At 35.3% G+C, this 72,089-nt stretch overlaps 6 protein-coding genes across 11 annotated transcripts; 3 read left to right on the plus strand and 3 right to left on the minus strand.

Moving 5' to 3' along the window:
• Nucleotides 1-229: 229 nt before the first annotated feature.
• Nucleotides 230-5,498, plus strand: LOC110441901 (protein farnesyltransferase subunit beta-like; the record flags this gene model as incomplete). Its single annotated transcript, XM_021485214.1, has 6 exons — nt 230-351; nt 504-633; nt 1,010-1,142; nt 1,540-1,651; nt 1,939-2,053; nt 3,236-5,498. Coding segments are annotated over 6 exons (711 nt in total), but the record flags the coding sequence as incomplete, so codon positions are not given.
• Nucleotides 5,499-9,801: 4,303 nt separating this feature from the next.
• On the minus strand, nt 9,802-16,983 carry LOC110441894 (protein max-like). 4 transcript variants are annotated; one of them, XM_021485198.1, is made up of 5 exons: nt 16,863-16,983; nt 16,656-16,721; nt 13,814-13,921; nt 12,804-12,927; nt 9,802-11,998 (listed from the first exon to the last, which is right to left on the minus strand). In XM_021485198.1, the coding sequence occupies exons 1-5, from the start codon at nt 16,899-16,901 to the stop codon at nt 11,838-11,840; spliced, it is 498 nt and encodes a 165-aa protein (XP_021340873.1). In that variant the 5' UTR covers nt 16,902-16,983; the 3' UTR covers nt 9,802-11,837. The 4 variants fall into 4 exon arrangements, with proteins under 4 accessions (XP_021340873.1, XP_021340872.1, XP_021340875.1 ...); XM_021485197.1 differs by having other exon boundaries at nt 13,808-13,921; nt 16,863-16,982; XM_021485200.1 differs by lacking the exon at nt 16,656-16,721.
• A 5,397-nt stretch (nt 16,984-22,380) lies between these two features.
• On the plus strand, nt 22,381-38,870 carry LOC110441900 (alpha-(1,6)-fucosyltransferase-like). 2 transcript variants are annotated; one of them, XM_021485212.1, is made up of 10 exons: nt 22,381-22,443; nt 28,250-28,459; nt 29,914-30,008; nt 30,463-30,631; nt 31,357-31,471; nt 31,586-31,823; nt 32,475-32,721; nt 33,141-33,317; nt 34,021-34,171; nt 35,004-38,870. In XM_021485212.1, the coding sequence occupies exons 2-10, from the start codon at nt 28,266-28,268 to the stop codon at nt 35,337-35,339; spliced, it is 1,722 nt and encodes a 573-aa protein (XP_021340887.1). In that variant the 5' UTR covers nt 22,381-22,443; nt 28,250-28,265; the 3' UTR covers nt 35,340-38,870. The 2 variants fall into 2 exon arrangements, with proteins under 2 accessions (XP_021340887.1, XP_021340888.1); XM_021485213.1 differs by having other exon boundaries at nt 22,407-22,447.
• An 8,699-nt stretch (nt 38,871-47,569) lies between these two features.
• Nucleotides 47,570-54,737, minus strand: LOC110441895 (mitochondrial genome maintenance exonuclease 1-like). Of its 2 annotated transcripts, none has more exons than XM_021485201.1 (5): nt 54,660-54,737; nt 49,742-50,529; nt 49,012-49,228; nt 48,240-48,375; nt 47,570-47,807 (listed from the first exon to the last, which is right to left on the minus strand). In XM_021485201.1, the coding sequence occupies exons 2-5, from the start codon at nt 50,451-50,453 to the stop codon at nt 47,637-47,639; spliced, it is 1,236 nt and encodes a 411-aa protein (XP_021340876.1). In that variant the 5' UTR covers nt 50,454-50,529; nt 54,660-54,737; the 3' UTR covers nt 47,570-47,636. The 2 variants fall into 2 exon arrangements, with proteins under 2 accessions (XP_021340876.1, XP_021340877.1); XM_021485202.1 differs by having other exon boundaries at nt 54,638-54,723.
• Nucleotides 54,738-54,912: 175 nt separating this feature from the next.
• On the plus strand, nt 54,913-69,469 carry LOC110441898 (zinc finger protein 830-like). Its single transcript, XM_021485209.1, has 9 exons — nt 54,913-55,031; nt 56,857-56,956; nt 57,526-57,628; nt 60,574-60,610; nt 64,388-64,554; nt 64,893-65,008; nt 67,520-67,597; nt 67,921-67,997; nt 68,275-69,469. The coding sequence occupies exons 1-9, from the start codon at nt 54,916-54,918 to the stop codon at nt 68,435-68,437; spliced, it is 957 nt and encodes a 318-aa protein (XP_021340884.1). The 5' UTR covers nt 54,913-54,915; the 3' UTR covers nt 68,438-69,469.
• LOC110441899 lies at nt 57,699-59,002 on the minus strand. The gene is made up of 2 exons (XM_021485210.1): nt 58,714-59,002; nt 57,699-58,440 (listed from the first exon to the last, which is right to left on the minus strand). The coding sequence occupies exons 1-2, from the start codon at nt 58,722-58,724 to the stop codon at nt 58,008-58,010; spliced, it is 444 nt and encodes a 147-aa protein (XP_021340885.1). The 5' UTR covers nt 58,725-59,002; the 3' UTR covers nt 57,699-58,007.
• Nucleotides 69,470-72,089: the final 2,620 nt, after the last annotated feature.

The raw sequence follows: 72,089 nt of genomic DNA on the forward strand, positions 1-72,089 counted from the left end.
GTCAAGATGTATGGAAAGAATGAGTGATTGTATGTGTCTCTGGAGGAGTAGATGAGCCTTAAGTTAACTCTGTGTTGTGTTCTAGAGTCTATGGGAATGATTATGTGTTTATTGCCACTTGTCAAAGCTTGTCCGTGGGTAACATCAGATTCATAAAGAACAACTCTTGTCCATCCAGTCAAACGGTTTAAACAATGGGAAACTATAGTAACCTTGCTGTCATATTAAGGAATTCATCTTTTCTGGTGTTTTTGTTTGCTGTAGAGGAGCTTACTGTGCAGCTAGTGCAGCACGCCTGACCAATATTGTGACTCCAGAGTTATTTGATGGCACACCAGAGTGGATTGTACGGTAAGCAGATCTGTCACAGCTAGGATATCACATACGCTTTCAAAACTCCTAAACTAGTCAGGATTTGTTAACATGTATCTGGAAATCCCAGAAGAAAATTTCTTTGAGATGAATGTTATATGTGGACTAATATTAAAGGATTTTTTTGACAGTTGCCAGACTTATGAGGGTGGCTTTGGAGGTTGCCCCGGTATGGAGGCCCATGGAGGATACTCGTTCTGTGGACTTGCAGCACTTTCTCTCATGGGGCGAACAAGTCTTTGTGATCTTCGTGCATGTCTAGTATGTCATACTTAGATACTATAAGTACATTCATGCATAAATCATACTGTCGTTTCACTTAATATGAATTCAATTGCACATTTAGCTGGTTAATCTTTTTTAAATATAACTGTTTCAGGATAAAATCTGGCAGCCCGGTAAAAAATAATGCAATTCAGCCTTGAAAGTCTTTGGAAAATCTTTGCAAACCTTGGCTTAAAGTAAAATTAGACCACACAGTTCATTCATATCTTTTAAACAACTCAGACCCATCAGGTCAAACTGTTTGTAAGGAGATAAGAGATAAGACCATATGTGTACCTTTTTCTTTCTTTTTTTTCTTTTGCCGGTTGAATATGCACCTGGATTGATTTGTTTCATGGTCTAATTCTTTCAGAGATGGACAGCTAACAGACAGATGCGATTTGAGGGGGGATTCCAGGGTCGAACAAACAAACTTGTGGATGGCTGTTATTCCTTCTGGCAGGCTGGTACCTTCCCACTGTTCCATATGGTCTGTTCCATGCAAGGTACGGTCTTCATCGAGGTTTGTCTTGTCAGCTCCTCTATATCCCCCCAAAAAATGATTGACATACTTCTAGTTATGGAAATGTTTTTTAAGAATTTCTTATTGATATAGATCTGTACAAGGTTGCTACACATGAGCGGAGTAAAACAACAAATTATATGACAATGTAATAAAGACAATTATCACTTCTGTAGAATGACTCATTGATTCCCTTCATTATCAAAGTATACAGTGCTTAAACTGGCTGTCTTGTATTCAAATTCCATAAATACAGTTCATATTGTAAACAATAGCCCTTGCAGCAGTTGTAACATAATGATATGTGGCTCACATATTTGAGATTCAGCTTGTCTTTGTCTGAATGCTTCAGCTAAAGTTATGGAACATTTTTCACACAGATGACCACTGCTTGAGTACTGAGCGTTGGATGTTTGATCATGAAGCATTACAGGAGTATATCTTAGTATGCTGTCAACACCAAGGTGGCGGTCTTATTGACAAACCTGGCAAGTAAGTAATACCTGTAGAGGAAACTTTATAGACAAGCAAGATATGAAAGTACTTAAATATAAAGAAATGATTATTTCAAAGAAGAACAAATATGCATTAGTCTTGTTTCTTGATTTCATTACCACACATTGATGATAATTTGGGACAGATTTTGATACCAAAGTTTTTTGGGGGGCAAGAGGCTTTGTGTATTTTTATGTGGAGAAAGTAAGATGCTATATATGCAGCATTTTAATGTCTGAAGTATGTATGACCCAGTTCCTGTATATATATATGATTTATTACAGGTCCAGAGACTACTACCATACCTGCTACTGTCTCAGTGGATTAGCGGTGGCGCAGCATTTTGCCGGTGGAAAACTTGCTCATCTTCACATAGTGGGATCACAAGACAATGAATTGGTAAATTTTGTACAGATATTGAACATATTGGGATAACAAGACAATATTAGACCTGTCAGGTTTTCATCACCTCCTGGTTGTGATGACCAATACATACTATAAGCATGTCATTGTACATTATAACATAACAACCAAACCACTTACCCTCGAGTACTTTGTGTTTCTCAGAATTTTCAATCAATTCTACTGACAAATTTAATTCTCTTTCATTAAATTTGATTAAATCCAAAGCAGTTCAATATATTACAATTTATATTTCACTATAAATATGCAATTAACTTGTTGATAGAAGATATGTTTTATCACAATGGATATTGCGCAAACTTTCAACAACTTCTTTGACTTCTAGTACGATTTAATCACAGGCACCAAATGATCAAGTTCAGTAAAAAAAAACTTGCAATTTCTAGGCATGAAACATTGATCAATTGCCGTCAACAGCTAAATTAATTCAACGAACAACCACATGTTGGAGTTATAAAGCAATGTCATAACCGATCAGTTATTAATCAATGTTTGTGTCAAAATCGACTGTGTGCGTTTTTACATCATTTGATCACAGAATTTTGAAGGCTCTTATTACAAACCTACTCATCACATCTACCTGAGATGCCCTTTCACTCTAACAGATTTATTTGTCAGCATCCATTAGCTACAATAGAGTCTGTTGAAAGTTCTGTTTATCTGTTTAACTTTCCAATTACCATACCTAACTAAATACTGAATAATGCAAAAGATAAATGCCTCCCAGGGGCATTGCTATGGATGTACTGGACAATTTTAAGTGTGTCCTAGGGCGTGGTTTTAAAGTTCAGTATTGGTGCACAGTAGCTTTAATATCAATCATCAGTGTACATAGATGTGAATATCTATTTAAAAGAACAACTATTTAACAGAAGTTTAGCCAAAACATGTTTTGGTTTTAGCACTCGCTGTTAATGTGTATTAATATAAACGTTCATCTGTATAATTAAGCATCAAACTGCCTTCTTTGGAAAGTTATTGTCCTATGATTCTCACAGGAATGCAGACGATTAATTAATACGCCACAAACTTGTTCTTCATATCACTACACCAATGGGAATTATGTGAGAATTATGATCTGATATCTTTCTATTCTGTTTGGTAAGGTTATAAAGTGGCAATGCAGAGCAAATAGAAATATACCATTTTATATTGCAGAAACCGACACATCCTGTATTCAATATAGGAGTGGATGCAGTGGCCCATGCCAACATGTACTTTAACAGACTGTCCCCACCCAAGGGGCCAGATGTATGACGAAAATTCCATCAATCTGCGTCAACGTCACCAATGTCCTTCCCTGGTCCCTGGGTTCCGAGCCAGGTCATGTGTACGCCTGGACAGTGCGAGATAGCATACTGGATATGTATCTGTATTTAGAGCTGGTATAGAGGAGGAAAAACTTGTGTGTGAGCAAAGATAGACTACACTGACTGTATATGAGATAATGCACGGTAGTGCAATAGACCTCACCCCAGGGTAACTTACTAGTGGAGGGCTAGGGAATCATCCTTAACTTACCAATGTTAAAAAAGGCAGGGGAACCTTCAGATCACCTATCCTTGACCTTAAAGGTTGAAAGTTCTGGAGAATCTCCAAAGTTACTTGTCCTTGACATATCCGTGTTGAAACATCCACCTTACTGATCGGAATAGGATTTATCAGTTTGGTATGAATAATAAATGTTCAATTTGTTTTGAACACAAATAGTAAATTGAGAAGTTATTTTTCAAGCTTTCGAAAACATCTCTTTCCTTTGTCAAGCAAAGAGTGTCAAGGATTGAGGATTGGAACTCATTGCTTGACAAAGGAAACAGGAATTTTCAAAAACTCAGAGGAAGCTTGTGTTCAAAGCAAAGCATTTATCCACTTTACTGAATCTAAGGTTAAAAGTCCCTGTTATGACCTACAGTATGGGGTATCATACTCCTCTGTAAGAGTTAATCCATCTCTAGGTTGTATGGTACATGTTCTTTGTATGTTAACTCATCACTAGGTTATGTGTTGTATGTATTACTATGTTAATCTCTCTCTAGGTTGTATGGTACATGTTCTATGTATGCTAACTCATCACTAGGTTATGTGTTGTATGTATTACTATGTTAATCCATCTCTAGGTTGTATGGTACATGTTCTTTGTATGTTAATTCATCACTAGGTTATGTGTTGTATGTATTACTATGTTAATCTCTCTCTAGGTTGTATGGTACATGTTCAATGTATGTTAACTCATCACTAGGTTATGTGTTGTATGTATTACTATGTTAATCTCTCTCTAGGTTATGTATTGTTACTGACTTACTTGACTTGACTTAACTTGTATTGTATCTATTACTACCAGATATACTAACCAATATCTAGGTTGTCTATTCTATGTATAACTATAACCCATTTCTAGAATGTGTTGTATATGTATATTAAACTATAACCCATCTCTAGGTCGTGTGGTATATGTATAACAATAACCCATCTCTACATTGTGTTGTATATGTATTACTATAACACATCTCTAGGTCATGTGGTATATGTATAACAATAACCCATCTCTAGGTTGTGTGGTATATGTATAACAATAACCCATTTCTAGCTTGTGTGGTATATATGTATTACTATAACACATCTCTCGATCGTGTGGTATATGTATTACCCGGTTACAATGTGTAGCCATCAGTAAGTCATGTGTTTAAGGTATTACTATGATAATTCACTTTAAAGATATATTGATGATGGTCAATGTTTTATTTTGAAACTGTTTTTTTTTTTTTTTAAATACATTTATTCTACATAATGAATGTCACTGTGGAAAAATGTGTCTATATATAGGCAAAGATACCTAACGGTGATAATGAGTACCGAAGTGGTGTACGTATAACTACATTGTAGACAAACTGTCCATCATTGGTTTGGTGTGAATATATTACCTCTGTTACATGGGGTCTGATAAACTAATTGTTATGTTGTTTACATTCAGTCTATATGTATTTGTGTTACATCTACAGAAAATATACATACAGGTTTGTCAGCACTTTATCGCATTACACGTACTGTCTCCTCGAATCAAGCTTAAACTGCAGTGTCATTGTGGGAAATAACTGTTGGGGTCTTGTTGGCAGTACAATTATGAGTTTTCCCTTCATTCATTCAATGACCTAACACTGTTTATGTTTCCCTTGTGTTATAGACAGGTTAATAAAGCCACATTGGTTTATGTCTTTAAGGCACAACATATATTTACATAAAGCATTCATGTCTACAGATTTTAATACAATTTTGGATATATGATTTACATATGTATTGTTAGTAGACTAGGTATACACAAATGTGTTTAATATCTGTATGTTCACGAAATGTGTGAACTATTTACACTATTTTTGTCAAACTATTGTGATCAGAAGTATTGTTAATAAAGACTTTGCCCCTGTACTAGATTATGTTATAAATATATGTTAGATGTACATACAGTCGAGGTGAATGTTACAAAAGTATACATTAGTTGATAGTGTATCGGTATATAAATGTGATGTTGTGATATCCTGACTTTTGGTTACATGGGAACTGTGTAAATGTGGATACTTGGATTACTTAGGTTTATCAAGTGTGTATTGTATTTTTGTTCATGTCAAACAACCACATAGATGTAATATCTCGTTTAAACATACAAAAGTTGACATCATTACATCAAGTCATTCGATATTACACAAAATGGAGAAGAAGGGTTTCTTCTCGAATATTGAAGTCTGTGAGCACAATCACTGTATTTGTTCAGCAAAGAAGCATATGCCAGGTAATAAGCTCACAATTGTCAAATACAGTACAGTAGTGTAAGACTCTTTCATGCCCAAAGTTGTAGGATAGGAAAATCCTGAGGGTGGAATTTCCCTATCTTGGGCATGAAAGAGTATTTTTCTCAAATTCCTGAAATGGCGTTTGGACTGGCTACCTTTTTGAAAACATCAATTTCCCCCTGAGCATTTTAGACGAAAACGAATCTGTCAGCCAGATTAAGTATATTCCATATTTTCAAACAAAGTTTGTGCAGAAAACGTAAACTCGTCTTTCTAACCTGTAAGGTAAATATATTGTAAAAGATTTTAATATCATGACGATGCCTTTTCTGCATTGTGGAACCACAGTTTTCCAAATTTGTGACGTCATGTCATTGTCGAGCCATTGTGACGTCACGTCACGTGAAATGGGGTGTAGGATAGAGATTTCCTACACCCCTTTCTTACCCTGGACAGCTCTTTCTTACACACACGAAATGAGAGAAAAATGTCTACTAAATGCTATTTGTTGTCTGCAGTAATCCCAACGCCTACTTTTGTCAGAGTTCATGTGTTAGCCTCATGGGCTTATTTCAGGATAAATATGGTCCAATCACTGTATGTGGAATGCATCTTTCTTATATGTTCTATGTAGAAATGTAGGTACTGTAACATGCAGGCGATCACACCTCCAGTTACTGACCACACTCGACGTTGCTGAACCAGTGAACGAGTCCCCATATTATACAGCATTACTGGAAAAGCTAGCTTGTCAGTAAGGCAGTATTTTCCACTTTAATTCCTTAGCTGTAACACAATTTCCCCCGCTGAGAAGTTTTGTCCCGAGACTTGGCCAGGATAATCCCGTAGGTCCTCCTTGTGTATCAATGCACCTTTCCCTAACCATTGGGAACTGGCCTTACATGATCGCTCAGATTCCAACCGCTGCCACCAAATGTAACGTGCAGGCAGTCACCCGTCCAGCTACTGACCAAACTCAATGTTACTGAACTAGTGAGCGGGTCCCCAGGTTATACTGCATCACTGGAAAAGCTAGCTTGCTAGTAAGGCAGTATTTTCCACCGAATTCTTAAGCTGTTACAGTACATTTGATTGTCATATATCTTATTGTAAGTTATAAACTAAGTTGAAGTAAAATCGCTATAGGATGTGAGCTATATTGTAATAAGTTTGTCTTACCAGTATTTTTTTATGTGAGTGTAAAATCAATGTACAAGGTACTTGTCAGATGTCTAAATGAAAGTATCAGCAGTCACTGTGTGCAGTGGTGTGTGTGATATCTCTTATTGTGTATGAAATATTGATGAGGAAAGAATTGATTGGAACGATGCTTAACTCAAATAAATGTTGGCATGTCTGCTCATTTCTGATAGGGTGTTATTGGTAAATGCTGATGAAGAGGAATAAAGACGTGTATTTTGTCACATGTTACCTTGCAGTTTTCATTCATTCTTGTGTAAACTACTCACTGTAAATGTTTGATAGCAGTAAGATAGTGTTAAGTGTTTTATGCGGACCAAATATCTTCTTGAATTTAATGATACAGGTGAATTATTGTTGATCCAAACAACTAAGAGTTAATAAGAGTTGTTCCAAAAACATGCCTTACTGTATTCGAAGAATACTAAGGTAAGAAAATACTCTTTAAAGAAATACATGTTTCCATCCATACACATATCTGATTCCGGGTACTTTGCATGTAAATTGATTTGTGATGGTTTCTGTGGAAAAAATCCAAATTTTCAGTGTACTAGTATCTAGACCGGGAACATTGACCAAAACCACTACCTGGGCACATCTGTTACTACTGGGCCCAGCTGTTACAAGTATTTAGACCTCAAATATTGACTAAAACCTCCTCTAGGCCTTGGTGTTACTTGTATCTAGACAGAGAAAACTGACCAAAACAACTCGTAACTAATTTGCCTGGTTGTACTTCCTAGTATCAAGACAGGGAACACTGACCTAAACCCCCATCATTGCCTGGGTATTACTTGTATCTATACAAGGAACACTGACCAAAAACCCCTACCTGGATCCGGTTGTCACTAGAATCAAGACAGGGAACGCTGACCTAAACCTCCTTCGTTGCCTGGGTATTACTTGTATCTAGACAAGGAACACTGACCAAAACCTCTACCTGGACCGGTTGTTAATGGAATCAAAACAAGAATTTTAAAATTTGTAGTTACTATAAGCTAGACAGGGAACACGGACCAAAACTTCTAACCTGGTCAGGGTATGACTAGTGTCTAGATAGAGAACACTGACCTAAATCTCGATCATATCGTCCGGGTATCGCAATGTACTAGTTTTAGACGGGGAACATTGACCAAAAGCACTACTTTGCCTTGTAGTTACTAGTAGCTAGACAGGAAACACTGGCCGATACTTCTAACTTGGTCAGGTTGTTACTTGTATCTAGTAGACTAAGTACGCTAACTGAAACCGTGATCTAGCTCGAATTGTTATTTATCTTGACAGGAAACATTGACCAACACCTCTATTGTTACTTGTGAAAGCCAGTGAGGCTTTGAACAGTGATTACCTGGTTAACTGGAAATTCTTGTTTATTTCTAATATGATCCATTTATCTTAATTTTGCTCTATGATGGAAAAATCATTATTTTTACCATAAAACCCCAGACGATCTCCACACCCTGTATTGGTTATGTCGTGCATACTTTCAGGATTCCCTTAAAAGATTTTTAGTTTGAAGTCCTTACTTTTTTTATTAGATACCAAAACAAGGTTCAACTCAAACATATAAAGGTACCGGTACATATAGCACTTATTAGGGGTTACTACTTTCTTGTCCATTCTAGTCTGAAATGGGTGTAAAATGGGTGTCGTACACTTCATCAAAAATAAACAGTATTTTTGAAATTTGTTGTCTTTTTTCCTTAACTTTATGAGAACAAACTGCTAAATTTGGTTCCATTTCATGACACTGTATCAGGAGATAAGATTCATAACCAGTACATGTAATAGGTTAACAGAGACCAAGTTTGATTTTAAGTGAAAATTGCTCAAATCTAAAAGCATAAACAATATTCTGAATCTGAAAAACTTCCAACTTCATAGGAAGTTATGGGGCTATAACCCCTTATTCAATTGCTGAAACAGTGTCAGCATAATATCTTGGTGAACTTTCAATCAATAACTGCAAACTTCATAGAAAGGTTAATTATCATGAAAATGCAGACAAGTTTGATAACCACCGTTATCTTACCATAATTGATAGTTATGGCCCTTTATGGCATTGCCAAAACATTGTCTTGATTCTCAGACAAGTTTGATAAGTACCATTATCCGACAATTATTAATGGAGTAATGGCCCTTTATCCACCCTTATCTGACAGTAATTACCGAGTTCTGGCTTTTTAATAAATTGCCGAAAGAGTCTGTTTTATATCTGGAGTAATTTTCAACAGATTATCTTCAAAGGAAGGTTAATTACCATAAAAACACAAATTGGATAACCACCATTATCTGACCATAACTGATAAAGTAATTACCTACATTGAATTGTCAAAACATTCTCGATAATTGAACACTCAGACAAGTTCAATTAACACTATTATCGGACTGTAATCATGGCCCTTTATATCCATTCCTTCAGCTTTGTCAAGTACAGTATGTTTTATCCTGCCACCACATCAAAGGAATAGCTCTCAACTTCACCGAGTAATAAACATTTCCTTATTTTCATACATTTAACACATAAATGCATCAGAAGGATTGTAAATTATTGATAACAGTGCCTTGTGATAACATACCCATATACCAGGTTTAGTTCATACGTTAAATAGTACGCCAAACTGAAATAAGGGATCAAAGGTCAACAGAGGTTGCAAAAATTTCTCCCGACATTGTTGCAAGAAGGTATATTATTTTGTCCTTTTGTTTATCTTGTTCAGTCTAAAACAAAGACACTTAATGATTTTACATGTTTATTATTTCATTTGTACAACATTCACATCTACCTAAGTCAAGTGCATCGTCAGCCCAGACACATATAAACAAGACTGGGTAACGACAAGACTCGGCCAGCTACACAGAAGTAGAAAAAGCTGGGAAACGACACTTCCAAACATAGGACATTTTAGAAAGACAGAGTTCAGAATCTCCCCTTCTTTAAATCCCTCTAAATATTTGCATCATGTTTGGTAGGTAATTTGGAAACAAGATAAAAAAAATAAGCTAAAATATTACAATAACATGTACTCACGTATTTCATAGTCATCCAACTTAATGGCCTTTCAATTTGTTTTAAAGCAAAAAGGATTTCAATATTTAAATCTATGTCTGGCTATTTTCTTTAAAAAGTGCTTCAATCCAAAAGTACCTAAAGTCTGCTACAATCAATACCACAATTTGCTTGACTTAATAGATGGAAAAGGACAGTCAGAATACTGGTGCCCCAGTTCCAAAATACTTCATGAAAACCATTTTTGAGACTTAAAGTCTTATATTTCAGTTAGAAAACAAATCATCCAAAAATATTCATATAAAGTTTCTTGAAAGCAGGGCCAGACTTGTGGACTAGAAAGTCTTGGATTGACAAAGCACATTTTTCCTAAAATCATTACCTTCAGTTAAAACAGATTTGCAGATGAAAAATGTTTGTGCCAAATTCAACAAAGAATAACTATTTTCTATATACACTTACATATTTCACCTGTACATTTCTCATGAACAGGTACACATTGTTATAAATAAAGCTAAAAGACCCAATCTCATCTGTGTTTCTAACTTTACAGATCATACTCTGATTATCCTAAGAAGATTCACAACATGACTTGGATTACAATGAAAAGTTAAGCTAGTGGACCTGTACATATGATACACACTTTATAGAAAATCATTATTGTTGTAAGAGTCGAGATTCTCAATGACTCGGGTATCCTGTTGAAACCGAATCACTGAATCTAATACCAAGTATAAAGCATAGTAAATATATAGGAAAAACTACCATATACTTTTATTGTACAACATTCAAAACCATGGCTTTTTATCACCAATAACATTTGCACCAGTAGAGATGTTGAAATGTTTCAATTCTCTTACAACATATACATGTACAGCATCAATCATTACTAATAATACATGCGTACAAATCTTTTACAAGTAACAGAGGAACTGTAGGTGTAGGAAACCAAATGATGCCAGCCAACATGTAGTGTCCATGAAAAGTACAATCTAAGTGCCCAGGAAATATAGCAACCTGCTTTTCATTAGACAGACAGGTACATTTCAAAGCCACTGTTTGTACTCAACAGAAAGCTACTGTTATAGGCCAGTTTGTACCTGACAGGTATTGTACAAACAGAACCCTGTTATTATATCAGCTAATTAAATGAGGTATTTGATATTTACTGCCACTTTGAATTATGAATATAACTAGAAGGAAGTAGTTTTAAACTGAACTTCTTTCGAACTGATGGCTTTCAAATTTTTCACCATGGAAAGAAATTTCTGTTTCAGAGGAGCACTATGATCCAACTTGTCTTTTCCAGGAACATAATTATTAATAGACAATTAAAAGTGATAAGATTTTAACTCCTCAAGCTTTAAAATTGATTTAAAGATTTTAACTCCTCAAGCTTTATGAAGAATTAAGCTTGGTATTAACTGATCACACAGAGGAGTTCCATCCAGATCAGCTCCCAATATGTTATCAACCATGTTGAGATCTGGTAAGAATATGAGTTTATATATGGAATGCTCTACAAATATTAGAGTCGATCATCAAATACAGCAATGCGATTGTTCACCAAGTAAAAAGTTATAAAAGAGTTTTTCCTGATTTCTGTATGATTTAGACCCTAGTTCGGCTTCACTCCACACTACATACACATTTGGATTTCCCGCACACCAGCAACACATCCTTGCGCTAGCTGTCTGCCTACGACATGGCCTGCCATCCGATGGTCACGACAAAAGAAAACAAAATAGCCTAATAAGTGATCCTGCTATTCAGTTTTTAACTTTTTCCGACGGCCTTGTGATAGTTCACCTTCTGCAGAGCTTTCCGACTCTGATCCACCATCAAATGTCAGTGCACTATTTTTCGAACTAACTGTGCCCGATTGGGCAAATTGTCCTGTACTCCTAGCTTTGTCCAATCCCCGAACTGAAACACACAAATCATATCAATGTAAGTATACAATGAAATTCATAGTCTGGACAGTTGTTCAGGTTTAAAATGAAAAATGAAATAAACCAATTTGTTTTATAGCAAATAAAATGCAGAGATGAAAGTCAATGTTACTTAAATACAATACACTGCACATTTTCAGTGCGGGGTGCAAATTTCGTTAAAATATCGTCAACAGTTTCAACAATTTACAACCTGAAAAGTCTCGTTGACTTAAAAGTGTAGGTCAAGGTGACTTAATTTGGTTACAGGTATTGACCCTACTTACAGTGCATTGCATACACTTTGAAGACGATGCAGACACATTTCAAGTTTCATCAAGATATGTTAGTGGTTTAAAACTTACAGCATGGACTTTCATTAAAAACTTTGCATTCATTTGACCGGTGCCCTATTGCAACACACTGTCTGGTCATGATGAATAAACAAAATTAAATGGAATTTCTGTAGGATCTCCTATAGCTATATATATTAATCATATGGCAGAATCTACTGATATGTTCACTTGTCCTTCATTCTTATGAAAAGTATCATTAGTCTATCACAATCACAAAATACATAATTACAGTATTCAATGGGAGACCATCAGATATCTGTATATATTAACATTTAAGTTTCAGAAGGTGAGATTGCAGTATAATTACCACATCATTCAATTGAGAAATATGTATGCTTATCAACAGTTGCACAGCCTTCTCATGTTCACTTAAGCATTAACATTACAAGAATAAATTTAAGAAATACATCACATTTTTATAATAAGATTATATATAAAGCTTACTTTGTTGTTCTAGAATTGAGTTTTGTTTCTTTAAATCATCAATATCTTCTTGGTGGCCATGATTTTTCTTCCTCATAAATTGAATATAGTCTGCAGCCTTCTTCAGGATCTGGGCTCGAGATACCTACAAGGTCAAAAAATAGTGCATCATTCTATAAAACCAAACCTGAAATAGCATTTCTTACTGACAAAAATATTATTTAGATTTTACGATTCCAGTATTATGAGCAAGCTCTAGTTATACACAATAATGTACATGTTACCTGTCTTTCACCAGATACAGTTATACTTTTTATCAATTCTAAATAAGCACTTGCATTACATATGCATAATTTTCTCAAAATTTGTGTCTATATACATAATATGAAAGACAATCAGATTGCAGTAATTTTTCAAATATTCAAGTTTATACTTATAGTTTCATTCTGAAAATAACAAGAGGCCAATGGGCCTTAACTGTCTGTCATCTAAGTTGTACTATAGTTATTCTTTTACAAAAAACATTCAGATTCATTATATTACTAAATGAAAAATAAGAGTAGCAACCTTTTTTCTATACATAGCAGTAGAGCAGTCTGGACACTAAGTGGGCTGGCTACATGAACACTTATGGTGAGGCCCGAGGGGCAGGCTTTTTTTGTTTTTTGTTTTTTTTACAATACTCATATACATGTAGTGCTTCACATATGAAAGATATCCAAAACCATTGTTTCCTTGTACACTAGTACTATCTGACGACCTTAAAAATATCACTTTGTGACATATGTCAGGATTTGGGATGAGTTTTGCTAAAATTTACTTAAAATTTTCCAATTGGCTTTAAACTGAAAACTACATGTACATGTATGTCAGGATATCCTCAGAATACATTAATGCATATGGTAGAATAACCCTCTGTTTCTAATGTACATATGATCAATGGCCCCTGCTCTCCTGCTTTGTGAAGATGAAAGTTGCTACAATTACAAATGAGAGAAATAAAAAACCATCAGAACTAAAAGTACATTTACTTTCTCTCCTTGCAGGGCTGGCACTGAGTCTCGTAGGCTATGAAAACTCTCTTTTATGTGGTCACGTCTTTTCCTTTCTAAGGCATTATGGTGGGCACGCTTCTCAGACTATAATAAAAAAATATATATATAATAATAAAATAAATAACAATTAATAAATAATGCACACAACTTCAATGCAAAAGTTCAAATTACTAATGAAAAATATTAAATGCAACTTGAGCAAATGAAGATCTAGCAGCAAAAACAGGTGCCATTATTATTTTGTATATAATGTAATTTGCCCATTTACCACTCAAGGAAATTCCCAATTTACATGGACTATGGAGCCAGTTTAAAAATTAAAACAAAAGTTTTGTAAACAACATTTAAATGGTAAATTGCAATAAGTTACCACAAACGACAATGCACATTCACACTTCAACGAACATATATGTTTATCTACGTACATATTTATGTATGGTACCTGGGGGAAAAAAAGAACTGATAAATTGTGAATACCTCAAAACTTTATCTCCATATATACTTATGCATTAAAGGTCATATAAATATATACATATATATAACATATGTGGTTATTGTCAGTTTTATTATTATATTTTTTTTCCATGAATTTCAATTCAGCAGCTTTTTAGTTCAGTTTTTGTTATGAAGCAGTAATCAATGTTGTAGAACAAAGCACAGTATGGTAAGTAATCTCCAGGCTCCAGCCAAACTTCCGCATTAGATAATATGAACAAAGGGCCACAACTCTGTATACAGAGGGGAACAAGACCAAAATTCAATATGCACCACTCTGCCTTCCTAAGAGTTTCTCATCAGCACGCAAAACATGACAATTAGAGGTGACAAACAAATAGTCTGTGAGAAGGGAAACATCTACACTGTTATTCTAATGGCAGTAGATCAACATACTGAGGTCATCGTTGCTTTTCAAGAATACATATTTCTAATACATGATTGAATTGAAGTTTCGCAAAGTCCTGATTGCATTATCTTCTTAACCCTGACAAAAATGTTGTCATCTTAAGTCATATCGGACAATAATTGCTGACCAGCTGGTCACAAGCAGAATGATTTTTGTTCTCTCTATTTTGGCTGTTGCAATTGCATGGCTGTCATCACTTATTCTTTCGCTGTATCTTTCGCTGTAAAATACATCGTTGTAAGCTTTTTAGCTTTTGGAGATGTCTTGATTCTATTTCCTTTACTTATATATAGTGTCCAACCGGTTGCGCATAAATGATAAAAGTCCGTTATTTAGTATTACACATTGATGTTTTGTGGCAGTATATCAGTCTTGTTGCTCACACATTATACTTGACAAAAACAGTTCTCTCTATATATAAAACCTACGTCTATTTACACACGTACCGTTAAAAATTTGCACTTGTTGATTTGGTGTCGAATGACCTGTAAAGTTCAACTAATTTAGACACATGTGATGTACAAGGTACTAATTGTAAAAAGAGGCCCAGAATTTGGACCTGTTGGTTATGCTATGGTTGTTCAGTAATGTTTTGAAGCTGTTTAGGGTCATTGCTGTAGCAATCACTTCCGGTAGACTGTTCCAAATTGTTATTGTTCTATTGCTGAAGACATTTTTGTTTACTTCAAGGCGAAACGGTTTTTTGAACAGCTTTTATGGATGTCCCCTGGGTCCCATATTTGATGCCGGTTTAAACATGTGTTTGTGGTATACATGGTTGATGTTATTTAAGATCTTATAGATTTCGACTAGGTCGGCTCTTTCCCTTCTATACTAGAGTGTAGGCAGTCCCAGTTTTCGCAGCATTTCCTCATATGGTAGATTTGATAGATTTTTTATCCGTTTTGTAGCCCTTCTTTGAACATTTTCGATGGAGATTTTGTCTTTGATAAGGATTGGGGACCATATAGGTGTTCCGTACTCTAAATGTGGTCTGACGAGTGATTTATACAATAGAGTAAACATAACTGGTTTATAAAAGCATTAAAGTCATTTTGGTCTCTGTGGAGTATATATATAGATCGATAGATTTACATTGCTTGAGTTACTTCCCCTTATGCACACAAACCTCCTTTGATGTCAAGGATTTGGCAAATGCTTCATGAACAACTTAAAATTGCATAGCTCAAGAAAATGTGAAGATTTGCTGTTATTCATGTTCAATTATTACATTGGATTCGCTTATGCTTTGTTAGTTATATATTTCTCAGTGGTCGAGGGAATGGGGAGATAGTTAATCTTTATTTTATAAATAAATAAGTTCTTCCAACTTAGCGTCTTTGACTTCATCCCAAAATCTTGAGGTTGGAAATACACACATGCATAACACACTCTAAAATTCATAACAGGTCCATCATAACTTGTAGTATATTATATGGCTTTGCCAACTCAGGAGGATACTATAATGTAACCATATATTATATTATACATTGGTGAAAGCATTTGAAAAGAAAGCAGGTGATATAGAAAACACACTGAACATCGGGCATATTTATGGAAACATATTGGTAAATAAAATGTTCCCAGAATATGTCAACAACCAACAGGTGCCCTGCTGTAACAATAAATATAGTATGTGTCAGATTCCAACAGTATCTCCTATCTAGCTATAAGATCATTGCAAACTAGCTGAATTATACATTTTTAACGACCTAATAAAAAAAACATTAACAAATTACATTACTAATGACGTGTACAGTAATCAAAACTTGACCGATTTATACATGCTTCTGCACATGCGCTAAAAACGGGATAAGGAATGTGGTAAAATCCTACTATTTATATCATCTGATCTCATTTCAGGCTGTCTAATTAATATCTGGAAAAAAACAAATAAGGCAACAAAGCTTATACCTGTGACATAAACTCTGTGCCAGCAAGCCCGGAACCAAACGATGTCCCCAATTCATCGTCGTCCTCCTGTGAAAGCAATGAAGTGTAAAAATCACGAACTTATTAACCTTCAGCTGACGAATGTTGCAGAATTTATACCTACCCAAACTGAAATAATTATATTACATTAAATATTATGAAATATTCAGGATAATAATGTAATCATACATCACTCTCTATATCCACATCTCTTTCCTCATCGCTCATTTTGATTTCCAACACCCATCCACCGCTCACTGACAGCTAGGAAGATGGCGGAACCAAACAACGCCACGCGGTCTAAGCACGTGCTGTGATATGTTTATTTGTTGACCCTAAGTAAAATCTCATTTAGTAATTTTAAAAATCTGTTGTATTTTTCGTATTTGTCTTTTTTATGTTTGTGCTCAATTCACATAATTAAAATTCAAAATATGTCTACAAAAAGTATGAAAATTTCAGTTCCTGGTTTTACGACATCTAAACGACCACACTACACGAGTTATTTCCCTTTGAACACACCATTTCATCTAAAATTATGTATTTATCTTTAAAACAAGTTATGTTAGCTCAGTGATTATAAATAATTTCCTGATCAATCCAATGTTTATTGATGGTGCTGATATCACATCCACTGGGAGACTGTTCCATAATTTTACTTTTCGTAGAGAAAAGATGTTTTTCCTTATTTCAATATTTGAATGTTGTGTATGATGACATTCTTTGGAATGTCCCCCATGGCAAGCCAAGTTGTCATTTATTCATGGAGCAATGTTGATCCAGTACTTAACCAAATTATATAAGATATCTCATATATTATATAAGATATCTCATATAGATATCTCATATGTTATATAAGATATCTTATAGACATATAAGATATCTTATAAACATATAAGATATCTTATAGACATATAAGATATCTTATAAACGTATAAGATATCTTATTTTAAGTTTATGAGATATCTTATATCTTTTATAAGATATCTCATATGATATATAAGATATCTTATAAAAGATATAAGATATCTCATATTTTTTTCTTTATAAGATATATTATATATTAAATAAGATATCTTATATAATATATAAGATAGCTTATATCTTTTATAAGATATCTCAATTAATTTTCTTTATAAGATATCTTATGTATTATATAATATATCTCATAAAAGATATAAGATATCTTATATAATATATAAGATATCTTATAAAGAAATGTATGTAAGATATCTCATTTATTAAATAAGATATCTTATAAAGTATATAAGATATCTCATAAAGTATATAAAATATCTTATATAATTAAATAAGATATCTTATATAATATGGTTAAGTTCTGGATCAACATTGCTCCATGAATAAATGACAACTTGGCTTGCCACCATGTTTTTCGGATTAGTCCTGCCACAGTTTAAGAGACGGTCAAAGCACAGAAATAACACCAGCATAACACTGCGGCACATCGTTCCTTGAACGCCATATAAGCATAAATATTTAAAAAAAACACTCACACACGTCTTATATGTGACATGTTGAATGATGACATGATGAAAGAAAAAGAATTCCCCCATAATAATAATAATAATATTTATTCAGGTAAAAATAGGCATGTTATTACAAGATATCACAATTTAGAATAGAATATATAATTAAAATTACATTGCAGCTTGTAAATAAAAAAGAGCATTTTGTATTAAGACTGGGAATAGTAATAGATCTGACCTAGTAAAAGGTTTTTTAATTCAATCATTGACATATATCACAGAGTATAAAAATCTAAAAAAAAGTCTGACTAATTCACTGTAAAAAAAGTCTGATATTACTATAAAATGAGACAAAATGAGACAGACTATTTTAGTAAATGAATGTATTTATAAATAAATAGATCGCATAATAGGAGTGGTGGTGAATGCCATTTACCTAGGATTACCCATAAAAGCCACAAAGTAGGATCCTTTAAAAATGGAAGAAAATAATTTTAAAAAAATGAAGAAAATCAACCGGTAACGGTTCAGATAGCACAGAATAGGATATGTGTGTATCATATTGGATAATTAATCAGTAAAATTGTATTTCCTATATAGAAAACAATACATACTAATTATTTTATAGTGGCAGACAGCTTCTTATAGTAGCAAACTATAGAATATTTTTACATAGTTATTTTCAAAGATATCAAAATAAAACAACTATACTGACAGATCTTTGCATTACAGTTTCTAGGCATGAAAACTTGAAATTTTAAATCGTTGTGCAATGCCGCAAGTCAAGCTTTCCAAGGGTTCGGTCCCCCTATCAGCGAGGTCTGCTCGACCTGCGCCATTGCACAGGAATGAAAATGTAATACATGTGTGCTCAATAGTAGACAAAGAGATCATCCACTTCATTTTTTGCTTAAAGCATAAGGTGTTTTGTATAATTGGTTTTGAATTTATGTTTGTTTTTGATATTTTTGATATGATCCGGTAAAAAGTTCCAGTGGATGTTCTGTACCCTTGACGTTTTTAATAGCGAAATTTGAGTTTCCGGATCTAGTACCATATGTGTTGTTGTTTTTGGTGAAAAAATCATGCATATACTGCGGGCATTTCTCATTAAAGATGTTAAATGCATGATTTAAACGAAGTTGACGAACTCTTCCCTCTACATTGAGCATACTATTTTTTGTAGTTCAGTACATGTAATTCTTGTCCTGTTGTTTAAGTTACGAATGAAACGGACCATTTTATTTTCAATTTAGGTTATTTGTAACTTTTTTTTATATAATTTAGAAAGATCCTCATACCAGGATGAACAGGCATAATCGAAATGACATTGTATGAGAGCTGAACATAGAGTTTTTCGTGATTTTTGGGATAGACAGTTACTATTTCTGTAAAGGAATTTTAGTCTTTGATTGATTTTTTGTATGACATTGGAAACAATTTCTTCTCCAGATAAAAATGAAACGTAAGAGTTGAACTCACCTGTGTGCAACCGAGTGTATGCACTCTGTATACAATGCTACAAATTCGTCATATAAATAGCCATGTTTATATAAAACATGACTAATTATATATAATGTACATAAGTTCATCTTTACTTCAACAGTATGTACATATCCGCGGACCAAATATACCCCCCTTCTTCAAGTTTTAATGCATTTTTATCTTTTCTGAAAACGTTGCCGCGCCTTTCTCATATGGGCAATACTTATTCGGATCCATGTTAATATCGGTTAATTAGTGTTATATGATTAAGAACTTGTTCTAGACTCGATTATAACAGGAACAAGTACAGAAATCCCACCAGTCAGACGACAGCCATGCAGTCAATCAATTAATCAATCATATGATAGCAGTGTCGTACGTCAAACCACAAATGACATGATCGATCATTTCCGGTACAGATTACGTTGGTGTGGTTTTAAATTCAGTAGTCGGCTATAGCTATAATTCCATAACAATCCCCTCTTCATAAACTGAGATGTAAGAGCAAAGACTAAGATAATCTAATTCCGTGGTAAAAGTGACCGAGTGGAGGATGAAATTTGCCAAATTTTCGAGTTAATTCGCTCGTTCATAAAGTATCAAGACATAAGAATAAAACAATCACATACCACAAAATACAAAATTTATAGATAAAACCTGCTGTCCCGGAAGGGTAAACGTCTTCCAAGCTGTTGTTGTTTAACGTCGATAGGAAGCTTGAGCTTGTGGAGACGTCTAAATATCCTCTTCTGACTTGATACGTTGAGCTAGCAGAATAGCCTGCCAGCAACGGACTTAAAGGGATTAAAACTATTTACACTGTATCAAGCTTTTGCACTATATTTTATTGTAAATACTTGTTGATTATATTTATTTATGTATGATTTAAAATAGATATGTATATACCCTTATTTATACTATAAGGAGTAACTATAAAATGGTAATGGAAATATGTATATTACTCATTTCTTTTCATGTAATGTTAGAGATTCCCATGTGATTCATTACTGATAAAAGGAAGGGCAGAACTTCCTGGGGTGATTCCTCCACAGTGTGTTTAGGTTGGACTTTAACTCACTAGGTGTTTTTGATGACACAGTTTCCTCAAGTAGCTTGTTCCAGACCTTGATCACTCGGTTACCAAAGTTAAGACATTCTTACAAGTGTTTAGCCTGAAAGGTTTCTGATGGTTTTTTTTAGAGTGACCTCTAGTGATACTGAGTGGTGTAGGCCGAAACATCAGTCCGTAGTCTTACTGGTCGATCCCGTTCAATATTTTGTACAGCTCAATCACATCTGCCCTCAAGTTGAATTCCTGTATTCCAGAGATGATAGACCTAATGTTCTTAGGCGTTCATGGTAGGACATATTATGTATTTCTAGTACTCTTCGTTGGACATTTTCGATAGCTATTTTGTCCTTGTTTAGAGACGGTGACCACACTTGCGTAGCGTATTCCAGATGTGGACGCATTAGGCATATGGACTAATTGTACAAGGTTGTAAAAAGAGCTATGTCCATAAAAATGAAACTTCTAAACAGTATACCTAACATCTGGTTAGCTTTCGACACTGCTGCATTGACTTGGGTTCAGAATTTTAGGGTGGTTGTCAAAGTGAACTCAAAGGTCCTAAATTGCTGTGGCTACTTTCTCTATTTCAGTTGTTTGTCCATCTTGCGTCAAAATAGTGTTTTACTCCGAAAAGATAAGCAGTGATAACCAGAGAGGTATAATGTATTATACGTCTCTGTTATAACGGACTATTTACTATGACGTTAAAACATATTCTCAAATCATGTAACATGTATTCCTGTTTGCTTTTAGTACTTCTGTGTATGACTTTTGTGTAAATTTAATTAAATATTATATGTAGGCGTATCATATAGTTTAACCTTAGAAACATGGGTGAATTTGTTACTTTCATGTGTATCAAGAATTCCTGTTCCAATCCAAAATCTTCGAACTGTTTACCTTAGACGAAATGAGAATCGTGTTTGCTTCCTTTTGTTTAAACATGTACTTACTACATGAATACTATACTCCATTCTGCTTCAATGCTTTTAGTTAGTCATTATGCTTGTAAGTGCTATTTGTTTTGCTTCGCTTTTATTTTGTATAAATTGTATGTGCTGCTTATAATTCATCGTTTTATTTCTTGTAATTTCAATTCAAATCTGGTTTGTATGTTTTCTATGCAATCTGTGCTATTTATATATGTTTGTATTTATTTATACGTGCTGTTATTATGTAATTTGTCGAAGGCATTGTGTGATAAGTGTGGCTTTCCAAAATGTTTTAAGTTATCTAGGAATTTATAATTAAACATGATCATCAAGGATGTTTTGACTGTTTGGCAATTTTTTTTAACCTGAATGTATGTGCAAAAAGTTATTCTCTTGAAATTTTCATTTTGGAACCACCTAAGTTTTTTTCATGTTTATCAATGTGTGTTTTTAACAGTGTCATAGATTTGCATGCTTGTTATGATTTATATAATGCTACCTCCGTTTTTATTTGTTATATAGTCGGTTGTAAAAGCCTTCCATAGGCTTGTGTTGCCTTGTTTAACCATGTACCGACTTTTCAATAAAAATTACTTGAACTTGAAAAGAAACTATAACAAGCTCCCCTCCATATGTCCGAATCTATTACCCGACCGATTTTATAGGCTATACTAAACAGGGTCACAGCTGCGCTTGGAAGCTGGAGTAATGTTATCGAAGCTTTATCTAGACATTGATCAGAAGTCCAGACGCCTTTAGCAGTGCCTGGACACATCAGCAATTTGCTTCATCGTGTAAGTATGTGTTTTAGTCATCTGTTTAATTTTGAAATAATGAAATTATCAAATGTCATGTTCCTATAGATAGTTTATACATAAATAACATAAAGATAGAATGAATAACAGTCTTCTTACAGAATGTGTTACATGTATGTCAGTTTTATGACTATGAGCCGGTGTCGAAAACCAGGCATACTGGCTAATAATCATAATATTTATTCATGTAAAAGGCAAATAATACACGTATATCACATTTTGCTGATTGGACATAAATATATATATATTATCACAGATGTTATTTATAAGTTATTATGTCATAAAACTAGTAGTCAGTCATATGTTAAAACTGGATTGGATTAGATTAATTTAGGCCTTTACCTGGGATGACCCATACAGTCACATTGTTGCTTAATTCCAATGGGGTCCCTTAATTAGTCGGCTCAATAGTGATCATGAGAGTTGACTCCGTATTTATTTATCACTTCCTTTTTTTCACTTTTACTCCATCCAGTTAAAAAAGACACGACCGGGTATATTATCGAGACTTATATTGTGCAATATTTCTGTATTTTCTAAACTAGCCTAACAAATGAGATAATAATACTTATAGTTAGAACGATGGAATAATAATCATGTTGAATAGGCTTGACAATGATAACAATCTGATTCCTGGGTATTGAAAGTTATTCACAGTATTCACAGTATCTTCAAGCTTGTGAGCTTGTTTCAATGCCTAACATTTTTTTCATACACTGTATAATTAATTTGCTTATGAACACTTATGTCTATAAAAAAAAATTGATAAAATTAATCAGTAAAAAAAAAAGATTGTTAATGAAATAATATAGTTGAAAAAGGTTCAAACATTGGTTAACTTGCCATATGTTGCAGCAGATGACATTTTGTTTAAGATTGATTGCATAAATGTAAACAGTCATTGCATTACATTGAACCGTCAGTATTGACTTTTTAAAAACTTCACATGTTCTATAAATTATTTGACACTTAATTTGGTCCTTATGTGTGATAATTTATGCTTAAGATATACAGAACAAGCTGTGCAGCTGTCAATATTAGCAATTTTATATATAAATTGATCCATATTAAATATTGTTAAAAGTGGTCACCGTAATGAGTGCCCAGTGAGGTTTTGCTTGCCCATTAGATTAAAGGATTTTTTTCATGTTATTTCTTCTTATTCAAAAGCAAAGTTTCAGTTCTATTGCATGTGTAGAAAACTTTGCATTTTACAGATTAAATTACACCTGTTTTATTAGTAGAGGAATAGTGCTGAGTGAGTGCCTAGCATGGTTTTGGTGCGCCCTGGCAGCAATTTGTTAAAGAGTTTTATTTTAACTTTTTTTTGTTATGTTTAATTCAGCAATACCATTAACTAATCAAATGCATAATTTTAAGTATATTGTACGAGTGCAAAGTGTTGCAGTGCATCAATCTAATTATGGAGGCTTTTGTACTCAATGCAGTGCAAGGAAATTAACTTGAATAGAAATACCTGTAGAACTGTATCAAAGTTCTGCTAAATTTGTACATGTCAAACGTATAATACACACACAATTCCAAACTGTTGAATCTTATAGAAGATATCACTAGAATTCTTAGCAATTAGACACAGCACAGAGGTTCTGAAGTTCTACACAGAGGTTGTATTATCATTTCTATTTATAAGTGGTAATAAACTGTTTGAATATATGACTGTGTTATTCAACAATATAATAAAAATCAATATACTGTTATGTTGTACAAAGGTCGGGGGAAAGTAAAAGATAACCTCATAGTTATAGAGGCATCACCCTACTGCAAGCTGTGGTTAAATTATTTGAAATGGCTACATCAAATAGAATCAGCCCAGCCATACATTCAGATACTTTTCCAAACAGAAAGAAGCCATCATATCTAGAGAAATCTTTGTAGCCTATGTACATCTTTTAACTAACAAGAATGTTGTTAATTTTGATGGAGAAAATGGCTCAAATGTTTATATTGCATTTTTAGATAGCAATAAGGCATTTAACTCTGTGAGTCACGCAGATCTTCTTTTCAAAAAACATGAAATTAGACTGAGAGGCAATACAAGGGTTATTCTTAAAGAAAGGTACACACATGAAGAAAGTTATCTCTTATTTAATGGTTTAATATCACAAAATATTGAGATGGAGAGCGGAAATTTACAGGATGTTGTGAAAATGACTCAAAACGTACATAATTTCTATCATTGAATGAAATAGAAACATGGTGCAGTGATTATTGATGTAAAAGTAAACATCTCAACTCAGGCGATTGATAAATGTCACATTGGTACAAAGTCTCAAAGTCTTCATAAAATGGTTGATATATATGTGAAAACAACAGTAAAAAGTGGAGATTCACTTTCTCATCTACCAAAAATAAAATTGTTTTGTTTTCAGATAAACACACTTTACATGATAATTGATATACCAAATATGTACCTTTCCAAATGCACGAAATTTAATATGTGGAAATATTATCAAATAGCAGAAGAAAATTAACTGAAAGAATTACTAGAGCATTTAATAAGTTTAAGTCTGGTGCTCTTGAGACAATGGAGATGCTCTACATGGCCATTTTGACGGCAATTTTGTCATAATTGGCTGCCTGCAACACTCCACTGTCTACTTATATTTAATTAAGTCCATTGCTCAACCCAATGTGCTATGTAAAAGTTATTGCTTCGCTCGGGTGTAATAAATCCCTTGTTACTCAAAAACCATGCAATAACCTTTACTTACCAAAATTGAGATTGATTTAATAAATAGCGGAGCAAGTGAAAAACTCGCTAGGCACTCATTCTTCTGCTTGAACATAATCTGCATAATTTAATAAACAAATTACAATATTTTCCAATTGAACAGAAATTTTGTTAATGGTTAGGTAATGGCATTTACTGTATAAATCAGAAGAAATAAGTAAAAAAATAATTAACGAAGAGCTGGGCATCGGAAAACCAAGCTGAGCACACATTTTTCCACTGGGTACTCATTAGGGGAACCCTGACAGAAGTGGTTATTTATTACTGTATACACATCATGCACATCTAAAGGTTCATTACCAGGTGTCTCATTTCTTTCCAAGTGTATAGAATCAATATTACATTTGTACATGAGAGCTGACACTGTATTTACTATCGTAATTTCCTGTAAATGTTATATTTTGTTCAATTCAACTTCATCCAGTTCAAACAGACTTAACTAACAAATGAGGTAATGATACTACAATGTAATAAGAATGATGGAATATATAATTACCATTTTATAGCAGGCATGACAGTGATAACAAACTGATTTCTATGTTTCCAAAGTAATGAACACTTCTGTCTGTAAAAAACATTGATGAGTTTAAAAATACAGAAATAAATTGTTCCTATATATTCTGTTTTTGTAATAAAAAAAAAATATTGTAATAATACAGATAAAAACATTCAAACATTGGTTAACCTACAGTATGTTGCAGCAGATGACAGTTTATGTAAGATTGATTTCATATATGTAAACATTTTTTGCAAAATTCATTGGACAGTCAGTATTGACTTGTGAAAACTTTACCGGGCCATACAATGATTTGACACTTAATTCGGTCCTTATGTGTGATAATTTATGTTCAAGGTTTAAAAGACAAGCTGTGCAGCTTTCAATATTAGCTAATGAATCAATAACACTGTTGGAAGTGGTCACTGTTATGTGTGCCCAGCGAGGTTTCTGTCCACCCAGCGGGTTAAATGATTTTTAGCTCACCTGGTTCAAAGGTGATTAACTATAGTTAGTTAATTCATGGCATTTACTGTTTAAAGCAGAAGAAATAAATACAATGAATCATTTAATGAAGTGCTGGGCGTGGAAAACAAAGCTGAGCACTCATTAGGAGGTCCGTAAACTGTCTAAGAAGTGAGAGAAAGGACAGGTGTCGAGGCCAATTAGGGCCGAGACCTGTTATTTCTCTCACTTATTGGACAGTTTGAGGCTTATATCTAACATAAAATATAGTCCCCTCTTGGTGCCTCCAATGCTGATTCTCTATTGGTGTTCACTGACCCATTTAACTTATTGGACATGTTCACTTCAAAGACTCCAACATCAGGCATGAGCTAAATTGCATGAATATGACAATAGGGTTCACTTTTATGAGAAGTTCTTTTTACACAACCAATAACATTTTCTATGTGACGTTTTGATGACTAGTATGATATGTACACTGTCACCTTCATCAGACAAATGACCAATGAATCGAAGCGTATGCACACAAAGGTGTAAAATGTGTACAAGTTGTCCATAAAATCGATGTCGATTTCGGCTACGCTGGAAAAGTATGTACAATAGTTGTTATATATGTACCGAAATGACTTAATTCAGCTATGCTTTGTTAACACTTGGTCATAGATGTGCGAGAGTCTTTGAGCCCTCTCGTCTGATTTAGAACTGGCCCACTGCTGGGTATCCAGATGGCTTCCTTTATCTGCCGCTTGAACAGATTGCTCTCTCTGTCCAAAACTTTGGAGTTATCCCAGCCAATCACATGTTTCATATATAACAACTATTGTACATACGTTTCCAGCGTAGCCGAAATCAACATTGATTCACCTTTTACTGTCCAATAAGTTAAATGGGTCAGTGAACACCAATAGAGAATTTGTTTCCTGAATCAGCATTGGAGGCACTCAGAGGGGACTATGTTTTAAGTTAGATATATTTAAGCCTCAAACTGTCCAATAAGTGAGAGAAAGAACAGGTCTCGGCCCTTACAGGCTCGACACCTGTCATTTTTCTCACTTATTAGACAGTTTTCAGCTTATATCCATAACTCATAGATCATGACCTGCTTGTATCTATTTCTTGGGCATCCAGGTTATGGAAGGACGAAACAGCTATATGGTGCAGTGATATTTATTTTCTGAAATAGTATATCTATTACCGAAATTTACATAAAGATGAGGGTTTAGGTTTGAAGAAATTGGTTCCATGAATTAATTGGCATTCAAGGATGTTGCTCTCAAGGTCTTATTAGGTCACTTCCTGATTCTTTAATGTTATTAAATTTCAACTAATTTCTATGAAATTTCATACAAATGACAAGGGTGCAGCTTGAGCGAGTACATTTCTAAGTGTTAGGTCAAAAGTCGCTTTTTTGTAAACACTTATTAGTCATTATAACCTTTATTTTCGAACAGACATAGGACAATAGTACCTCAAGGTTTAAGGTGCTATGCATGTACCCATGTATAGTCAAGTACAATGGTCACTGTTACAATTTTTAAGATTTTTTTGTCATCATAGTAAAAAAAGTGTCATACATTCAAGATACTCCAACAGTGTTAGAGGTTTACACGGCGAGATACTTTTGACAGTCGGCAAAATCATATCCAATGCCAGCAGCCTGTGATGTTATTGGAGTAACATTCAAGAATGTTGTGCTCAAGGTCAAAGTCACTGTTTATACAAATAGCAACTGTTCTATGAATCTCCATACATGTGTTGTTATACCTTAAAATTACTCGTGCATGTGAAGATATTCATTTAATTTATGATGCCTTGAACTTATGACTTAGGCCAAACAAAACATATTTGGTGTTTCCGGTAACCCTAAAGTCAAGATCACTCTCCTACATAAACAATATAAAATTATTTGTTAAATAAAATTTGTTACCTACCTACGTACCCTAAATTTTTCCAACATGTTACAGGAAACACATGTTTTTTCGTCTGGCCTTTATGCTCAATACATGGACAATTATGACTGAATAGACTGTTTGTGAAATGATTACATTGTTTCTATGTTCTGTCATCTTCAGGAGTGATGACCTTGAAATGAAGACGTGGAAAGTGATCGGCTGCCTGTTGTTTGTATGGCTGGGGATTATGGTGTACATGTCCAACAGTCTATTCCAGTCCTCGGACAGTAACCCAAGTGACATTGAACGTCAACTGAAGCGTGCCCTCCGGGAACTAGATAAACTTAAAGCCCAAAATGATGAATTTAGGAGTTTAGTGACCGATATAAAGTGAGGATGCTGCATATTATCTACATTTATTTTAATGGTTTTCAATTAAAGCTTCTATATACAGTTTTTAGCTCACCTGGCCAGAAGGTGTGGCATTTTTCGTCTGTCGTCTGTCTGGCATCAGGCTTCCAGATTTTACTTTAAACGTCTTCTTAATAACCAATTGGCATATGGTGATGATATTTGGCCTGAAGCATACTGGGATGAAGGGCTACCAAGTTTGTTAAAAGGAATGACCTTTGTTTTTTATTCAAGGTCACAGGCTCACTTGTCTTAAAAAACCTTTAAACAACTTCTGAATAATCAAAAAGTCTAGGATGATAATTTTTTGCCCAGTAGCATGCTGGGATAAAGGGCTTCTAACTTTATTCAAATGTATGAATTTCACCCATATTCAAGGTCACAGGGGTCAAATATGTTAAAATCTTTAAACAATTTCTTCTGAATAACCCAAAGGACTAGGGTGATAATATTTGGCCAGTAGCATGCAGGCATGGAGGGCTACCAAATTTGTTAAAATGAATGACCTTCACCCATATTCAAGGTCCCTTGGGTCAAAGAAGTCAAAAACTTTAAACGAGTCCTTCTCCAAAATACAAAGGATGGTGATATGTGACCAGTAGCATGCTCAGATGAAGAGCTATCAAGTTTGATCATATGAATGACATTGACACACTTTTAAGGTCACATCTGGTCAATTGTGTATAAATCTTTAAAAATCATCTTCTCAAAAAAACAAAAGGTATAGGGTGGTGATATTTGGCAAGTTGCATTCTGGGATGAAGGGCTATAAAGTTTGTTCAACTTAATGTTCTTGTTTGACTCTCAATAGCACAGGGGTCAAATGTGTTTAAATATTTTAACAGTTTTTTTTGAATAACTGAGTCAAGACACTGATATTTTGTCTGTAGCTTTATTTTAGTCCACTTTAAAGGTTACAATTGTGAGCAAGGCAGGCCCATTGGGCCTCTTGTTTGTATTATGTAAGTGGTTGGTCACAAAGTTGCTGTATATGATGAGGCTTAAACTAGGTAAAAGTCTTGCTGATCAAGTGATTAACTATAGGACCATTTGGATAACTCATAGAATAGTGGTTTTGTGATTATTTTGAGAAATTGGTTGTACAAGACATCTTTATGAAATTACTTTCAGGAAATTCAATCATTAACTGAAATTTAAGAATTTATCCATGATATAAACATATAGAAGGAAATAATAATATAAATGTTCAATCTTTTGAGCTAGCTTTCCATGTTTCTGTTCTTACTTTGTTCCATTCTAAATTTTATTTGTGATGTGTTTTAATACATATATATATACATATCATTGCATCTTTATAACTTAGGATACAATTGCTAAATGCTATCAAAATCCTCCATTTTTATTTAGTTATCCATATATGAATTTTACTCTAAAGTTTAATTTCAACATAAATGCTTTTGACTTTTCCACAGAGATCAGATTAACACAGAAAATGCTGAGCCAATTAAGAAAAGAGTTGCGGAAGCTGTAAAACCTGTCGCTGTTGTCAAGTCAAAAGTTTGTGACGGTAAAACACAAAACTGCTTGTAATAACTTGTGTATGAAGAACGTCTCTGACTCAGCAAAGCACTGAGCTAGTCCTGTTATAACTTGTGTATGAAGAACGTCTCTGACTCAGCAAAGCACTGAGCTAGTCCTGTAATAACTTGTGTATGAAGACATCTCTGACTCAGCAAAGCACTGAGCTAGTCCTGAATAAATGTAATTAATATCAACAACCAGATCACCTTTTAGATTTGGACAAATAGACATTTGCTATTGTTAATGATGAAATAAGTGTGATTATTCTTGAAAGAATTTGAGAGGTTCCTGATTGAGGTAGACACTGTTGGTAGACACATATACAGCACACAATAACTTGAGACATAATGATTTGCCCTCTGTGATGTGTCTTAACAAATACGTGAAATTATACTGTAGATAAGATATAATAACTGTTATTTATCTTTCTTAATTTTCAGCAACTGGACCTTCCCTTCTTCATGAACAGAGGAGGCGTAAAATTGAGAATGATGTCGTAGAGTTTTGGTACTTCATGCGTTCTGAGCTGAAGAAAATGAAAAGCACTTCTAAAGGGGATATAGTACGAGTAGTAGACAGGGTCCTTTCAGATGGAGCTAATTATCAAAAGTGAGTTGTTTCTTTGCGTTACCTGGATAATATATTATTGATTTATTCTTGAAATGTATGCCAGCTTGCTGTGATATTTTCAACTGCTAAACACTTTGAGTTGTTGAGGTTTTATTTTGATGGACTAACATTCCAAGCATTATCTGCATTTATACAAACAATGAGATAAGCAAAAGAAATTTGAATTCAATTTTTTTCATTATTTTGGACTATTTCCAATTAACAGTAGCCTGTTGTTTGTTAGGACTATTTCCAATTAACAGTAGCCTGTTGTTTGTTAGAACTATTTCCAATTAACAGTAGCCTGTTGTTTTTTAGGACTATTTCCACTTAACAGTAGCCTGTTGTTTGTTAGAACTATTTCCAATTCACAGTAGCCTGTTGTTTGTTAGAACTATTTCCACTTAACAGTAGCCTGTTGTTTGTTGGAACTATTTCCAATTAACAGTAGCCTGTTGTTTGTTAGGACTATTTCCAATTAACCGTAGCTTGTTGTTTGTTAGAACTATTTCCACTTAACAGTAGCCTGTTGTTTGTTAGAACTATTTCCAATTAACAGTAGCCTGTTGTTTGTTAGGACTATTTCCACTTAATAGTAGCTTGTTGTGATGAGTTGGTCAATTGACATCCGTGTTGATATCACTATCGAAAGTTTTGTGTAAGTATTGATTACCTAAATAATATAATTTCATCGTAATGATTGTTTCTGTTTTTATTATTTGCAGAACACTACATAATGACTTTAATCTACTGCGGAATGTTGAAAATGCTGGTGAATTAATGAAGAAGGAATCGGAGGAACTGGGTCGGCTGGTCCAGAAAAGGTTTAAATACCTACAGGTGAGAGATCACAGAATCATTTTTTGGTCATATATTGTTTTTATGTTGTAAGGTTACATTTTTGTTGTATAAACCCCAGTGTTATGTTTATTAAAACTGAAATTGTGATTGTAGAACCCAAAGGACTGTGCATCAGCTAAGAAGCTGGTATGTAATCTGAGCAAAGGCTGTGGGTATGGGTGTCAGCTCCACCATGTCACATACTGTATGATGGTAGCTTACGCCACAAAGAGGACCTTGATATTAGAATCCAGGGGTTGGCGGTATGCAAGCAGAGGCTGGGAGTCTGTGTTCCTACCACTAAGTGACAACTGCAAGGACAAAAAGGGCAGTAGCTCCAGACCCTGGGCAGGTAAACATATATGTACCTGTTGTAATTGCAGTACATGTACCATAAGATAAAATGATAGAGCCTGAAAGCTCAATATAATCTAACTTTCCAACACTGGTCCCCTTTCACATATAGAAGCACGGACTCTTGAGATTACCAATCATTCTGTGGAGACCTACAGTACAACATATGACAGAAGTTTTCAAGCTATAAAGTTTTTCAGCTCTAGGTCTTTGTGAAATCTTGTTCTACATAAGAATGTAATATACTATTGTTTCCATGCTCTGCCTTTCTTTGTCCCCTGCTGTTATTACTGGATAGGAACAAAGCTTTGCATTCCGTTAGTCTGTCAGTCCATCTGTCAATCAGCCTGGGAACCACAAACGACCAACACAAACACATTTTATATATGAGTATTTCTGAGGATAGGAAGCGTTACATACTGAAGTCCTAGGCCTCACTGGAGTTATGACCTTTTGTTCATTATTGATACCACGTTTATCTGAAGGTAGGGGACTATGTCACTTTGATACCAAAGATGACATTTCAGATGTTTTGCACAGTAATTCTGGACAGGGAGACATTGTTACTGACAATCAAACCTTAGTTTGTATGTCTGTTTGATTGTTATGTATATAGTCTGTCTCATTATGAACTATATTTGACTTTCAGATCCTGATATAATCCGTGATGCCCAAGTAGTGGAGATGCCCATTGTTGACAGTCTTCACCCAAGACCAAATTATCTCCCTTTGGCCATCCCCATGGACCTATCAGACAGACTCATGCGACTACATGGTGATCCAGCAGTATGGTGGATTGGTCAGTTTGTGAAGTATCTGACTCGTCCTCAGCCTCAACTACAAACAGACATGGAGAATGCCAAGGCCAAGCTTGGATTCTCTAAGCCCATAGTGGGGTAAGGCAAGCTTAGATTATCTTGTCCAGTGGTAGAGTAAGTCAGATTATGTAGTCTGAATGTTCAACAAATCAATTAAATTTTGATTATGTTATCCCAAAGGCAGGTTTTAGCTAGGATTATTATAAAACCAGAACACCATAGTTGACACCTTAATGTGGGAGGAAACCGGAGTATCCAGAGAAACCAATGTGATCGGGCAGGTGACCCCATACCTTTTCACTTCCGATCCCAGCCGTCTTGGTGAAAGGCGAATACACTATCCACTGTGCCATATGACCATCCACTTGGCTGGAATTATCATAAACCCAGAGTACCATAGTTGAAACTTAGCTGGGTCTATGATAAGCCCGGGGTCTATGCATGACATGTATGTATTTTGCGGTAGTTAAATTAACCCTAGACTATTGAACACACAGGGTCCATGTGCGGCGTACAGACAAAGTGGGTACAGAGGCAGCCTTCCACAGTATAGATGAGTACATGCTTTATGTTGAGGAATACTACGACAGACTGGAGGCCAGGGAACCTGTCCATACCCGCAAAGTCTACTTGGCTTCAGACGACCCTTCAGTCCTACCAGACGCCAAGTCTAGGTGAGTAAAGAATATGCTTAAATTTTTTAGGCTTAAAGTTGCTGAAAGCCAGTAGTTATATCATATTTATATATTGTACATTTACATTTGTTTATCAAAGGTAGGGGTATGGCAGATACCCAGGGTTTTAGTGAAAATCAACACTGACATTTCTAGATAATGTACAAGTGAAAGAAGAACATATTAGAAGAGAGAAGAGAAATGTATACCAGTGTTACTTTGCCTATTTATAAAATAATAAAAAAATATACAACATTGGATATTGCGCCCTATCTAGCTAACATAAGCCACTCTAAAGCGCTTTATAGTACATAGATATACAATTTTATACAGTCAATACAATATTGAGGAATTCGCAGGAGCTGCCTTATCAGGTGCTAACTACTAGTCCTATGCCACCTGGCTAATATCTTCCTATGTGTGTATGCCTGTGTGTGCTGGAGATGTATTGTGTTCTGTTTGTAGTGGGACCGTGCTTCCAACGGTATCATTTATAATGCCACCTCACTTGAAAGCTACAGCACCCCAGACCATTTCATACTCCACCTGGGTTGTTGGAGTTGTGTGGGCAGGAGAAAAACACTTTCTCTAATATTTCATACGTACGGCGACTTCGGGGATTGAACCCCGGTCGCCTGCTTGGAAGGCCGGAGTGTTAACCACTCGACCAATCCGCCCATAATCATACTATTTATATTAACAGGTATCCCCACTATACGTTTATAAGTGACATAGAGATTACAAAGACAGCAGGACTCAACAAGCGCTACACTGACCAATCTCTGCATGGCATCATCATGGACATCCACTTCCTGTCTCTGTCCGACTATCTTGTCTGCACTTTCTCCTCTCAGGTAACAAAGCCAATAATTTGATGATGATGCAGTTTAACCTTGTCGTTCGAGACACTTAGATTACTAGGGAAATATCTAGATTTACAAATATCAAAGATAATGCAATACAACTTCCTTTGTAGGCAAGTATTGCATAAATTTTCTGTTTTTCTTCTTCTTCATAATATTCATTGAAAGAACATGACATACAGAAGTGCTCTTCAAATTTGTTGTTTTTAAGTTTTAAGCCTACTATCATCAGATGGTGGACTTTTCAATTTGCCTTTGGTCCAGAGTCTGTCCGTCCATCTGTGAACAATTCTTCTTATCGCTATTTCTTAGAAAGTATTGCACGGACAGATCGTAATCAGATTTCGTAAACAGGTTCCCCGTTGGTCCTAGCTGTGCAATATAACTGTTTTTTGTGGGTAGGAAGAACAATAGGAGACCTGGTAGCCATCTTGACTTGTTAAAGTTTTTTGTTTTCGCTTTTCAAAGAATGTACTGGAACTATTTCAAAGAATGTACTGGAACTATTTCAAAGAATGTACTGGAAAGATCTTTCTAAAATGTTGTATACTGATTCCCCTTGAGTCTATGTTGTGCAATATCACTTTCCTACATGGTCAAGGTCACAAATATCAACTTCCATATCTTCTCAGTAGTGAGAAAGTTTTTTATACAATATGTAGTTTATTAAGATAAAATAAATGAAAAAAGTATATTTTCAGTATATTTCCATATTGCTATTATTTGTCTGTAACAAATCTTGTGATTGGCTAATAAATGTACACTTAAGTCCCAAATTATTTATATTATGCATTTGTGTTAACTCTGTTGTTTTAATATGCAGGTGTGTCGCGTTGCTTATGAAATGATGCAGACAATGCACGCTGACGCCTCAGCTTACTTCAAATCCTTGGATGATATATATTATTTTGGTGGGCAAAATGGACACCATATGGAAGTTTTAGAAAAGCACATTTCAAAACAGCCAAAAGAAATCGATATGGAGCCAGGTGATTCTGTCGGCATAGCTGGTAATCACTGGGATGGATATTCTAAAGGAATGAACCGACGGACAGGAAAGGATGGATTGTTCCCATCCTATAAAACACAGAGTAAGGTGGTTATTGTGGACCTACCAACATATTCAGAGGTAGATGAGGATAGCCACATTGATCAGTGAGAAAATTCAGGTATAGGTATACTACAACATGGAGCATATACTAACATGACAAGGGTTGGTGCCTGTACCTGACTAGGGTGTACACGTCTTTGTGTGTGTTTACTTGACAAGGGTTGACCTGACTAGGGTGTCTTATCCTGTGTCAACCTGACTAGGGTGTCTTATCCTGTGTTTACCTGACCAGGTGTCTTATCCTGTGTTTACACGACTAGGGTGTCTTATCCTGTGTTTACACGACTAGGGTGCCTTATCCTGTATTTACACGACTAGGGTGTCTTATCCTGTGTTTACACGACTAGGGTGTCTTATCCTTGTTTACACGACTAGGGTGTCTTATCCTGTGTTTACCTGACTAGGGTGTCTTATCCTGTGTTTACACGACTAGGGTGCCTTATCCTGTATTTACACGACTAGGGTGTCTTATCCTTGTTTACACGACTAGGGTGTATGTTATCCTGTGTTTACCTGACTAGGGTGTCTTATCCTGTGTTTACACGACTAGGGTGTCTTATCCTTGTTTACACGACTAGGGTGCCTTATCCTGTGTTTACCTGACTAGTGTGTCTTATCCTGTGTTTACACGACTAGGATGTCTTATCCTTGTTTACACGACTAGGGTGCCTTATCCTGTGTTTACCTGACTAGGGTGCCTTATCCTGTGTTTACCTGACTAGGATGTCTTTACATGTGTTTACCTGACTAGGGTGTCTTAACCTGTGTTTACCTGACTAGGGTGTCTTTACATGTTTTTACCTGACCAGGGTGTCTCTACCTGTGTTTACCTGACTAGGTGTCTTTATGTTTTAAGGCAAGGATGTCATTACCTATGTTTGTAGGCCTGGGTGTATGATATCCTATTGCTGTATAAACACACTGAAACCCTACTGGTGTACATATACATGCTGAAATCCTACTGGTGTACATATACATGCTGATACCCTACTGGTGTACATAGACATGCTGATACCCTACTGGGGTACATAGACATGCTGACACCCTACTGGTGTACATAGACATGCTGAAACCCTACTGGTGAACATAGACATGCTAAAACCCTACTGGTGGACATAGACATGCTAAAACCCTACTGGTGTACATAGACACGCTGATACCCTACTGGTGTACATAGACATGCTGACTCCCTACTGGTGTACATAGACATGCTGAAACCCTACTGGTGAACATAGACATGCTAAAACCCTACTGGTGGACATAGACATGCTGAAACCCTACTGGTGTACATAGACATGCTGCTACCCTACTGGTGTACATAGACATGCTAAAGCCCTACTGGTGTACATAGACATGCTGATACCCTACTGGGGTACATAGACATGCTGACACCCTACTGGTGTACATAGACATGCTGAAACCCTACTGGTGTATATAGACATGCTAAAACCCTACTGGTGTACATAGACATTCTGATACCCTACTGGTGTACATAGACATGCTAAAGCCCTACTGGTGTACATAGACATGCTGATACCCTACTGGTGTACTTAGACATGCTAAAACCCTACTGGTGTACAGAGACATGCTGAAACCCTACTGGTGTATATAGCCATGCTAAAACCCTACTGGGGTACATAGACATGCTGATACCCTACTGGTGTACTTAGACATGCTAAAACCCTACTGGTGTACATAGACATGGTGATACCCTACTGGTGTACATAGACATGCTGAAACCCTACTGGTGTACACAGACATGCTGACACCCTTCTGGTGAATACATATGCTGATATGCCCATGGTATATATACATGCTGAAACCCCACTGGTATATATATAGACATGTTGATACCCTCATGGTATATGGACATATGCCTGCTTATACACTACTGGTATAGTAGACATGTTGATACACAACTGGTAAAAAGGCATGCTGGATACACTACTGGTTTATAGACATGCTTGATACTCTACTGGTATATAGGCATGCTGATACCCTACTGTATTGGTAAACTGTACTCAGTATATACTTTGTTGTAGAGACAAGCTGATATACTTGTGTACAGGTGTGCTGATACAAAACGGAAGTACCTGGAAGGGCATTCTGATGCCCCTGTTAACAGTACAGGTTTTCCTATTTTACACTGATGTAAGGTCTTGCCAATACCTTACCTGAGTGTTCTGGTGCTGGTATCATACTTAAGTATGGCACTACTGACACCCATTTTGCTGAGCAGGTCAGGTCTGGACAATTTAAAAAAAAATCTGTAACTGCTGGTTGGGTAAAATTGACCTGTGGCATCAAATTATATTAAGATATGACTTTCTATTGTAATTTAAAGTGGATGGTGTGTTTAGTGATATTATGTTTGATGTAAGAATGAGTTGATAAGGTATCTAATTAATGGTTTGTACACTTCCATTATACATTATACAGATGTCTGGCTGGGCTGTATGTATGGTATCTAGTAGACATTATACTGATGTCTGGCTGGGCTGTATGTATGGTAACTAGTAGATGGTTTATATATTTCCAATATACATGTACTGATGTATGGCTGGGCTGTATGTATGGTTACTAGTAGACATTGTTTGGTAACTAGTAGATGGTTTATATATTTCCAATATACATGTACTGATGTATGGCTGGGCTGTATGTATGGTATCTAGTAGACATTATACTAATGCATGGCTGGGCTGTATGTATTGTATACTTCCATTAAAATGATGTATGTCAGACGTTGGTGTGTGTAAGGTAACCAGTAAGTGGTATGTATACTTCCAATATACATGTACTGTTGTATGGCTGGGATGTATGTATTGTAACCAGTAAATGGTCTGTATACTTACATTATACTGATGTAAAGTTGATTTATCTATAGTATATGATACAGTTGTTTTAATGCTTACCCTTCCTAAACATTTAACCTTAGGTGCTGGTCGTTGACCATGTGTTACAGTGCGCAATGACAAAGGTTGAGTGCAGTATAACATTCTATGTTATGGGAAGACATTAAATAACTGTTTTGTTACAGTTAATAGTAATATCAAACATACTTTATTGACTCACTTGCAATTTGCTGTGATGCCAGTTCTTCAATTTAAATTTCCATAAAAATTTGCCTACATGACAACAGTTTTAAATTACTCAACCAATTTTGACTTTTTTTCTTCGTGGGTTTTTAAAACTATACTTCGCTAGGTCACATGACCATGTATTCACGCAGTACATCAATTTTCAATAATTGATTTCAGTACTATACATATAGGATCGTGTAATAAAGATCATTATGCTGCCATTAGACTATTATACTGATGTATTTACTGGACACTCAACAGTAGAGGTGAGATAAAATCCAAGATGGCGGACCATGTTGAAATTATGTGAACAGGGGGGTTGCTCGCAATTAAGCCCCCCCCCCCAAACACACACTTTTGGCCCATCTTTTTTTCTCAGGAAGGGGGGCTTATTGCCGTTAAATAGGGTATGTATGTAGACCATTACACTGATGTATATAGGTATATAGACCATTACACTGATGTATATAGGTATATAGACCATAACACTGATGTATATAGGTATATAGACCATTACACTGATGTATATATGTATATAGACCATTACACTGATGTATATAGGTATATAGACCATTACACTGGTTTAAAACTGTGTTGTATGTATGGTATTCCCAAGAAAACATTTTTTGCTTTAAGATTATTTGAGGATGTTGTTTATACTGTCAGCTGGACTGATTTTTTTATAGACTCTTTCCTTTCAGCAGAACTTCCATTTCTAATAGATACATGTAGTAGATGTTAACATTGATCTTCATTTGAGGATGGAAGTTACATATGTATTGTGTGTGTGTGTGTTGTGATAAATATTGTATGTATGTATTTTGTTGTAATATCTTTGACACAAGCTTTTGGGCATTCATTTTGCATTAGGAGTGGATTGTTATTGTCCACTTAGTAATAAATGTTTATTTCTTATCCCACCTAATTAAATCAGTTTGTATCTGGCCATTTTTTTAAAAATATTTTATCATGAGTAGTATAATTGAAAAGTATCTAGTTCAAGATAGCAAAAATCAAATCATCTTTAAATTACAAATTTTAAATTTTGAAAAAAAAAATCAAATAGTTTGTGATAAAGATAATTAAATGCAAATTTCTTCTTAAAGTTAATATTTTTTTATGATTAAATGTTAAGTAAAAATGAATTTAGAATGTTTAGAATTTTCATTGTAAATCTCAAACTATGCTTTATGAAGTTTCTCCAGCTGGTATTCACACAACATTTACTGCTGGGTTATTTGTGTTGTCTAATTTTGAGTGTTTTTTTCTCTTTGAGAAATATTTGACAGATCGTAGAAGAGATAAAGGATAAGTTGAGGAGGAGCTTGTTACATTCCTAGGCCTTGTAGTTATATACTGTGTGGTTAGTGTAGTTATATACTGTGTGGTTAGTGTAGTTATATATTGTGTGGTTAGAGAATTGGTTACCTCACCTGCTTGCTAACCTTGATCACACTCAATTAATTGGTATTTGTTGATATGTTTAGTAAGCTCTTAGATAATGAAAACTATTTTGGATTTTTGATAAAAAATAATCTTTTAGCTCGACACTAGTCAACAGTTTGAAATCCAGTTCTGTTTAGTGTGTATATATGATATTTTTTGATTGGCATATAAAGAAATGTATGTGTATGGAGTATGTGAAATAGAAATACTTGTAACCAAATCTTATGATTTTTTAGAAATTTAATAAATTATTTTTCTCACCAAAAAATTCTCACTATATCTTAAGAGGTCAATACATAGAACAATAATTCAGAAGCAGTTACCTAATCTAACCAGCAGCTATTTCATTAGTATTGTTTCTGTTTTATATAAAAAAATCTTTTATATATATCTTTACTGAGAACCAGAAATAAAATAAAAAAATTGTTCTTCATCTAATATTTTTTTCATCATCTGTGAAATAATTTTAATTATTTTAAATAATTTTGTCTACATTTTGATATTGGTCCAAGCATGTACTGCCGACTGCCATTATATTTGAGACATAAATGTAAATAATCATTTCTGATTGTGAATACGCTACATATGAACCTCATGCTTTCAATAGTATAAAGGAAACCCAGAGACCTGTCGTCACAGTTTTTCAATGTAATGACATATAATCAACCAACACTTCATCATGTTATCTCAGTTTTGTTAGGCATATTACATATATTATTATTGCAGACTTCGCCGAGCTTCCTTTCATATGAAATGGTAGAAATCCTGAATGAAAATCTCCTAAATGCTGTGGTACAAAAAATTACATGGTAAATAATGTTGAAACAACTATTATAACATTTTTCATTTTTAATGGTGATATGTTATTCTTGACACCAGAAACCTGAAGTACATTTCCAGAAATAAATATATGGGGTAGCAGGAAGGCCCTTTTATATGACCCCCACCGCCTAGAATGTTTTTTTCCTGTGCCCCAATTCTTAATATGAAGACTCACTCACCACCCATATGTTATAAGTTACTGGTGCGTCCATGCCTTCCCCATTTATTCATACCTGGAAAAGCCCATATCAGTACACAGCTTTGATTTTGAACAGTGCTATTTTTGCATTAGTGTGAACATATTTGATTTGATGAATTTTGTGTTTTATAATTGTTGTATGTAGTGTTACTTGAAATTTTCACTGTCATTTTGAATTGCCAAACTGGAAACAATAACACTACTGCAAATGTCTAACTTAATTATAAGAAACTGATATGATACATTTCATAAACTTGTTCACCATGTCATTTATTTTCAATATTTCATGTATATTCATACATTATAAATATATTTAATTTATTGACACTCAAAATTGAAAGTTGTTAAGTACCAATCCTATGAATCCACTAAAACATTATATGAATTGTAAAAACAGCTGGCTAGAGAACATATACCTGTATATAAATTATTTATACATCACTGTACGATGAAAAAATTATTGAGTGATTAAAATTCACAGTAATGTATAAAAGTGGAGGCAACTGATTAACATTTTATAAAGATTTTGTGTAATTAATGTGGATTTAATACTGTAGATTATCATCTTAAACAGAAGTACTGAAAGAAAATATGTTCAATGAATTAAATTTAAATGCAAATTTTAACAGAAAATTATCAGTTTTACAAATTTGTTGTAGGTCAAGTGATGCCCAATAGGGAATGACTGTATTGTTTTTTTATCTGTGGTATATATTGTGTTGTCAAAAGATTGGACACATTTCAGTCTGACCACCCTCTGTTATCATTCTTAATACACGTTCTGCATTGCCCCACCGACACTACAACTATGAGGATGTGCGTATCTGTGCTTGTAAAGAAGGTATAATTCTGACTGGTTGATGATTTATGGACTATACATTTAGAACAGGTGGGACCATCCTCGATATCCAGGGGTTAAGCTCACTTTCCTCTCTACACCCTTGGAATGTGTCTTAGCAAAATTGAAGGCTCCGTGTAAGTGTACGCCACCTTGTTGATGAGACAAGAAGACTAGTTTGATCCTTTGATGTACATCAAAAGAATATCAAGATTAGTTCGATCCTTTGATGTACATCAAAAGAATATTGCGGTCATATAACAGTAAAAATTGACAGGCTTTGAAGTCCAGCGTCTCTCCTTTGTAATCTTCAAAGGACAAGTATCAGTATTACAGGGGTGCAGAAAGCGAAAGTGAGCATAACCCCTGGATATCGAGGATGAGGTGGGACTAAATAAACATGAATCATAAACAAGAACATTCATTCCATGAACAAGTTTTAATTCTCTACAATTGTAAAAAACTAGAATCATTTGACTTGTTCTTTATTGCCTTCATACACATACACTCTTATTGTCCTCAAACATATACCCTTAATTGCTCTCACACAAGTAGACTGTTTCCTTCACACCTGTACCCTCTGTTGCCCTTACACATGTAGTCTAAAGCCCACACACAAGCACCCTGTATTGCCCTCACACAAATACCCTCTAGTACCCTTCTATACATTCTCTATTGCTCTCATACATGTGCTCTATTGCCCACACATAAGCACCCTGTATCACCCTCACACAAATACACTCTAGTACCCTTCTATACATTCTCTATTGCTCTCATACATGTGCTCTATTGCCCACACACAAGCACCCTGTATTACCCTCACACAAATACCCTCTAGTACCCTTCTATACATTCTCTATTGCTCTCATACATGTGCTCTATTACCCTCACACAAGCACCCTCTAATGCCCTGCTATATATTCTCTATAATTTGTACACAAGAACCCTCTATTGCCCTTCTATATGTTCTCTATTACTCTCGCACAAGAACCCTCTATTGCCCTTTTATGTACCCTATTGCCATCACACATGTACTCTGTTGTCCTAGAGGTATATGATTAGTGTGCTGTCCGGTTTGTATTTATTGTTGTATCGTAATGATATGGTATTTTACCATAGAAGTATAGAGATAGTATTATGTGTATAGATAGGATAGATAAATAGTCATATAATGACATATAGTAAGTCTTGTATATATATGAGCCTGGGCTTCAATTTGACATTTAAACATTTAACATTGCAGCATGGAGGCTGACAGAAAAACTACAAATTACTTGTTATTTTTATGCCTTTCCTATTATCTTATAGAAGTTTATCGTATTTGCCATAATTACCGCCACTCCCCTTATAACCGCCCTTACTCTTTTTTACAGCATACCTCAAATGAAATAAGTGCCCCTTTCTCAAACACCCTCCATTTTGGCCATCTCCTGTCAACAAAATACATTACCATATTCACTTTTATCAGAATATACAATCAATGTTTATGTTCTATTAATAAGTGCCCCCTTCAGGAAAATATGTTTATTGCACCCTGGGTCCTAATTAAGGCAAATACAGTATACAGGATTTTGAAGTTAAATATTGTTAGTTTTTGAACTAGAGTGAGACCACCTGTAAAGTCACAGGTTTTATATATAACTGGTGATCTACCTTGGGTAGAACTTCACTTTTCTGTAGGGACAATAAGTTAAGGAGACAAGTTAATTGTATAAAGTTTGTATATATATATATATATATGTTACCATGACAACATTAAATCATGGGAGGTGATTGCTCATTCCACCATGTTGATACAAGATATACAGAAGGCAAGACAAACGTAAAAACAGACTTTTCTGTTGGCATTTACATTACTAAATATTAAATCACTTGGGGTAAGAAATATATATTTCCCAATATGAGATCTGTCATTTGGCATAAAATGGTGCTATTAGATTGTGTAAGAAGTGACACACTCACTAAGTAGTCATTACTTCTCCACACAACTAGCGGGTACTGTATTTTCATTGTAACCGATTGTGGTGTCGTGAAAATCTTTTTATTTCCTGGTTTCAGCCTCATGTGTGGCCGTTACTAATTTTAATTAATTATCTTAAAGGATCCATTTGCATCAAGCTTTGTTTTTAGCCATAAAGTCCAGAGAAATACTGAGTATTTTTGTATGTATTATCAGAATGGGATTGTTTTGAATCCCAGAGTATATATGTTTTCAATTTAAAATAATTCAGTATCCTTGTTCCACTGCCAATAAGATCATGACTGTAGTTTTCATAAATCATTTCTGAAAAGAAAACCATACCTTGTAGGACTTCTATGGGGGAAAAAGTAAAGGTGAAAATAAAATATAATCAACAAGATTGTGCGGAATGTAAAAATTCAGCAGGGCTACACCATCATTCGAACCCAGGACCTCAGATTGTTAATACTTCACTGTAACCCAGGACCTCAGATTGTTAATACTTTACTGTAACCCAGTGAGCTAGTTGGTCAACAGAAGTGTTCTGGCCCAACTTTTCTACATTTATATCTAAACAAAATGAAAGGGAGTTTACTGTATATATACAAAACAAAAAACAAAAACAGAGTGCAGTGGGACCGGGAAATAAGAAAAATTAAATTTAGTTTTATACAATGTACGTCATTAAGGTAATGAACCCTTGGTACAAGTCCTGGTTTGTACAGCTTTTACAATGTTCATTCCATTATAGTCCTTACCTACCCTCGTTTACCACCATGGTCTGGTATTGTGTTACATTAAAGTATTGTGTTTTGTGTTACACTAAAGTATTGTGTTACATTAATGTATTGTGTTACATTTATTGTTTTATAGAAAAAATACTGCTAATGTTAACATACCTATTTTAGCATTGTTTACCATGATATGTATATACTGATATTTTTTTATTTAACTGCAATGTGTTATGTAATAACATGTAAATCCATTACCTCTGGATCACTACGTCTTATAACACTTCAGATTCAGTGGACAGTTTTAAGAAAAACAACACGTCACATACATCTAATCATACATGATTTAGTAAAGACACTGATAGTGCTTGATACATAAATTGTGTCATGGCAATTTCTGTAAGTTAATTAAGATGTCAATGAACTGACCTAAATTTTACATCATGTCATGATGGCATAACCTGAAGTATATTATTCAAAAAATCAAACTTACTGGTGTAAACATCAGAAGGCCCAAATTGGCACCAAATGTTCTTGGTTTGTATAAAGAGTCCTGGGTAACTTCAACAGAAGAGCTACAAAATGTGGGCTTTATACTTTGCACATTTTATTCAGGCTACAAATAAAAAGAAAATAATTAAAATCTCTGTGAAACATAAGCTCAGTTGTGCAGTCCTAGATATATGGTTTTATGATTTAAATGCTGTAATTTTTTTTCATTGAAGTACTAGTGACCTAAGTTTAACCTAAAGCTTGTACAGCAATTTCTTCTAACATGATATTTTACTAGGCTACCACTTGTAGTCCACATCTGGACTTAAAGACTGGTATATAGGCTGTGATCAGAAGCTGTTTCAGTTATTCAATCTATGTTATGATGGATGATGATTTTGATATAAGAATTGACTGTTGACTAATTTGTAATATTTCTTAATACTTTTCTATTTGAAATAAATTTCTGTAAGATTGAGGGTGTTTGGTGGTATACTTGAAATAAATTATTTAAATAAAACTACAAATGTGCAAATGACTGAAAATTGTTGAGTTATTCATTATTAGTTACACATTACCCAGAGGATAGTATATAATTAAAGGACATAGCAAGTTTATGGTTTCTGGGGACCAGGCCTTTTTCATAAGACATTTAATTGTTTATTTAAAAAAAAAAAATCATTGACACAATATCTGAAGACCTATGAAGAGTCATATTAAGTATGTTTCAATAATGTCTGTGTTGTTGATGACTAATGCGTGAGGGTCAGGCCAGAATGGGTTGGAGTCAGGTCAGTACAAGCTCGGCCAACCTCTTCCTGAGAGTCAGGTCAGTACAAGCTCTGCCTACCTCTTCCTGAGAGTCGGGTCAGTACAAGCTCTGCCCACCTCTTCCTGAGTCAGGTCAGTACAAGCTCTGCCCACCTCTTCCTGAGAGTCAGGTCAGTACAAGCTCTGCCCACCTCTTCCTGAGTCGCGTCAGTACAAGCTCTGCCCACCTCTTCCTGAGAGTCGGGTCAGTACAAGCTCTGCCCACCTCTTTCTGAGAGTCGGGTCAGTACAAGCTCTGCCCACCTCTTCCTCATTGGCTGAGTCAAAACAAGCTCTGCCCACCTCTTCCTCATTGGCTGGGTCATTCTGTACGGAAACTACTGGAATTGCTGAGTTGAGTCTGCATATCCAGAACCTGATATTGGAGTTCGGTCTGCAGGGGTGTTTTAGTTTTCAAACTAAAACACAGCCAACAAAGAACCAACTCCCTGGACAATGTAGTCAGTGTAAAAGTGGGTATAACTCTTATATAGAGTAGAGGTATATTAATTTTCACTTCCAACTGCTTGTATACTTAAATGAAAGTACTGCTTCATATTCCTGTGAAAAATAAAGTTTTCCCGCTTATAATGGGATGATATATGTTGTTTTAAGTTGTCCAATTCAAACTATGCATAGATATAGGACATGCCATAAATAATTTCTAGGGGACTGAAGATGCAAACCTGTTAAAATGGCCTTTCTTTTCACAAACTTCCTGTTATGTTTCAGCAAGCTTATGACACTAAGCCATTTCAGTTCTTTAGATGTTAAGTATTTTAGCAAACTTTACCCATGTGGCCTTGAATATGGGTCAAGGTCATTTCTTTTCTCAAACTTTGTACCACTCTTTGCCTGCAAGCCTTTGCTTATTTATCATGACCTTTATGCAATAGGTATATGATTCTTAAGAAGTCGTTTGAGAGTATTAGCAGATTTGATACTTGCAATCCTGAATGTTGTTCAAGGTCTTTTCTTTTCACTAACTCTGCTGTACTTAATGTCAGCAAACTACTGGCTACATATCTTGACTCGAGGGCTTATAATATTATATATCAATATCAATTTCTTTTCTCAAACTTTGTAGCACTCATTGCTGGCCAACCACTATCTAGAAATCAAAACCTTAAGCCTTTTGGTGTTTCGGAAGAAACTGTTTGGAGTGTTTTGAAAAAAATCAAGGTCGTTCCTTTTCCATAACTTCATAGCGCTCCGTGCAATCACACTCCTGACCATAACTATCATGAATTTGGGTCTTTATATTCTTCAGAAAAAGCTTGTCGAGTATTTTATAGATTGGACCCATGTGACCTTAAAAGTTAAATATAGATTAAGGTACTAGAATGTCCCTTGTTTTGTAGCACTCTTAGCCAGGAAGCTACTTGCCATATAACATGACCCAAGAACTCTCAATATTTCAGAAAATAAATCATTTGAGCTTTTTAACAATAAGGTTGCATTTATTAACCCCTAGAGGCTCTGTTGATTAACAGGTTTTTTTTGCCAGCTTTTATAGTATTTTTACTGAGATGCTGCATAAATAAAATATCAAAATCATCTGACTGCTGGTTTGATTGTTTTGATATGTACCTCATATTTTACCCTTTATTTGCCCTTATTGAGCCTCCAGAAGGGGCCAGCCCCCACAATGACTCATTTGACCCTTTCAGCCAGGTGAACTAACAAGGTGACTGGTGGTATTTCATGATATGACAAGAGGACATCATGTCTGCAACTAGGCGAAAGAGAAATATACTGTACGGAAACCATTTTCAGGACTTGCTACTTTTTTTGTTTTTGTTTTTGTAAGATGTTTGTGATGTAACGTAACAAATGAAATAAGAGTCTAAGGAATTATTTCAGAAAGGCCTTTCTCCTCTAAATATTTCTCAATATTTCAATATTTTCACACTAACATGTTAAGTTTCAGTTTTTTATTAGTTTCTTATGAAGAATTCAAATATTTTTTATATCCATGCTGGAACTTTGTTGTTTGATTTCAAGACCCAATAGTGTTCGAGTCGGTCCAGCCACTGGTGCCAGTAGGTGGTGACCTGGTCACAATCCATGACATGAACATGGGCAGGGTCTCCATGGGGGTAGGCTATCACCAGTGCACACTGCTTTATCTTTGTGTCCTGGAAAAAAATTACAGAGACCAACATCAAAAATTTACTACAAGTATATTACAAATAAACAGCACTGATGCTGCTGTTTTAAAAGGATGTGATTTTTTAAACATATTGCTGACAAGACTAATTAAACATTTCCACAGTTAGAGTGTAAGACAAAGCATGTAGAGTGCTGGGATGAAGGACTAGGAACTTTGTTTAAATGAATGACCTTGACCGACTTTTAAGGTCACAGCGGTCAAACATGTTAAAACATTTACAAGACTTCGTTTCCAAGAGGCCTAGGATAATGATAGTTGGCCAGTAACACGCTAGGATGAAAGGCTGTCATTCTTTTTTTTCTCCAAATGATTTGTTCAACCACGGACTTAGATCTAATTCTGTGGTTCAACCCAGAATTACCCCCTTCCCTTTAGTGGTTAACTCATTATGGCTTACCTCCCCTCCTACACTGAGTCTGCTGCTATTGATGGCACCAAGATAAGCAGCCACCTGGATGGGATTGTCAAATGTATTGGACAGCAATGGCTTGGCTTTCTTTGAAGTTTTCCAGTCTATGACACACAGCATGTCCCTACAACAGTAATGTTATACTTGGTGGTTTCAATCTTCACTTCATTCCAAGAAACAAATTAATATCGACACTATGAGAAAAATATCAAGTCAATACACCATCCATTATTGATAAGGGTGATTGGGTAGCACAGTGGATAGCTCACTCACTTTTCACCAAGATGACCTGGGTTTTATTCCCCGATCTGATGTGAAAACGTATGGGGTCTACTGCTCGAACATTTTCTCCAGGTACTCCTTTTTCCTCTCACATTAAGCATTGGCATGTTTTCATCAGGGCCAACAAGAGCAATTATTAAAAGCTGATATAACATAATTGTTCTAAAATAAATAAAGTTTATATTTATATATATTTGTAAGTCATGCATGCCTGCCCTCACAACTGGCCCTGAACTCTGGTTCCTCTATTGAATCAGCTTGATAAAAACATGGTGCTAAAGAATTTTAATGTGTCTTTGACAACTCAAGTAGGATGATAATATTCTATAATGTTTGTGTAAAATTCTTTCTAGAAACAAAAGCATAGGACAATCTTTTCAACTGTATTTTGACAAATAACTTTAAAGGCAAACTACAGAAGAAAATACATTTTGGTAAAGGTAAGTGAAGTGAGCCTAAACCATGCAACGAAATATACCTGTATTTGGCTACACAGTCAAACTTTCCATGGTACAGCAATGTCTGGTGGCTGACCTCCACCTCCACAGCCCTAACATCACTAATATCTGGGAACACATGGGCCAGGCTGCTCCAGTGACCTTTATTTTCTGTCCCTAAAGGGAGGTCATCCATGCTCTCTCCGTTTAGATATTTCTGAATACAGGAGTGAAGATTCTTCCCAAGGTCCAAAGTTTCTAAAAATTGTCAATTAAATACCATAAAATGACCTACATATACAGTATATATAAAATAACTGAAGGTCTGTGAATATTGTAGTCTTAACATCTGTGTGGTCTATAGGTTAATGATGTTCAAAGATAAATCTAATCTGTATGTATGGTTTATAGGACATTCAAAGACAAATATAACAATAGTATTTAACAGGGATGGGCACTGCTAGCAATTCTCATATCCCAAAATTTCAGAATATTTCATAGTATCGTAATATAAATGTTCCTAAAAATTTGGTGCCTTTAAAATCATTTTTTATGTGATAATTGAAAAGTGAGCATCAATTCAACAAGTTTCATCGGTAAACAGAAAATAATTTTATATAATATTGGAAGTCATATATTACACCAAGCAAGCTTATTTTGGATAAGTTTAATTTTAACATTTTTGCTTCAATTTTTTTAACTGTTTAAACTACTAACTGGTACAATATTACTAGAGAATGTAAGATGTTTGTTTTGCTTTTTTTCACTTACTTTTCTGGTGAATTTTGAACCCTTCTTCAGTCAGTTCCTCAATCATCTGTTTTTTCCAGCGATTTAAGAAATATCTGGCATTGTCGGGCATGGTTGCATTGATAATAGTAGTTACAGAAGGAATAGAACTCAGTGACAAACCGTCTACAAACTTTTTATACTTCATGTGGTCTCCATTCAGATCACTGTTAACTTTTATCTGATCCAGTGGACTGTAAAGGCAACACTTCCGTACGAAACCAAGACCAGCAACCTTGCTGCTTTTATCGGACTCTGAAGGTGTACTTTTATTTAGTTCAAATGGCTTCAAGTTTTCTTTGCTCTTAACAGTTTCATCAGGTTCATTTTGATTTCCTTGAAGACTAACCAAGGTTGACTCGCTGTTTATGTTAGCTGACACCTTAGATATAGCCTCAACGGTATGACTTTGTGTTTTTTCATCTTTAGTTCCTTTTGATTTCTTCCCTTTCCCTCCAGCAACTTTTGTCCCCGGATAAGTTTTATTTTCTAAAATAATGTTCAGTCTTTTTTTAACTCTATTAGGCATGAATGTTGATTTTTCTCTCAATAATGTTTTTGTAACATTATTCAAACACACACTGTGATGAATCCCAGATGGCGAACACTTCCACATAATCTGGATCATTGGATCATGCAACAAAACAGATGCTCTCACATGTCGTAGGTATGGGAACAGACCTGCAGCCATCATCCTTCATTCATTAGCCAAGCCAGGAGCTATGTGACAGTTTCAATTTGGGATTAAAGAGTCTTGTTGTTTGGCAAACCTACAAAATCAATTTTCACATTATTTAATAAAACACCCGACATATTTTCAAAAGACAGAAAAGTTTTAATATCAACTATGAAATCACCATTAATATTTCAGATAACAAACAGTACTTTAGCATTATTTGACAAAAAAAAACACCTGTAAGAGATGGGTGGTTTTCTTATCAACAGCCATCAATATTAATACTACTTCCAAAATAAAGTGACAATATACAAACATTTATCATTGTTAGCTCACTTGGTCAAATGCCAATGAACTCATCTAAGTTTTGGTGAGACTACTTCTCAAAAACTGTTGAATGCATAAAAAAATGACTTAATCTGGCAAGAAAATCCTTGAGTCCCCAAGGATTGAACTTAGTGTATTGATGGCAGTCTTGTTGGGAGAGGTGCTCAGCAGTGGGATTAAGAAAGCCACATAAAGAACCCTCAAGTGTGGCTCACAGAACAGAGTAATTAAACATGATATATAGCATCTCTTGGGTAAGGCTTATTAAAATATAATAATATTGTAGATGAGTTGGGTTCATCTACTCGTTGCAATGGGGCTAATACGGTAGATATGATATAACTTTAAATTAATTATTATAGAACATTTGAAATAGTGCCCTATACAACTAGAATAAAATGCAATCAATTCAATATGAGTCTGCCATATCTGGTGCTGATGACTGGTCCTAAGTCACCTTGTTAATACCTCCACATGTATGTGTGACTGTATGTGTGTCAGATGTGTATTGGTATGTGTTCTATTTTGCAGGTCTGACGTGTTTCTTATGGCATTTTTTTTCATAGAGTCACTTCACTTGAATGTTACAGTGCAAATCATAAAATGTGGCTCTTGTCAGAGAGTTGTTATTTTGCTAATCATTTTACATCAAAGACAGCTCATGTCTATAATACTCTGGTTGTTTGAGGCCTTATTTTCAACAAGGTCTGTTATAATTCAAACATCAAGATGACCACTCTGTTATCTGATTGGCTGAGACTTTTAATGCCTGTACAAAGTCATTTTTTGTATCAGTCTTATTTTTCGAAAAACTTTTACAATATTTATCAGGTGCAATAAGCATATAAATATGCTATTATTTTCATACTCTCTATCACATGTACACACACAATTAATGTTAATCCATATACAGTCTCACACACCATCTGACATGTATGGCAAGCCGTTTGGGTTTTTACCCATTTAATACAGATCCTGCATTTATTGACAGAATACATATATCTGTATTTAAAATAGAGATATCTGTACTTGAAACAAAGATATCTGCATTTATTCTGTAATTATAGATATCTATATTTGAAATATAGATATCTATATTTATTAACAGATTTATCTATTTATTTGCAAATGTAGATATCTGTTGTTAAATGCAGATATCTATATTTTAAATACAGACATCTATAATCATACAATAAATACAGATTTATACATGTCTTTATTAGTCCCCTACCGGTAAAACCGAGGGGACTATAGGTTTTCTCTCTGTCTGTGTACGTACGTGATATGTAACACCAATGTTTGTCAGCGCTCTAGCGGCTTCATTTCTTGAAGGATTTTGATCAAACTTCATGCAAATACAAAGGACCATAATATCTCGGAAACGTTTGAGTTTCAGGGTGTTTGGGTCAAGGTCAAGGTCACCGTTACTATTTTTAGAAAATCCTTGTCAGCGCTCTAACCGCTTCATTCCTTGAGGGATTTAGATCAAACTTTACACAATTACAAAGGACCATAATATCGTAGACAAGTTTGAGTTTCAGGGTTGTTGGGTCAAGGTCAAGGTCACCATTGCTATTTTTAGACAATCCTTGTCAGCGCTCTTGCACCTTTATTCTTTGAGGGATTTGGATCAAACTTCACACAATTACAAAGGACCATAATATCTCGGACAAGTTTGAGTTTCAGGGTTGTTGGGTCATGGTCACCGTTACTTATTTTAGAAAATCCTTGTCAGCGCTCTAGCGGCTACATTTCTTGAGGGATTTGGATCAAACTTCATAAGGACCATAATATCTCGGAAAAGATTGAGTTTCAGGGTTATTTGATTAAGGACAAGGTAACCATTACTATTTTTAGAAAATCCTTGTCAAGGCTCTAGCGGCTTCATTTCTTGAGGGATTTGTACCAGCTAGTGCATCCGTGTAGTGTATGTGTGTGTGTTTTGGGAGGCTGCAATATGTTCGTGTTGGTCTTCTTGTGATAGTGCGGAACTGATGCCGACTTTATAGTGCTACCTCACTGAAACATACTGCCGAAGACACCAGCAGGACACCCCACCTGTTTGTTCATTGGTTACTGTATACCTGCTTTCACGAGCACTAGTTATGGCAGCTGAGGTCCTCTTGATTTAGTAAACCTTTATGTGACCTTTAGGGATTTGGTTTGGTTTAGTATTGTTTAACGTCCTATCAACAGCTATAGTTATTTAAGGACGGCCTCCCCTGTGTGCAAGTGCATGCGTGTGTGTTTTGGGGGGCTGCGATATGTTTGTGTTTGTCTTGTGATAGCGCGGAACTGATGCCGACTTTATAGTGCTACCTCACTGAAACATACTGCCGAAGACACCTAGCAGGACACCCAACCTGGTCAATTACTTTCACATAATTTTCATAATAATCAAAAATACAGATATCTGAATTTAAATTTTTAAAAGTGATATCTTCATTTTAAATAGAGGTATCTGTGTAGCGGAAATGGACTGGGTGGATCGTCAGTGACCAGAGGGTTTGAGGGTCCCCAGTTCGAACCCGGTCTGGCCATGCATTTTTTCCTCTCCTGTTACAGTGGTGCCTGTGACCAACCCTTGTTTCAAGCAATTGGTGTTTGCTTTGCAAGGGGATACCCGAACCTGGTTTGTAAATAGTTGTGTTTACGCGGGTGAATACTTAGAAAAAGGAGGGAGGAATGTAGCGGAACTGGACTGTGGGTCGATTGTCGGCGACCAGGTAGCTCAATTGGTTGAGCGTCTGTGCAGAGTATGGCGGGTCCTGCGTTCGAACCCTGGTCTGTTCGTGCATTTTTCCACTCCTGTTACATCTGTATTAACAAGGCCTGGAAATTGTTCAGAGACTATTTTACAGATGCTTTAGACCTGATGTGGCTTTCATAAAAGAAATTCGCCTAAAACAACGTACTGAACCCTGGATGACCTCTGAAATTCTTGACCTCATATCTTCAAGAGGAGTCACAATCCTGATTTATATGAAGAATTTTGCCATCTCAGAAATAAACTTCAAAAACTTGTTAAAAAAGCAATTATTTTGAAAATAAAATCGAAGAAAATAAAGGCAATTCTAAAAACATGTGGAAACAATTTAAGGGCCTGGGATATGAAAGGAGTTAGAAATCAAACCCCAAAACAGTTCTCAATATTGATGGTGTAAACTGTCATGATGACTTTACAGTAGCCTACCATTTTAACAATTTTTTGTATTACTGTTGCTTCTAAATTGGTTGAAAAACTTCCATTGTGTAAAGGCTTGTACCATTATACATTAAAGTTGTTTAAGGATTTTTATACTAAAAGAAACCCGAAAGAGATTAAATTTCATCTTCATTATGTCTCGGAAGAGTTTGTGTATAGGGAGTTATGCAATTTGAGTATATATGTAAAAGTACAGGTTTAGATCATCATCATCATCATCATCATCATCATCATCATCAACAACAGCAATCATCATCAACATTAACTACATCATAAGGCCAGATAAAAAAGTGTTTTTTGTTTCCCGTTTCCCTACTCTTACCAACATTTATGTGCCTATATAAGCCTACTCAGTTTTTTTTAGATATGTAACAGAAAATCAATATGTTTGGCCTCATCATCATTATCATCATCATCTGACAAAGTCTTGTTGTTGTAAATTTTTGGGCGAAATTGAAATCTGATATGGCCGCTTCCGGGAACTTTCAATCGCTTGTCAACGAAACAGGTGAGTGTTAGCATCAACGATACACGGTATTTACATGTCCCATGGGCCTCTTGTTATTTTGAATGACTGACGGAAATGATTTACATAAGCATTATCCAATGACCTCCTATCATGTATCTAGAAACCAATCCTACAATTAGAAATGCTAGATGACCTTCTTACACTATTTAGAAACCAGTCAGACCTTTTCTATTTTCATCTTCATCAACACGTGAATGTTTTGTTTCCATCTCCGTTTTTGGTTTGTGTTTAGTATCACGGTAGCATGTAAAGTTAGGAATATACTGTTTTATGATAAAGTTTTAAAACACATATAAAAGTCGCAATTGAAATGAGAAAATGTTATATTTTTTTCAGTAAATTGTTTTTGTACAAGAAGATGAAGAAACAGGAACATTAATTCGATGTTATTATAAAATACGAAAATAACACCGGCAAATATGGCGACGTCCAAGAAGAAGAAGAAAGTTGTTTCCAAAGATGATTTGAGACGTTTGATGAAAGAGAAAAAGGCAACCGTTGCTACAACTAAACGCATAGAGCACCAATTTGCCAAGTAATAGTTTTTCATGATTTACATAGGGTGTCACATTTTTTCAAATCATAAAACCAGCGTATTCCTAGCTATATCGTCTAGTCATATGTTTCCGCGCGTTATGTATTTCCGCGCAGACATTTTATCAAGCTATATCTCGTAACTACGTGACCTGCTGGACACAACACAATGATATTTTAGACGTTTGGCCATTGTCTGTAAGCTGACACAAACATTACCGGAAGTTCGTCCAAAAAACATCAGAAATAATCACTGATTAAAAAAACACGCATTAAAATATGCAATATGGCTGCCACACCAAACTGTGTATCAAATTCAATAATGCATTATGTTAGCGTTAAACATTCCCTGTCACAAAATAATCCTCCTCCAATATTTCATATTTCTAAAACATAATTGAGGTACATGCACACTAAATTTCAGAAAAAAACATTCAATAACTGATGAAAAACTCACTTTTTATATGTTCATTTTCCATGCTAAATAAAAGTAACAATTCAGGAAAGAAACCATTTAAACTCGTAAATATCATAAGGTTGGATGTCCATGGAGATGCATTTGTCGAGAAAAATGTGAGAAAATGCTTCAAATCTCGAGAATGATTTCCATTAGTAGATATAAGTACACATGTTTATGACAGTATGATCCGTAATTTCAACAGTTTTCTGCCGATATGAGTACAAAATCGCAGTTGCTTCTTAAGTGCGCGGAAACCGGTAACACAAGGAAACCACTGTCATATCGCCCCCCCCCCTCCGATTCCAGCAATTTAGTTCTGTTATCTTCGCTTCATTACCTGGAGCTAAGTGATCAAAACCTGTGTGGATGGTTTGGCCCTTTTCAACCATATACCTTAACAGCTGTTTACAATATTCAAAAATGAAAATGAATAAATCTATAAAATGTTGCAACAGGAAAGGAAGTTGGACACAAAGACACACATGGGTAATAATCTTGTAGTAGGTCGATGAATAGCTACAGTATAGTGATAAAGATATTGCCGTCGCTGGGGCTCGAACCCGCTACTTTTGGCTCTTCAGCTCAATGCTCTACTGCTGATCCCTACAGCTGACGCTTGTATACATACAGGTCAGGGAAAACCACTAACTTGCATATAATACCCAAACTCGCCTATTATATGCATTATAGGGGTATGGATTTGTTACTAAAAATAGCCAAAATCACTTTAATCTTGGCTATTTCATTTTTTATGTCCAAGTCAAATTTATTCAGTCATGAAACATAATACAAATGCAAAAATAAACTTTATTTGCATGTGGGAAAGTACCAAAAATAGATGCAATACTTACGGTAAAGTTACATCAAGTTTCTAAGTAGCCAACGCTTTCAGTAAATATGTTTTAGCAAAATATTATTTACCTTGTCGTAAATTAATGCGATTTTTAATAATATCCTGCAAAAGTTACTGTTAAAGCGATTTGGGTTATTTTTAGTAACAAATCCATACTCCAACTGGCGTATAATGCATTGCAAAGGCAAATGTTGTTATGAGACTATATTACTATAACAATTTAACGTTTGCTATTGTAACGTCATCAATTTCATTGTTGTCAAAACTTGATTTGCGGTTAAAAAACTGTTCAAAATAACTGAATAAAGCATAATTACCGGTACTCTTATCAAAATGTAAATATAAATAAATAATATTTTAGCAAATGTTGTTCTGGTCCACTCCTATACACTAGCACACATTTCTATTGCTGACAAACTTACCGTACATAAAGCCCTGTACTGTTGTGGTGTGGATATTGATATAACTGATCAGTAAAATATACTTGACGTAACCAAAGATTTTGTGTTATAGGTATAACAGTGTCGACCAGCTTGTGTGTGTAATTTGTAATACAGTAATTAAAAGTGGACAATTGTGGCCATCACATCTACAGAGCAGACAGCATAAAGAGGTAATACTGTGTAATCATCTTTTGGAATCATAATTCAAAGCATAATCAGGGGTGATGTTTGAATCAAAATATTTCATTTGTATCAGGTTTAAATAAGAAATTTCACCATATAGTATGAATACAAGAAAAAGTATAATTTACATTGTAATTTGAGAAAATTGAGATAAATCATTGACAAGAATAGGAAAATAGGGGATTTTTTCAAATATTGATTATTTCTAATATGAAATTTGTTAATGTTTAGTTCATCTCTTTAAAAATATCCAATATTCTTCTGAAAAGTTGACATACAATTTAGATTCAGGTTTCCTAACCAAGTAATTTTTATTGAAAAATTGTAAATATTTCTGGTTTTTTTGGATAAATTCTATACCTCAGTTTTTATACTGAATTATTTAGAATGTACATGTATAAGCCAGATGAAGATGACCTTCTTTTCAGAAGTCACTTTTCTTACATTGAGTGAAAAAATGGTCTATTTTCAGAATTTTGGAAATATATATGTCCATAAAAAGTGATTGCTTTACCCAATTGAAGACATTTAAATCTTTTAATATGATTTTCCATAGAAATTAACTCAAGTGAAGCCAGCTGTGGACACTTTTACCACTGGTGTGAAGAGGGGTCTCCCACAGCAGTCAAACAGTCATGAAGATTCTAAAAGACTTAGAGGTACATTTACTCACATATCTTATTTACTAAGTTAAAGTGATATTGTATTTGTTCTTAAAACATTCTTGTGATGCCATCCATTGTTATAATTGTCCATTATATAGAATATGAGTACTGTTATATGCATAACTGTCCAATATGTTACAAAAACTGTCCAATAAGATCATAAAACTGTCCAATATTTTAATATTGTACAGTTTGTTAAAAATAACGGACATGTTTTTGGACCAGTTTAAGTAGAACATAGAAACTGGAGCATGACAATATATCCATCAAAATTTAATTGCATTATTGAAACAATACAAAATTGACACAAGGGTGATCAATCCACTGGATATATACAGGTAAATCCACTGTTACAGATACAATGTACTCCCTTTTAGAATCTTAGGGTAAATGACACCTCACCCGCGCTAACAGATAACTCCCTATTATTAGTATTAGTATTACTGGAGTCAGCAAGTTTTAATTTTTTCACTGGTGATGCCATATTTTCAATTCCTTGCACAACACTGCTAACATTTGCCAGCTGCGCATCACATGTACGCTTATATGAACGAATGGCCGCTGACCGATGTCCAGTTTTTTCTGCCACTAATTGTTCGTCGAATCCTGCCTTATAGAGGCGTGTCGCAGCAGTCGCTCGTAGGGAATGGTTAGTGAAATATCCTTTAAATCCAGCCTCCTCACACAACTTCCCCACTGTCTGCTGCAAGATATGTACACCCAGTGGAGAATCACAGTACCAACAGTCCGGGCTGGGGGTCTTCTTTGGCCTTAGGTACAATGCACTGCATTTTCCGGTTTTTGGTCTGGAAGATTTTTAAATTGTAAACCTTAACAGTTAGAATGAAAAGGAAAATTGAAATTTTGTTTTAAAAAGGTAAAGTTCTATTTTCCAACATAATTAGGTCAAAAAAAAAATTTTTTCGAAATTCTGGACACATATATATATATTTTTTTTTTCAAATTTTAATTTTAATAAATGTGCTGTTATATTTAGCCACTGGATTTTATGATAAGCGTTGCGCAATAACAATACATCTTAATACGGTATGATTATATTATATAACTTCTGTATTTACCTTAGGCTCATGAATTTCTGGTATATCTTCACAGGACATTGGTCTGGAAGTACTGTGTTTTCATAGGCCCTTGTAACTTTTGGTGTCACCTTACGATGGAGAAGTCCTCCGGCATTAGTTTTTGATACATCTTCTCTGTATTCCAAATATGTTTTGCCATCAGAATCCTGTTTCACTGTAATTTGACTATAAGGTCCACATCTAAGATTCCTATGTTCTTGGCCTGCTCTCAATGCAAAATTCAAACCCAGTTGATACACTAATGTGTTTAAAAGTTTTTCTGGTGTGTCTGTCCCCAAGACACCTTTCTCCACATTAACTGCTCTTGTTCTTCCGTTATAATTTCTGCCTGCTTTTTGTTTATTCCCAAACCTTGTTTTGCGAGGTTTTTCATCCAGGCGTCTAGTACCCCTCTCAGTCCTGCAAACTCTGTATCATCCAAAATATTCACAAAACGTCCATTTTGCCGAAAATAATGTTGTATAGATATAATTAATTCATACAGTGTGTTTGGTCTGTACTCCTCACCATTCTTATTTCGAACTTCAGCTACAAAATAAGTCAGAGCCTCATTAATATCGGAGACAGGTAAATCCAGTAAGTTGTTAGGAAAGTTTTTCAGCTTTTCATTGTTTTTGGATTGTATCAGTCGCTGTTCAATCCATGAATCAAAAACTTTTAAAGCCCATTTCGTTTTGTTTTCTGTGTTTACACATGATTCTCCAGCAACAATTTTTTTCAAATCACCATCCTGCATGGGAATTGCAAATCGTCGCCGTGTTTCAACTTCTTCAACAACTTGAGTTATTTCTGTCATTTCATCTTCCGAGATGTCTGAGAACATCTCACTTAAAATGTTGAAATTTGGCCGAGGTGTAATATTTTCCTTCTGTAAATCCAGGACATCACTTAATATCTCATCTGTATCTACAACAGTATTTTCTGTTGTAAATGTTGACTGTGTTAAAAATACTCCTTCACTATCGGAACTCATGATTGGAATGAGATAAGTACTATACCTGGGTGTATTTCATACCTGGTATATGCAGTTGCATACAAATCATGCAAAGTGAGATTGATATACATGACTGACCTCAGTATACAGTGTAGTTGAAAAACTGTCCAATATGTTATGAATAGCTTTCACGGTAATTGATTCATAGTGAAACTGTCCAATATTATCACAATGCACCAAAACACTGATCACAATTGATACAATAGGGGACATGTTTTAAGTAAGATATAAGCCTAAAACTGTCTATTATGTAAAATATTGGACAGTCTGAGGCGCTAAACTGTCCAATATTTTACATAATAGACAGTTTTCGGCTTATATCCTTTACATAATGAGTTAATGTATAATGATAGAAATAGAAAATAGAGAAATTCTATGTTTTCAGTGCCAGATGCTGATTTGTACAGGTCATATTTGTTTGCCTTATTTGATCTTTTAATCCTTCAAATTTATGCCTTAATGGGATATTAAACTTAAGTGGAATTTCTTCCAAGGCCTGCAAAATTACTATATACTCCCCTGCTTAGACAAGACATTCTTAGAAAATACCTTTTAAATTTCATATGTAGAGAGTACAAATAGCTTAGTACTTACTGTTCAGTTTATTTGACATGGGATGTGGTTATACAAATATATGTTATAGATACTATTAAAGACTGTTCGGGTTCAGTAAAACCCTTTTGTATTTGTATGTTTGCTGTGTTTTGCTGCAATCATATAATTGTCAAATTATTTATATTACATGTATATGCATAATAATACTTTGTATGTATTTTTTGAGTCTGGTATAGAGGGCTTATGTATAAGCCCTGAACTGGAAATAAACTTATCTTATCTTATTACAGGAAATGGTCAATCAGCCAAATCTTCAACAAATTCGGGGTGAGTAAACTGGTCAGGTTATAATAATATATCAAATAAATTTGTCTTGCAATTAATAGTTTATAATGATTGATAATTTCAAAAACAAGGCTACCTGGTTTAATATATCAACAGAAGGAACAGCATGAGTGCCTTATACATGTATTATCAAACGTCAACCAAACTGATTTGCAAAACAGGTAAGCCATATAAACAATAGAAATGTGGTACATGTAGTACAATTTTTGACAGGCACAGTCTGTTAGAACAATATTAATCACATGTAAAATAGAAAATGATTTACCTGACTTCAGAATGTTTGAAAGTCATCCAAGTTTTCCAGCATGGCCAACACATCATGCTAATTGACTACAGGTCATCGTCAAGGATAATACCCTGGCCGACACATCATGCTAATTGACTATAGGTCATCGTCAAGGATAATACCCTGGCCGACACATCATGCTAATTGACTATAGGTCATCGTCAAGGATAATACCCTGGCCGACACATCATGCTAATTGACTCCAGGTCATCGTCAAGGATAACACCATGGCCGACACATCATGCTAATTGACTCCAGGTCATCGTCAAGGATAATACCATGGCCGACACATCATGCTAAGTGACTACAGGTCATCGGAAAGGATAATACCATGGCCGACACATCATGCTAAGTGACTACAGGTCATCCTCAAGGATAATACCATGGCCGACCCATCATGCTAAGTGACTACAGGCCATCATCAAGGATAATACCATTGCCGACACATCATGCTAAGTGACTACAGGTCATCGTCATGGATAATACCATGGCCGACACATCATTCTAAGTGACTTCAGGTCATCGTCAAGGATAATTCCATGGCCGACACATCATGCTAAGTGACTACAGGTCATCGTCAAGGATAATACCATTGGGCACTTTATTCCAATATTGATATGCAAACAGAAGGAGGAAGTAGAAAAGTATAGAAATTGGGTCAAAGGTCAGGGTTGTATTGCTTAGTTTAAAGGGTTTTGAATTATGAAAACCTCTCATCACAAAAGTGAAAACTTTCAAGGTCCTTAACCAAGATTTTAGAAAGACTGCAATGGTGGAAAGTCAAAATTCAAGGTTGCAAGGCAATCTTTTTGAAATGCATGCATGGAATTTAGTTGTTGGAAGAAAAAAACCAGTGTAATAAAATTGTGCCTTCTTGTATGGAAAGCCGTTATTTGGTACCAGAACTTAAGAGTTCGATCAAGTACAAGGATGGTGTTTATTCAGTTACATACCATATACATATCAGTATACAGAATTCAATTACGTACAATTTACATATCAGTATACTGAATACAATTACATAATCCCGTCACCAAAGCATATGAGTCGAGTCGTACTATGCTATCATGAAAATCCTACTTGAACAATACAGTATAGCTATCATAAACACGAGGAATAATTTATCAATAATGAAATATATGCTCGGGAGCTTAACCGTTAAAAATAAGCCTTACATGTACATTGTTTTCCTGTGAGTTCGAATTCACGACTCACCACAGGTTATGATTAATAGAATCTTTCACCCCTTGGGGGTGAGATAGGAGAATCTCAACCCGAGGGGGAGGATTCTTAAGTTGCCAAACACGAGGCTTTGCCGAGTGTTTGGCAACTAAAGAATCTTTCCCCGAGGGTTGAGATTCCACTATCTCACCCACAAGGGGGTGAATGATTCTTTTTCTCTTACCCTGTTCTTTCATTGTGTATCATATGCACAATGTAATGATAACGTTACATGCTAAATTCAGGGTTGACGTGACGTTGATGGATTGTTGACNCCCCCCCCCCCGTCTCAGCCCTAGGGTGAGACAAGGAAATCTCACACCGGTAAAAATGTGGATACACCTGTCCAGGGTAAGAGAAAGATTTATCTATGTCTTACAAGTTTCTTTAGTTTCCCGTGAGACCGACTTCACGGTTCAACACAGGTTATAACATATAGATTTATCTAGATCTTAAACATAATTACTTTCTTGTGACTCCGCATTACCTGGCTCACACAAGTTATCGAAATATTTTCAAATAATCCTTAAGTTAGTATTTGTAACTTATTTTTCTCCGAGCCCGACTTCATGGTTCACCAAAGGTTATAAATATGAATTTGAAATATATAAATACTACATTAAACTAAATAGAGTGTAATTTCAATACTAAAAAGTTTCTATAAAAAATTCCCTACCTTTCACAAGAGTTGTACCTCGCTTGGTACACTCAGGATCTCTACGAGCTCGACTGATTCAAAACACACTGCAATCCGCATTTATATCGACTAGCGTGTGCCACAATGGTAACGCTAAATAACAAAACATTCTTAAAGTACAATTTTACAATTACATATGTATTTCTTTTATATGGACAAAATCAGTACGAATTACAAAGACTGTTATCTTTAACGTATAATACTATATATAGCTGACGAAATAACCAGGAAGTTACGTCACATATACAACGACATAAACTGTCAATACATTGCAGGAAAGTTTGACGTCCGACTTTGTGAAAGCATATAAAATTACTTTCTTGACGATTATAAAGGTATTGTTGATAGCACATTGACATAAAGATACACTAGTAATCTGTAATACGATTTTAGCAAGCTATATAAAGAATTACTCTCTTTATAAGATAATATAAACAAGTGCAAATTATGTTACTATTATAAAGAATGTCAACAAATCCCAGTTTCACAACACCCAGTAAATAAACATGGATTGTTTGGTTGCTTAACATTACAAAATGACTTTCTTAAAAAGATTGGTTGACAAAAATTCAGAGGCAAATATTTAAGGCCCTGCATCAGAGATTTTGGTGCTCTTTAGTAATCATCTTGTCTGTCTGTCCACACTTGCGTTTCTGGAGTCTGTCTCACAATTGAAAAGTAAAAAAAAATAGAACTGTAACATGGTGATGCACTGTTATTTAAGGATTGAATGTCTATCAGATTACAGTTACAGCCAATATGAATGCAATCTGGGAGACAGATAGATAGAATGACGTCCATTACTGTCCAGTAACTGCAGGCTGACTTTCTATAAAGTTAATGGAAAATGGGAAGGGCATATGTAAATATAATTATGTACAGTGCAATTCAAAAAGTTCCTAAGATACTGTCAATAATACATAGACTGTATTGCCCTCCTGACCAATCTGCAATGGTCACTGGTCATGACCAAAGTCACTGATACTAAAAGTAGAACAGGAGTGATAAAAACTACATTTTATGGCTTTGGTTGAACGGCCGACACATATATGGCTGTAAGGTTTGTTTTAATTGATAACAATTGAGAGAAACAGACAAATAGTGGATAGTGTTCATGATGAAAAAGAAATATTATCATGATCCAATAAAACAAGATGGCCACCATAGTTTCTGATTGTCTGGGACCTATCAGGTTTTAATTTTTGTTCTGCTGTACAGATTTTGTTAACATTTGGTGATAACAGGTATCTGTCAGTTTAAATATCTACAGGGTTATTACCAATATTTCAAAATCCAATGTAATTGCTGTGTCTTTTGCTTCTTGATTATGGGTGATATACAAGTGTATATGGTCAGGCACATGGTAGGGCCCTTGCTGACCTGTCAGTCTTCTAGTTGTTAAAGGTTTTTTTTCAGGTTTTCACAGGAGCAAGGAATGGGAACTTCATTGTAAACCTTATGTCTGGTGAGAGTTCAGATTGATTGAGTGTTGTACACATTGTTTGCCCATAATAGCTTTATTCATTTACATATTTTGTCTAAATATTTTTTTCAGGCTACCATCAGATTTCTTTGACAATAAATCTCAAGATAAAGCAAGTATGCCCACAACGAAACGTGCAGGCCTGGCATCCTACTCATCGTCTTCCTCTGAAGATGAAGCTGAGGTGACACCCAAACTCAGCACTGCCACTGTGTCCAGTGTGCCAGGTCTTCCTGCAGGTAACTACCAGTATATTGGTAACTAGACAGATATCAGGCTGTTCGGCTATTCGCATATTGTGAATGTCAAGCATTACATTGTCTATGACCATATCTATTTGTCTTGCAAACATAATTTCCACTCCAACTTGGTAGTAAATGTTCCAAAATATCTCCTGCAGTATTATCTGATGTACTGTTTCACTTGGCATGACTTTCATTGTTACTCCGCCCTCTCCACGTAGCATGCAGTCACTAGAGATTTGTGCTCGGACAACGGCTTGCATAGCAAATCTATAAAATGTGTGAGAAGTGTAAATCTTAGATCAATTTTTTTAAAAATAAGATTGGTTTTACAGATTTTTTTAATACAAGTACAAGCAGTAAGCAGGAAGAAATAGAAAAACCCAAGACAGAATCAATGGCTGATGTGTTACCAGAGGGATTTTTTGACGACCCAAAGACTGATGCAAAGGTGTTTATTTTATCTTTATATATAAAGTATATGGGAGCAAAAAGCATGGCAATATAGAATTAAGTTTCTGCTATAAGTAATTTAGGTATCCTTACTCAATAAGACATTGTGTAAACAGGTATAAAAGGTATTTGTTTAACATATCATGTTTATATCCCCATGTGGGTATATTCCAAGCATTTTCATTGGTTGAGAACTTTTTATGGATTTGGATTACACCAAAACAATGCATTGCCAAAATAACCAGGGATCAATCTAGGTTTTAGGCATCCTCCATATCCAGGGGTTACACTCACTTTCGCTCTCTACACCCCTGGAATATGTCATGGCAAAATTGAAGGCACGAAGATAGCTGTTTGATTGGTCTCGGGTAAAAAAAAACCTGACCAATCGCTAGGCTGATACCTCTCCTTTGAAGATTACAAAGGAGAGACGCCCCACTTCAAAGCCTGTCAATTTTTACCGTTACATGACTGCGAAATTCTTTTGATGTACATCAAAGGATCAAACTAATCTTGTTGTCTCATCAACAAGGTGGCGCACACCGAGCCTTTAATTTTGCCATGACATATTCCAGGGGTGCAGAGAGCTAAAGTGAGCGTAACTCCTGGATATCGAGGATAGGTTTTAGGGGAATCTACCCTTTTTTAGATTTGGGGGAAATTAAAATTTTGATACAAGGCTCTTGTGTCATGAAGATAAAAGATAAATGTTTTGTCCGACATACATGTGTGCAGTATATATATTTCAATTTATGAATAATTTTAAGCTTAAACAGCTCGTAGAATGCCGAAGGGCCATGTGAACTTATGCCATACTGCGGCGTCCGTCGTTCGTCAACTTTTTCTTTTGAACAACTTCTGAAGAAGAACTGGAGAACCTAGGGTAATGATATTTGGCCAGTAGGTTCCTGGGATGGAGTGCTATAGAGTTTTCTCATTAAAATGACTTGGCCTACTTTCAAAGTCACAGGGGTCAAATATGTTAAAAATTTCAAACAACAATATCCTCATAACCGTTTGGACAAGAGTCATGATACTTTGGTATGTTATGTAGACCAACAGTGCAAATCTTTTTCTCAATCACAGTAATGAGGTCAAAGGTCAACTTTAAGTGGTAGTCAGGGGTCAAAGGTCCATATGTGTTAAAAGCTTTTACAATCTTCTCAAGTTCCATAAGGCCCAGGGTCATGATATTTGGCCAGTAGGTACCTGGGATGGAGAACTATAAAATTTTCTCATTAAAATGACCTTGACTTACATTCAAGGTCACATGGGTCAAATATGTTAAAAACTTTAAACAACAATATCCTAAGAACAATTTGGATTAGAGTCATAATACTTGGGTATATTATGTAGACCAGCTGTGTGAATTGTTTTCTTTATTACAGTAATGAGATCAAAGGTCAACTTTAAGTGCTAGTCGGGGGTCAAATGTCAACATGGGTTAAAAGCTTTAACAATCTTCTTCTCAAGTTCTATAGGGCACAGGGTCATGATATTTGGCCAGTAGGTACCTGGGAGTGCTATAAAGTTTCCTCATTAAAATGATCTTGACCTTATTTCAAGGTCACAGGGGTCAAATATGTTATAAACATATGTTATGTAGACCATCTGTGTGAATTATTTTCTTTATTACAATAATGAGGTCAAGGGTCAAATTTAAGTGCTAGCTGGAGTCAAAGGTCAATGTGGGTTAAAAGCTTTAAAATTTAAATTTCAAACAACAATATCGTCCGTTTAAGAGTTGTTAAAATTAATTGTGTTCTAGTTACCAAATTTGGTCTGAAGTTACCTATCTGCAGTTTCATGTAACAAAAGAAATGAGTGAGCGATAGAGGCTCTCTGGGCCTCTTGTTGTTAATATTATGTGAAGAAAATGCATTTATGCAGTATTATGCATTTAAACTGTTGAACTTTAAAGAAAACATATATAGGGGAAACATTTGGAAGGAAACCAGGGAAATTTTGAAGCACATAGGGGAATTTTCTTCTGTAGAGGAAACTACCCATAAACGGTAGTGAATCAAGTCTAGATTAATCCCTGATTAACGTAGTAGTTATTGCCATGATATCATAGTTCTAGGTGATTTTCCAGATTGGAAACTGGAGTCATGGGTAAATAGGTTTTCTTAGGTAAAATATGAACATTAGGGGAGAGAACAGCTCCTGAACACATGATGACCAGCAATCATTCATGTGTATCTATCTTTCTTAACCTTATTTGAAAATCGAAAACTTTTAAATTGTCTTTTTTGATTTAAATTAACTTAATAACAACCCTCCTAAGTTATATGCTTTGCTACATTTCTTGCTTAACAAATACATAATTTCTTTGCCTCACTGTGTTGCTAATTTATGACAAAGAGATTTACTTTCTGATTCTAGGGATAGTCATTGTAATTTACTTTACTCACTGGTTGTAGGTTAGTATTATTGTAATAATTTATCTGACTCACAGTTTCTGGGTTTGTTCATTAGTAATACTTTACTTACCATGCTTTGTTTCTAGGTCCGTAAAGTCGAGTATAAAGACAAGATGGATGAGGAATGGGAGATGTTTCGGCGGGCCATGAAAGAAGAAAATCATGCAAGTCTTCCTTTAAATGGCTAACAAGAGATTTAATGATGCATTCCTTATGTGAGATGAAGTCTTTGAAGAATTTCATTGAAAGCTTGCAGTCTCATTTGTGTGAAATGTGTGAATTTGTTACGAAAAGTTTCATGAAAAGCTGAAGAATGTCATGGAAAAATCCATCAGTTTTGGTAATAGGGCTGGTAATCCTTAATAATCAATGCATCAGTTTCATTGATTGCCTCTTTGGATGATCATATCAATCTATAATTAATAATAATCATTATTAAAATATCCTTATTAAATGAAAAATGTAAAATTATAAATCTTCTTATCAGGTATCAGAAGCCATTATGGATGAAGAGGATGAACAAGCAAATGTTGACAGAAATATTGATGAAATAGATGACCAAATGTAAGTCGCACAGAATGCATTTTGAAGCTGACAATACATGATAAATAATGCACTACTATCACACATCAAAGTACATTTTGTTCCTGCTAAACTGCTTAAGATTATTTGTGTCAACTATTCATGTATCATAAACACATTCAACTTCAATCATACAGAAATGTAGATTGTAGAATTATCCTAAAAACTAACTAATCCTTACTTGTTATCCTATACACACGTATATAGTTATTAGAACTTTAAATCCAATGATGTTTAAAAATCTGGTAATCGTTTTCAGGAATCGTTGGAATGAAATCAACAAACTCCAAATAAAAAAGGAGGAGATAATGTCGAATCAGGGATCCAAGGATGTGGCATCAAAGTCTGATAGTGATGAGGATGCAGAGGACCAGGAACTTCAGGAGTTTATGGACTGGCGCTCAAAAAAGTCTTGGAAATGAGGAATTTGAATTACAAATCTCAATAACAAATTACGTTAGTATTAATGGTTGAATACATTGTTAAGTGCTATAAACCATAATACTGGGCCAAGGAAATGGCAAGATATCAACCATGATCACAGGATGTCATGGTTACAACTGCTGTCAGTTGATTTAAATCTTGTGATGATGATGGTATTTGGCTATATGCTTTCATGTAAACGTTAGACTATATATCGTGAGACTAAAAGTGCAGTGCTATGCTGCTTCATTCTGATTTCAAGAATTGGTCACTGGAAACGCCTGATAAGATTTCTTGCTTAAATTTACCGATACATTGTCTATTGCACAAATGAACCAAAATCCATATATTAGACCATTCTAATAGAACAGACAGGACAGTTGTTACTGTATTGTCTACTTTTGGGACCAGTATTACAAACCTCAATTCTAGGGAAGAAAATGTAAGAGCGAGTGTCAACAATGATTACAGTAGGACATTATAGCTTACAACAGCTATGATAGGTTGCTCCATCAATCGTGTTTGGATGTATGCATCATTAGGGTACAAGTGCAGTGCTGCTGGATTCTGTTTTCAAGAGTTGGTTGCTTAGAGCTCCTAACAAAGTGTTTTAGTTAAATTTATGACTAAAAATGTTTGAGTGTATGTATGAAAGAGACAAGCGATATGACCAATAATGCATTATCTCGTGGGACAGAAATGATGAGGGTGATATTATTGTCTACTTTTGCCCCACACAGTAGAGAGAAAGAGGATTGTATTTTGTTTAAAAATGTCAACAGGGAGTTGAATATATTATGTTAATGAATATTGGCTTCAGAAACAGTCCAATAAAAATTATTAAAGAAACTGTTAACTATCCTTTTTTATTAAGTCGTCTCCCCAAGGGGCACGTGTGGTTATGCCATGATATGGTGTCTGTCATCAACATTTTAGCCCACAATATTTAGATGGTGGACTATTCAAATCACCCTTCGTCTGTGGTACATCTGTCCTTAAGCAATTCTTGTAAGCGCTATTTCTCAGAAAGTACTGGAGGGAACTTTCTCAAAGGTGGGGTCAACATTTGGCCCCCACTTTGATTTCTTTTATTCTATTGCCATATGCAGATACATAAAAATGATCAATAACTCCATAAATGATTATTCATTATTACTACTGATAATCGTAGTGGACCTCCTTGCATAACACACGGTTGAATGACAGGGGTATCCTAACAAAATGACAGATAAATGTCACAGGTAAATGTTATTTTGAAAATGAATTATGATGGTGTATAGTGTATAAAATTACTGTTATTTTGATACTAAATATGTCATATTGGTATACATGAAGTAAGCGTAGTGATACTTTTAATTAGAAAAAACATGCAAAATGTTCACAAAATTCAAAATATAACCAACATTGTCAACTTGCCTATATATATAGTTACAATGGTAGTCTATATTCTAAACTTTTTAAAAAACTTTCCATATATATATTCTGTCTACAGAATCATTTTTATGTAATATCAAAACCGATAAAGTACTTTTTAGCTCACCTGGTCCGAAGGGCCAAGGTGAGCTTATGCCATACCCTGGCGTCCGTCGTCTGTCCGTCGGTCCGTCCGTCAACAATTTCTTTAAACGACTTCTTCTTCTTAACCCCTGATTGGAATTTAACTAAATTTGACTGGAAGCATCCCTAGGTGGTGGGAATTCAAAATCGTACAAATGGTGGGGCTGACCCCCCAGGGGGCTGAGGGGCAGGGCTAAAAGGGGGGCATTTTGGCTTTATTGTTTTAAGCGATTTCTCTTCTTGAACTAAGAGATGGATATCAACCATATTTGACAGGAAGCATCCCTTGGTAGTGGAGATTCAAAATTGTACAAATGGTTGGGCTCGCCCCCAAGAGGGCTGAGGGGAGGGTCCAAAAGGGGGCAATTTGGCTATATTGCTATTAACGACTTCTTCCCCCCCCCNAGACATAGTCCCTGGGTCATAACTTTGAAACGGTTGAGATCCCCACCCCAGAACTATATATACAAATGCTTGGCATAAAGAGACAAAAGTAGTCATGGTATTAGAATAGACCCTGGGGTCTGACCGAACCCCTAGGGACCTAATTTCTTAGTCACAGCGTGGAAACAGTTGAGATCCCCACCCTATAACCATACATATATGCAATTGCTGAGTATAAAGAGATGAATGCACATATGCTTCCAGGATGGCCTTTGGGTCTGCCCCACCCTTGCAGACTTAACCCCTGGGTCATAACTTTGAAACGGTTGAGATCCCCACCCCAAGACTATAAATACAAATGCTGGACAAAAAGAGACGAATGCAGTCATGATATTAGAATCGATCCTGGGGTCTGGCCACAACCCTAGGGATCTAGTTTCTGAGTCACAGCTTGGAAATAGTTGAGATCCCAACCCCATAACCATACATTAAATTGCTGTGCATGAAAAATCTAATAGACACAGCTATCTAATAGACATACTACAAGAATTGGCATTGGGGTCTGGCATATTCCCTTGATCTCATTTGGAGAATATTTTGCCATGATTGCTTAGATATCCAAGTGAGCATTTCAGGCCCTCTGGGCATGTTGTAAAATAAATTCTGAAACCAACTGTTTCTGATTTAAGCTTTCTATACACATACCTTTTCGGAATTATCTTGCTTTGAAATTCCAGGCGGGGACCTCGCTAATGTTAAATCTCCATAGGCGTTGACCCTACCTTTCACATGACGGTTTCACCATGGTCCATTTTTAGCTCACCTGCCCAAAGGGCAAGTGAGCTTATGCCATGGCTCAGCGTCTGGCGTCCGGCGTCGGCAACTTTTCTTTTAAAACGCTACTTGTCCTGAGTGGCCCAGTAGATTTTGACCAAATATTGTCAGAAGCATCTTTGGGAGAAGGGGAACATATATATTTTGTATAAATGGTGGGTGTGGCGCCCAATAGGGGAAATATAGCAAATTCTTTAAAATCCTTCTTCTGTAGGAATGAAAGGATTTGTTCCATATTTGGTTAGAAGCATCTTTGGGGGAAGAGAAACCATTTTTGTATAAACCGTGGGTCTGGTCCCCCAGGGGCCTGAGGGGAGAGGCCCAATAGGGGAAACATAGCAAATTATTCTTTAAAATCCTTCTTCTTCTGTAGGAATGAAAAGATTTGGTCCATATTTGGTGCGAGTCATCCTTCGGTAAAGGGGAACCAATTTTGTATAAACGATGGGTGTGGCCCCCCTGGGGGCTGAAGGGCGGGGCCCAATAGGGGAAATATAGCAAATTCCTTTAAAATCCTTGTTCTTCTGTAGGAATGAAAGGTCTGAAGCATCCTTGGGTGAAGAGAAACCAATTTTGTATAAATCGTAGGTCTGGCCCCCCAGGGTCCTTAAGGGCGGGCCCAATAGGGGAAACATAGCAAATTATTCTTTAAAATCATTCTTATTCTGTCGGAATGAAAGGATTTGGTCCATATTTTTTGTGGAGTATCCTTGGGTAAAGGGGAACAAATTTTGTATAAATGGTGGGTGCGGCCCCCCTGGGACCTGAGGGGCGGGCCCATTAGGGGAAATAGAGGGAAAACTTTCTTGAACGGCCCTGTAGATTTTGACCAAATTTGGTCAGAAGCATCTTTGGGGGAAGGGGAACATATTTTGT

Source organism: Mizuhopecten yessoensis, unplaced genomic scaffold (genome assembly GCF_002113885.1).
Source record: "Mizuhopecten yessoensis strain PY_sf001 unplaced genomic scaffold, ASM211388v2 scaffold716161, whole genome shotgun sequence".
Classification (NCBI taxonomy): Eukaryota; Metazoa; Mollusca; class Bivalvia; order Pectinida; family Pectinidae; genus Mizuhopecten; species Mizuhopecten yessoensis.

Excerpts from the sequence above, each read along its gene's own strand:
- LOC110441898 (XM_021485209.1), top strand. The coding sequence starts at position 54,916 with ATGGCGACGTCCAAGAAGAAGAAGAAAGTTGTTTCCAAAGATGATTTG. Across the intron at positions 60,611-64,387 it reads AAATCTTCAACAAATTCGGG|GCTACCATCAGATTTCTTTG; the intron begins GTGAGTAAACTG and ends TATTTTTTTCAG. Across the intron at positions 67,998-68,274 it reads GATGAAATAGATGACCAAAT|GAATCGTTGGAATGAAATCA; the intron begins GTAAGTCGCACA and ends AATCGTTTTCAG.
- LOC110441900 (XM_021485212.1), top strand. The coding sequence starts at position 28,266 with ATGAAGACGTGGAAAGTGATCGGCTGCCTGTTGTTTGTATGGCTGGGG. Across the intron at positions 28,460-29,913 it reads AGTTTAGTGACCGATATAAA|AGATCAGATTAACACAGAAA; the intron begins GTGAGGATGCTG and ends ACTTTTCCACAG. Across the intron at positions 33,318-34,020 it reads CTACCAGACGCCAAGTCTAG|GTATCCCCACTATACGTTTA; the intron begins GTGAGTAAAGAA and ends TTATATTAACAG.
- LOC110441894 (XM_021485197.1), bottom strand. The coding sequence starts at position 16,901 with ATGAGCGATGAGGAAAGAGATGTGGATATAGAGAGTGAT. Across the intron at positions 16,722-16,862 it reads ATGTGGATATAGAGAGTGAT|GAGGACGACGATGAATTGGG; the intron begins GTATGATTACAT and ends TTGCTTTCACAG. Across the intron at positions 12,928-13,807 it reads TGCAAGGAGAGAAAGTAAAT|GTATCTCGAGCCCAGATCCT; the intron begins GTACTTTTAGTT and ends TTGACCTTGTAG.
- LOC110441895 (XM_021485201.1), bottom strand. The coding sequence starts at position 50,453 with ATGATGGCTGCAGGTCTGTTCCCATACCTACGACATGTGAGAGCATCT. Across the intron at positions 49,229-49,741 it reads GTTCAAAATTCACCAGAAAA|AAACTTTGGACCTTGGGAAG; the intron begins GTAAGTGAAAAA and ends GACAATTTTTAG. Across the intron at positions 47,808-48,239 it reads GACTCAGTGTAGGAGGGGAG|GACACAAAGATAAAGCAGTG; the intron begins GTAAGCCATAAT and ends ATTTTTTTCCAG.